Source organism: Ascaphus truei, chromosome 5 (assembly GCF_040206685.1).
Source record: "Ascaphus truei isolate aAscTru1 chromosome 5, aAscTru1.hap1, whole genome shotgun sequence".
NCBI lineage: Eukaryota > Metazoa > Chordata > Amphibia > Anura > Ascaphidae > Ascaphus > Ascaphus truei.
This window is the reverse complement of record NC_134487.1, coordinates 127,037,621-127,109,709: the sequence shown is the minus strand read 5'-3', so window position 1 is coordinate 127,109,709 and position 72,089 is coordinate 127,037,621. Positions and strand designations below refer to the sequence as shown.

Sequence of the window (72,089 nt, the reverse complement as noted above, 5' to 3'; positions counted from 1 at the left end):
ACACAGTGTCACACACACACACACACACACACACAGTGTCACACACGGTGTCACACACACACACACACACACACACACACACACACACACACACACACACACACACACACACACACACACACACACACACACACACACACACACACACACACACACACACACTGTCACACACACACACACACTGTCACACACACACACACACACACACACTGTCACACACACACTGTCACACACACACACACACACACACACACACACACACACACACACACACACACACACACACACACACACACACACACACACACACACACACACACACACACACACACACAGTGTCACACACACACACACACACACCTCCCTGAACATCGTGACCCGCGCGCACCTCCTCCTCTCCCCGTGTCTCCCGCGCTTTCACCCCGCTCCCCCCCCCGGCGCCACTACAGTCAGCGGGACACACACTATTATTACCCCTTCAGCGCCCCCCCACCCAGTGTCAGCGGCCGTGCGAGACCCCCCCTCTATATCTCCCACCTCTCCCCCCCCCACACATATACATGCCCCCCTCTTCCCGGCGCTCACAACTCACCCCCCTCCCCGGCGGGGGAACAGCCAGTGGCCAGGCAGCCTGCCTCGCGGCACCGAGTGCCCAAGATGGCGGCGGCCTCACTCGCGGCGGCGGCCGGAAGCCTCCCTGTTTCCCGCGCTTTCAGTCCCCCCCCCCCGGCGCCGCTACAGTCAGCGGGGGAGCGAGCGCCCGGGACACAGCGGGGGAGCGGCCACAACACGCTGCCTCCCGCCTCAGATCCACGTGGGACCTTCCGGACGGGTGAGTCAGCGGCCTTCACCTCCCCTCACCCCCCTTCACTCCACTTCCCCTCACTTCCACCCCCCTTCACCTCCCCTCCACCCCCCCCCTTCACCTCCCCTCCAGTGTCAGTGTCTCCCCGATACCCCCCCCCCCCCGGAACCGCTACAGTCAGCGGGGAAGCGGAACGAGCGAGCGCCCGGGACACAGCGGGGGAGCGGCCACAACACGCTGCCTCCCGCCTCAGATCCACGTGGGACCTGCCGGACGGGTGAGTGAGCGGCCTTCACCTCCCCTCACCTCCCTTCACCTCCCCTCACCCCCTTCACCTCCCCTCACCCCCCTTCACCTCCCCTCACCCCCCTTCACCTCCCCTCACCCACCCTTCACCTCCCCTCCCTTCCACATCCCCTTCACCTCCCCTCCACCCCCCCTCACCTCCCCTCCACCCTCCTTCACCTCCCCTCCACCCCCCCCCTTCACCTCCCCTCCACCCCCCCCCTTCACCTCCCCTCCAGTGTCAGTGTCTCCCCGATACCCCCCCCCTCCCCCCGGCACCGCTACAGTCAGCGGGGAAGCGGAACGAGCGAGCGCCCGGGACACAGCGGGGGAGCGGCCACAACACGCTGCCTCCCGCCTCAGATCCACGTGGGACCTGCCGGACGGGTGAGTGAGCGGCCTTCACCTCCCCTCACCCCCCTTCACCTCCCCTCACCCACCCCTCACCTCCCCTCACCGACCCCTCACCTCCCCTCACCCCCTTCACCTCCCCTCACCCACCCCTCACTCCACTTCCCCTCCCTTCCACATCCCCTCCACCTCCCCTCCACCCTCCTTCACCTCCCCTCCACCCCGCTTCACCTCCCCTCCACCCCGCTTCACCTCCCCTCCACCCCCCTTCACCTACCCTTCACCCCCCTTCACCTGCCCTCCACCCGCCTTCACCTCCCCTCCACCCGCCTTCACCTCCCCTCCACCCCCCCTTCACCTCCCCTCCACCCCTTCACCTCCCCTCCACCCCCCTTCACCTCCCCTCCACCCCCCTTCACCTCCCCTCCACCCCCCTTCACCTCCCCGCCACCCCCCCTTCACCTCCCTGCCACCCCCCCTTCACCTCCCCGCCCCCCCCTTCACCTCCCCGCCACCCCCCCTTCACCTCCACTCCACACCCCCCTTCACCTCCACTCCACACCCCCTTCACCTCCCCGCCACCCCCCCCCCTTCACCTCCCCGCCCCCCCCCCCTTCACCTCCCCGCCACCCCCCCCCTTCACCTCCCCGCCACCCCCCCCCCCCCTTCACCTCCCCGCCCCCCCCCCCCTTCACCTCCCCGCCACCAACCCCCCCCCTTCACCTCCCCGCCACCCCCCCCCCCTTCACCTCCCCGCCACCCCCCCCCCTTCACCTCCCCGCCACCACCCCCCCTTCACCTCCCCGCCACCCCCCCTTCACCTCCTCTACACCCCCCCCCTTCACCTCCCCTCCACACCACCTTCACCTCCCCTCCACACCCCCTTCAGCTCCCCTCCACACCCCCTTCACCTCCCCTTCACCTCCCCTCCACCCCCCTTCACCTCCCCTCCACCCCCCTTCACCTCCCCTCCACCCCCCTCCACCCCCCTTCACCTCCCCTTCCCACCCCCTTCCCACCGCCTCCCCCCCTTCCCACCGCCTCCCCCCCCTCCCACCGCCTCCCCCCCCCTTCCCACCACCTCCCCCCCTTCCCACCGCCTCCCCCCCTTCCCACCGCCTCCCCCACTTCCCACCGCCTCCCCCCCCCTTCCCACCGCCTCCCCCCCCCCTTCCCACCGCCTCCCCCCCCTTCCCACCGCCCCCCCCCCTTCCCACCGCCCCCCCCCCCTTCCCACCGCCTCCCCCCCCTTCCCACCGCCTCCCCCCCCCTTCCCACCGCCTCAGCCCCCCCTTCCCACCGCCTCCCCCCCTTCCCACCACCTCCCCCCCCTTCCCACCGCCTCCCCCCCCTTCCCACCGCCTCCCCCCCCCCCTTCCCACCGCCTCCCCCCCCCTTCCCACCGCCTTCCCACCGCCTCCACCCCCCCTTCCCCTTCCCACCTCCTCCCCCTTCACGCCACCTCCCCCCTCCTCCCCCTTCACACCACCTCCCCCCTCCTCCCCCTTCACACCACCTCCCCCCTCCTCCCCCTTCACACCACCTCCCACCTCCCTCCACCCGCCGCACGCATTCAACAGACAACCCACACACTCGACACACACCTGCCGCATCCTGCCCCTACGCAACAATATCACTGACCAGCTGTCACCCGCACTCGCCACACACCCGCCGCCTCACACCCTAGCAGGACCCCAACCCACAGCTAGCACTCACTACCCACGCGCCACCCGTACTGAACACCCATCCGCCGCCTCACACCCTAGGAAGACACACGCCTCACATTTTCACATCACTTATGTCACCAAAATATACATTGTACTATGGTGTGTTTACAATAAACCATTTTTTTACAACATCGTATTACATTTTCTTCCATCTTTCTTTTCAACATTATTATGAAACCTTTACAACAAATAGTCATCTATTGTTCCACGATTTATAAATAATACTACCTATTACGCATTTACATCCCGGGCAACGCCGGGTCTCTCAGCTAGTAACATATATTATCTTTAACTGTTCATGAAATGTCTTTCACTATAATGTATAACCCTGTTCATTTAATGTAATCATGTATCTTTATCATAACTCTGTGACTAGGACATACTTGAAAATGAGAGGTAGCTCTCAATGTTATTACTTCCTGGTAAAACATTTTTATAAATACATTTGTTTATTGCACCACAATCTCTGTGTGTGCGGTTTCTATTCTTGAGTACATTCGAAGCAACAGATGGAAACACCTTCTTAAAGCAGCAATCTGTGCTTCTTCTTTTTTTATTGGTGCTGGGATGCTCCTCAGTGCGACCTACACTGGGGACCCAGAATTTATGAAGGTATTGTCCCTTAAAGCTTGCCCATCCGAAAGGGTAAACCTGGCTGTTGAGGTTGCTCATGCCAGCAACCAATCATTAACAAGAATCGACAGGCCAATTATTGATTGGCTTTTTCAGCAGGCCGTTTTCTTGCGACCTTTTTAGTTAAGGGCACAACCCTCAAATCAATTCAGCTACCAAAAAACAAATCTCTGGATCTCGGTCCACCGTGGTCAAACAATGGTAGTCCCTCTTGAGCACAGTACATGTTAAAGAGGGGTATGTTCTTGGGTGCAATTTCTAATTTAAGTATCTTGACAGAGACTAAGATGTTATCAGTTTAGTTGTACTGAGACTGTGTCATACATATCATACATACAGTACCTCTTTTTCTGATTAGTGAACAATACCGGACACCTCACAGCCCTGACTGAATCAATGAGACAGAAAGATACAAGTCAAAAACTATTACCAAAACACCCACATCTGCACTTAAAGCCCCACGAGAACACCTGCTCTAATACAAAAAGAATGAAACAACCAAATACAACCCTATCCTACAGGGAATGCAAAAAATAATCTGCAACCCATGCTGACAGAGGATGACACATTAAAATAAATCAACCCAAACCTCCCATCTTTCCATTCTGGCAACCGTCAAATCTCAGACAGCAGTTAGTCAACAGAAAAATTCCTAGTGAATTGAAGGACGCTGAGAATGGCATGACCATGCAACATCACACGCTGCAAACATATATGCCAATATTCCATAGCCCATCATAAAAATAGAACATTCAATGTTCTGTCTAGGACATTTGGCCGTGAGTGTTTTGCCACGATCAAATGACCACCGGTGCTTAGCCGCAACTCACCTCACTGTCGGGACACTCAGCAGCCGGCTGCTTTGCCGCTAGGGTAAATCCCAAACCTTAACCCTCAAAACCCCTAATCGACCCCTAATATGATCTCAACCTTCTACCCTAATAACCTTAACCCTTTAGCCTAAAACCCCTTACCCTATATCACTAAAACACCTAAAGATAATCCCCCTACTCTAACCGCTAAAACCCTTATAGCGTACCCCCAAGCCTCAGTACTAAAAACTCACCGTCTTGTAAAAGCGGCCGGTGGCAGAGTTTCCATCGGCGGAGTGGCTGAGGGTCCGTATGCGGCCAAACGCCGATGGGGACTCAGTCGTAGTAGCACGGCCATGATCAAATGTCCCATTCTGTGAACGTTGCCAGATTTTACACAAATAACTGGTGTCAATGTGTTTTCAAAAAGCAATTGTATTTTAAGCTGCCCTGTGGAACGCTGAACAGATTGCTTTGCTGCCAAATTCTTGAACATATATAAATATATCGCGGTTTTCTGGTTGACAATGCCCAACACTTTGGCCAAAATGTTAAACTAAAAGACCATTGTATTCAAAATATATCTATACATATATATTTAGGCACTGTACCGTGTATAAGTTTCACTGGATGTGCACTGAGCTCTGTCTGTGTTTCATGTTCTGTCTCTGGTTTTAAATATATATTGCCATGCTCAGTAGCACTCCTCTGTGACACTTATATGCTTATATATATGTTGTGGTTATTTTGGGGGTTCAATATGAGCTTGTACGTGTCCTGTATGTTTTACAAATCTTGTTCAGCTGGTCTTAGCTGATTGGAGGGTGGCTCCTCCTACCTAGTTTGAAGCTCACCCCGCCCACTTTTAAATGGTTAAAAGCTCACTCCATTGCATCTCCCACTCTCAGGGGATCTTGCTTGCTTAGTTTGATTGTGACAAATCTAATACAGAGTGCTTTTCCTGGTAATGTACAGGTTAATAAGAGCTTCAATCAGACTTCGAACTTTGCAACTAATTTTGACAGATGTATTATAAATCATTCTTCCTGGTAATGCACAGGTTATTAAGAATTTATATTAGTATTAGGTACCCTTGAGATGTGGTCTGTCGTGTAGTGGCTCAAGGGCTTACAACACTTTGGCCAAAATGTTAAACTAAAAGACCATTGTATTCAAAAGATATCTATACATATATATTTAGGCACTGTACCGTGTATAAGTTTCACTGGATGTGCACTGAGCTCTGTCTGTGTTTCATGTTCTGTCTCTGGTTTTAAATGGTCATGAAGGGGTTAAGTGCACTCGCAACCCCCCCCGCAAGCCCTAAAAAAACACCAAGGGCCATATACCCCCTTCACCAACCCCCGCTTCCCACAATAAACCTGGCACGGCTGGTTAACCCCTTCATTGCCTTAGCGGTTAGGTAATGAAGTGGCCTTTAAATGCATTTTTCCTGCCTCGGATGCATGCCGTGGGGCTCCGGTGCTGTTATTAATGGGTATCAGCTCCGGAGACACCGGCATCAATCCCAGGCAGATTTTTTCGACCTTGCCGAAGCTTCTCCTCCACCAACTTGCCAACTTTAGCTGGCGGGACGAATTGGCGTTAAATTCTCAATTCTAGAGTGCCGATCAGCAGCGAAAAGCTGATCGGGGCTACTTGAATTCAGCCGATTTCAAAAAGTGCCGAAAAGTGGCTTATCGGCACCTGGCTGCCGATAAGTTTTTATCGGGAACCAAAATTGCCGATTTTTGCCACTTTTCGGAGCTTACTGAATCGGAAAGGCATTTTTTTTGCGGAAAAATGGCGAAAAAAGCCTTATCGGTGCTTACTGCATTAGGCCTTTAATCACTTGTGTGTGTAGGCAGAATATAGATGTGGTGCATCATTTCATTTTTTTATCATACAAAACATAAAAAGAATATGCTTAGCATGTCGATGAGTTTGATAAATTGTCCAATTTACTTTAGCTGAACAGTGAAACAATAAGCAGCACAACTTAAATACTTTTGCCAAGAGGAAGTATGCGTATAATATTGTCTGTTGGTGGTTTCCATAAAGTATCATGCAAATTACAAAATCAAGAACATTTAGTATTGTTAACTACTGGGAAAAAATCCAGGAAAACGGTCATCCATAGGTTGTTTATTTTTTTTCATTTGCAAAAAAAATGGTAAAAACTCAGAGGATAGAGAAAAATGCATTGATCATATCTCGAGTAACCACCCTATTCCACGGATACGGAAATATAGGAAATATATGAATAACATGTTTTACGCATTGTTTATGCTTCATAAGAAAATAGCCACCAAGTACTATTGAGTAATTAACATGCCAGATAGGTAGTTTCTATTGTTAATATTTTCTGGAAGCGGGATGAAAAACACAAGACTATTTATGGGGGAGAACTCCCCCTAACTATTTTTTTTTTTAAGGGATGAACAAGAACATCCAACTAATCATTATGAAAGTATTAGGAAGGGTGCTGCCTGAGTGACACCAAGCATCCTCTGCTGCACTTCCATAATTTGGGGACTATTTACTGCAGTTTAGTCATGTAATCAATTACCTGAATTTAGATTTACACCACTTTTTTTTTTTTTTTACTGTACAAAACCAGCACTGATTAAATATCAGGAGAACCGGAGACCTCCACAGAGTTTTGACCAGTAGCAGAGCTGGTTCATGGCTACAAGTATTGAAACAAAAATGTTTTCAGGTGGGAACATGATTGTAACAGAAACATTTTTGCTTTCACAAAATTATTTAGCCTTTCAATCTGGAGATAACGTCCTGTAAATGTATTATTTAACGGGGTTTTATACTGTGATTTTTTTTATTTTAGATGGCTATGTAACATATGCATTTTATCATGTGTAACAGTGTCTTCCCCACCCTTTGGGAGATCTCCCTACTACATGGTGTGGTGTGGTGCATACCTGCTCACTTACAGTAGATCTGAGTCTCCTGCAGTATTGTGGAGGAAAACAGGACTGGCTTCTGGGGTAAGATCTGATTCTCTCTGTGTCAGCGTCTCCATCTCTTGCAGGCTCCAGGGATGTGGAGACAATCCCTGCAGGAGAACTTACTTCCCCTCCCCCTGATAGATTGTAGTCTTAGGCAGGAAGATATCTTTGAACAGGATCACTTAATTCAGTACACTGGAAGATGGAACAGCATACACAGCATACTTCACTTCGTGGGGCTTCACCCTCAGGATGTACCCTGGACCTCCACTCCTGGCCAAGGGCACCTGAAGCAGTCCATGCTCTACTCCACCAGGGAGTAAGGGGAAAGGGTATAGTCTCCCTCTCCACTCCCCTAGGGGAGGGAGTACAAACTTGGCAGAGCCCTGCACACTTGTAAGGGAAGACTAGCATCTCTCAAGGAGGTAGAGGCACTGACTACATTTAGCAGTGCAGCTCCTTAAGTACAAGAGAAGTAGGTACCAGTTCTGAAAGCAGTGATTGGACACACACAGGCCTAGTCCCACCACCTCCCCTGTCAATCAAGAAGCTACTGTGAGTGGGGAAAACTCATTATAACTCCTGGCAGACCTGCTCTTACCAGGACTTACTGCCAGGGAGGGCAGACACAAGTTCAGGCGTACCCCGCTTTAAGGACACTCACTTTAAGTACACTCGCGAGTAAGGACATATTGCCCAATAGGCTAACGGCAGCTCACGCATGCACCTGTCAGCATGTCCTGAACAGCAATACCGGCTCCCTACCTGTACCGAAGCTGTGCACAAGCGGGGAGACTATAGAGCCTGTTACACATGCTATTTACATCAGTTACGCACGTAGTATATGATGATTGCAGTACAGTACATGTATCAATAAGTGGAAAAAAGGGAGTGCTTCACTTTAAGTACTTTTTCACTTTACATACATGCTCCGGTCCCATTGTGTACGTTAATGCGGGGTATGCCTGTACTGAAAAAAAATGAAGAGGAAGCTATTCAAAAGCAGGAGCAAGAGGATGAAAAGTTACAAGAGCCACAGAGACTACGTAAAATAACTACATTAAATGTGAAATGTACTAGACATGGTAACATTGGAAAATTAATTCTAATAAATATATCGCGTGAACAGTTTCTGTGATGGATAAACCATACAATGCTTAATCTAAACCCATATACACATGCACCTGAATGTTTAGTTGGGGTGTGTGATATTTTTTTCTATTCTGGTTTGTTATTTATTTCTTTTCACTTCCTGCCACTAATACTTTTAGATTGTCATTGCCTACTTCAGGGAGAGGAAGTGATGAACATATATTCATATAGTTTTTTTTTTTTTGCAACACCCTTTACAGTTTTCAAAAGAGGTGCACCAGAAAAGGATGCAAACAAATAATTGATTTACAAAAATAAACACAATTCTAGGAATATGCAGCTACGTAATGAACTCATTCGTTTTTCCTATACCAGTACAAAGAGATGTAGAACAGAGACAAACTGTACAAACCATAACTAACTTCACCCAATCTTTGAAACAACATATCTGATAATGTTCCAATTTAACAACTAGAAATAAATGAAAAATAAGATGTCAAGCAATTAAAGAAGAAATGTGCAGTTGCTTCTTGAAATTGTATCTTGGCTGCATCCAAAGGTTTTGTCAAATGTGAGTGTAAGTAACAGCATTAGCTTCTACTTTAAGAGGGACATCTCTACATCTCCCTGTATCATAAGCTAAGATTTGTACATCTTAATTTCAGCAGTCTCACCCACCTCCTGGTAGGACACCTACTATGAGTAGTACACTAATATATGAGAGCACAATAAGAGCTGGCCATGGATTGCTTATGTTTTTACTGTCACTAATGAAATCCTGCGCTCTGATTGGTTCAAAGTAAAGGTAATCCTGAGTTATTAATGTGGTAGTAATACTCAGAATTGTAACCCGTCACAGATGTGGCCCATTGAGTGTGGGGTGGTGGGGGAGGAGGGGAGTGGAGGAAGAGAGAGGCATCCCAGGTGGAGGTGGTTCAGCAGGGGGACTGATTGGTTGAACTGTGGTGGGAGGTTAGTCTGGGACAGGCTAGTGATTGAGCTCTGGGAGGGAAGGTGTTGGGTTAGGATGGGTTGGTTACAGTAAGTGGGGGAGGGGACCCAGGAATGGTGAGTGGGGGAGGAGAATGTCCAGGTCGATGGTTAAGATAGGTACTTGGGCAAAACACAAAATATAATAATAATAATATTTTATGACCATAACAAAAGCATAATCCCCTCAGGACACTGCATTAACTGACCGTTAGTGCCATCAACTCTTCCACCGTGGGGATTATTACTTAAGTAAATGTATTGCAGAAAAACAAAGATAGGTTTTAGTAATTTGATATACAATTTTTTTTCCTTCTTTGGTGAAAGCCAGAAGGTGATAACTGTGATGGTGATGGTAGGGACAGCCTGGCAGGCATATTAAAGGTTAAGCCCACTGGAAGTCCCTACCCGTCAAGATGGCAGCTTATGTTGTAAGCTAATATGGCAATCTTAAGTAGCCAAAATGGATGCCAGTGTATAGTATACTGTGATTCCCTCATGAATGACAGTTTATTCTCTGTGTTGATTCTGCTGTTGAGTATTTTGTAAGGCTCCATTGTGTGGGGGCCAGGTAATTCACTGAGCACGGCCAGTACACAATAAAGTCTTGTTTTGGTGAGTTAAGCTTGTATTTGTCCATTGTGTTGCTTGTATTTGTGCATTGTGTTGCTTTTATTTGTGCATTGTGTTGCTTGTATTTGTGCGTTGTGTTGCTTGTATTTGTGCGTTGTGTTGCTTGTATTTGTGCGTTGTGTTGCTTGTATTTGTGCGTTGTGTTGCTTGTATTTGTGCATTGTGTTGCTTTTATTTGTGCATTGTGTTGATTGTATTTGTGCATTGTGTTGCTTTTATTTGTGCATTGTGTTGCTTGTATTTGTGCGTTGTGTTGCTTGTATTTGTGCGTTGTGTTGCTTGTATTTGTGCTTTGTGTTGCTTGTATTTGTGCGTTGTGTTGCTTGTATTTGTGCGTTGTGTTGCTTGTATTTGTGCATTGTGTTGCTTGTATTTGTGCGTTGTGTTGCTTGTATTTGTGCGTTGTGTTGCTTGTATTTCTGCATTGTGTTGCTTTTATTTGTGCATTGTGTTGCTTGTATTTGTGCATTGTGTTGCTTGTATTTGTGCGTTGTGTTGCTTGTATTTGTGCGTTGTGTTGCTTGTATTTGTGCGTTGTGTTGCTTGTATTTGTGCATTGTGTTGCTTGTATTTGTGTGTTGTGTTGCTTGTATTTGTGCATTGTGTTGCTCTTATTGGCTCCGACTGAAATACACTCGATTTATAGTATTTAACCCTGTCGTTCTGTGGGGTGCTTGCGATCCCGGTGTAATCGTCTGGTCTTCTGTGACAATGACAACTAAGTTAAATAGGCACTTTATGCTAGCAATATTAATCTCCTTTAATTGTGCAATGCATAGAGGAGACACTGACAGCAAAAGGATTAAATATCCTGCTTTATTTGGTTAGAATATCACCATACAAAAAAAATAATTCAATTGTGTTATTAAAAATATATTAACTACTCAAAACAACAATTATATGTTATAATGGGCGGAATACCTCAATTTAGAAATAGAGACGACTGGGAGGATATCTGGGAATCAGCAGCCAAAACTTCAATTTGTACGACAACCAAGGAAAACATATACAACATTTTATTTCAATGGTACTTAACCCTGAGTAGGCTGAGCCAGATCTTCCCAGGAACACCGGATCTATGCTGGAGAGTGTGTGGCCTGAGAGGAGATATGAATGAGCAACAAAGGATGGAGTGGACAGCAAAAACTCAGATAAGAGCACTCAACAAACTCATCCGTAAAAACCGGATGGCGTAAAAACCAAAAAGTTTATTTAGACTACATAGTTAAAATAAAGGACATACTGGAACAAAAGAAGGGGGGGTGGAGCACTCCCACGCATTTCACGCTTCAACAGCGCTTTCTCAAGGAGTATGCTAAAACACTGTATACAGATTACTGTATATAGCCCCTCCTATTGCAATTGAGACAGCTGATGTTAATAACACAATCAATAATCAGTACACATGAGGAAGGACAGACAGACCAATAAGAAGTGTAGATTAAATTATGTCAGTTTTGCAAAGATATTGAACATGATTAGGGCTCTATGTTGAGATATATAGGTAACAAAGTTACCATGTCACATGATGTGATAGGAGTGTAAACATACGTTTCACTAAAATTAGGCTGAGTCCAGGGTGCGCGCTGACGCTTGTCAGTGAGCCCCTGCAGCCGCAATGAGAGCGGCTTTTGCAGGGGCTCGCGCACGCTTCCGCAGGCGTGCGGAGGCGTAGGTCTTAACAAATTTCTAGTTTGAGCGCTCACGGGAGCGCAGGGCCGGTCACGGGAGCGGTTCGCCCAATGAGGGTGAACCAGCTCCGTGACGTCACTGGCCCGCCCCCCGACACGCCCCCGGACGGCGTGCGAAATAAGGCCAGGGAAAGCACCCACTTTCCCTCAGCCTCAGCGCGCCTCCGCACGGCTGGAGTCACCATGGACTCAGCCTTATATTCCACCACGAACTGTATAGTCTCTTCTTGTAAATAGCAACAATAAAACATCTAACAAAGACAGCATTATTACATTTATATGCCTATGGGCAGATCTGTGTCGTTATACATGTGATGCTGATTCCACAAAAAAAAAAACAAAGTTAGAAACAAACAAAAAAAATAATGATAATAACGAATAGATGGCAAGATTATTAAACTCAATCAAAACAAGACAGATTCACATAACAATAATCCTGGTGAGAGCTGTATGTAATTAGTATTGAGCAGTACCTAGTTAAAATAGAGCAACCAGAAAGCTCACAGAAAGGTAGAAATAAACATCAACTCTCATTTCATCAGTATTATTCCTGAGGGATGGTAGAGACAACGTGAATCTCGACGTGACTCGAGTTATTCAACATCATAAATGGTCAGATATTGGATGAAGTAATAATTTATATATAGAGGATAATATATATTGGATGACAGAAAGTGAATTGTATTGTTTCTAAGAGTATCTAGTTGCCCTATATAGCTTGTCTACAATACTTGAATTTTAAACCATACAGTACATTTAAATACAAATGTTAGAAATTGAATGTTAGTTAGTATACATTCATTGGAATGGAAATATACAGAATAGCAGGAGCACTTAGAGAGCTCAAATCTATTTGTCATTCAATGGTTTCCAAAGAGCTCAGAAAGCAGAATCCATATAGTCCACAATTAGGGAAATAAATAAGTGAAATACCTCTTAAGATACACATCTGAGGAGTGAGACAGAGCAGGAACCCTGAATGTTGTAAAGACAATTAGTCAAGAAAATATTTCAGTTCCCATTCCGTATTTAGTCCTTTGGGAATTAGAGTGTCCAGGACAAAAATCCAATGAGCTTCTCTCTTACAGAGAGTATTTACTCTGTCACCTCCTCTGGTGTGGATCTTGACATGATCAATAGCAATGCATCTAAAATTGTGTACTGACCCAGACTGACATTCTGTAAAGTGTTTTGAAACTGGGTGAGTTTCGTCTTTTCTGAGGATCAGTCTTAAGGGTTCCATCATACGTAGTTTAAACTTTCTGGTTGTTAAACCGACATATCTTGTTTTACATCCACATATTAGCACATAGACAACAAATTCAGTGTTGCAATTTGTAAAGGACACAATATAATAGGATCGATTACCCTCCATATTTGTGAGTGTCTTAGATTTTAATACATGTTTGAAAATTTTGCAACGACCACACGGAAAGCATCCAGTAAGTTTTGGACAAAAATCTTTTTTGACAACGTTCTTATCATTGTTTATCATACTGGGGGAAATTATATTACCCAAAGTTTGTGCTTTTTTTTTAAACAAACTTTGGATTCACAGATGTAATGCCCCGTAAAAGAGGATCTATTGAGAGAATGTTCCAGTTGTTTTTATTATTTGTTTGATCGCATATGATTGGTTGCGGAATGTGTACAGTATAAATAGTCAGATTCCTTAGAAGAGAGAACCTGAAGAACCCACCCCTCTTCAAGCAGATCATCCAGCTCTTGCAGAAAAATATTGGTAGGATCTACATGAAAGAGGATCTATTGAGAGAATGTTCCAGTGTTTTTTTATTATTTGTTTGATCGCATATGATTGGTTGCTGAATTGTGTAATAAAATATGGTGGTTCTAGGTCAGATGAATATTGTGTCTGTCCAGTTCTCCCATGTTTTCCATGTAGTCTTTCATTGACTTTTGAATGACTGAAATCAATTAGTTCACCTCTATTCTGTATCAAAGCTTTCTGATATGCCTCACCTAGTGCTTTTCTATCATGTCCCCTTGATATGAATCGATCAGTCAGCTCTTGTGCTCTTCTGTTGAAATCCTCCAAATTGGAGCAATTGCGGCGAAGTCTAATATATTGCCCATACGGTATGCCTATGAAGAGGCTATAGTTATGGCAACTCGTGGCATGCAAAAGTGTGTTTCTTGAATGTTGTTTGCGAAAAATATCAGTATGCACCCTAAAATCAAGGCCGACAAAAAGATTCAAATTAAGGAAGTTAATAAACTTTTTTGTTTTTACACCATCCCGGTGAGTTGTTGATTGCTCTTATCAGAGTTTTTGTAGTCCAGCCCATCCTTTGTTGCTCTTTTGTATCTGGTTCGTGGATTGGTGTGACACACAGAAGCCTTGCAGGTCTTCAACGTATGGGATTCGTGTATATTCAACTCGGGGGAGACGGTGCTACATACAGTGCCGCTATACTCTGCACCGCAAGAACGGAGGAGATGGAAGAAAAACACTAAACTCGGATTGGGGCTTTCAAGGTCATTAATTTCTGTCCTTTGTTGTGCATACCCCCTACCAAGTGTTTCAAGTAAGAAGATCATTACGTTTTTTCTGAATACATCTTCGTTTATTCTTATCTCCTACCCTGCATACAACAGATGTTACCAATTCCTATCAACTACACTACATGCATACCTGCATACCACAGCTGCTGTTTAAACTCCAAAACAAATGACTATGAGATTTGTTTAAACATTATAAGAACAATTCTAGTTCCTTCGTGGCTATTCTTTGAGCTATTTATGTCTAATTTGTTTCATATGAGAGGAGATATGGCACATATTTGGTGGACTTGTCCACAGATACAGAACTTTTGGATTATGGTCCAAAATATGATTCAGGAGATTTCAGATCTGAGAGTTCAATTAGATCTGCTGATCTTCTTGCTGTTTAAACCCATAGTAGAACTACAGACCCCCACGAGAAAACTGGTCTCCTTTATCCTAACAGCAGCTCGCTGCTCTAAAGCCGCGGCCTGGAAGAAAATAAATGCCCCATCCAAGCGCACGGTAATCAAAAGATTGAACGAGTTCGGGCTCATGGAGTAACTCTCAGCCCAGTTAAATCAAAATTTGGAACAATTCTATTAGATCTGCGAACCGTGGCCCCAAGAATAAAAAAGCCTCAAAGTAAATAAGACAAAAGGAAGTAATTTAAGATACTAAAATAAGAAAAAAGGTATCTAAGAATTTGGCAGCTTTGGGGGTCTAGGGGGGGGGGCGACGGAGTGGGGAGGGAGACGCGGTGTCCTGACTCTTCCCCCTTCTTTTTCCCCTCGCACCACTCTTTATCTATCAATACCCACGACTTCCCTCCCCCCTCTCCTTCTACTATCTCCTCTCTTATTCTATCCTTTTTAACCTCTAGAAGGGTTTAAAAGCATGTTCGTCCCTAATAAATACGTAGGAAGTTCTCTACACCCATTGGAAGCAGAAACGGAACAAGTAATATGCGATCTGCTTAGCATAGATCTTTCTGTTGAAATGTACAAAAATCCCTGAAAATAATTGTTGTTTAAACCAATGTTAAAATGCAAAACCCTGCAAAAAACAATAAAAAAGATTGAAACAAAAAAAATATATTAACTAAATTGTCAAACACATAGGGCCTACAGTATGTGCTAAGATTATATATATATATTTTAATTGTATGGCAAAAATTAACTTGTGAAAAGTAATACAAACCTTCATAATATGTGTGTCGTATGTATAAAGACTTCAAATTAAAACAGAATTATCTCTATTTTTTATTAAAACAGTTGTAAATAGCAATTATTAGTGTAATATCATTTATAAAAGTCATACTGTGAAAATAATATATTTTGCTAACCTTTTTAATTAAACATCCCTGCTGCCTACAGCTTAATTCTGATCTAACATTCTTAATAGACTTTTTAGGGTACACAACTTGAAATATTATTTTTTAGCACATACCATTAACAAACTTTTTTGAAGCTGATTGACAAATTTCAAGTAATATGTGCACACATGCGCAATTTAAAATGAGATTTCCGTGACCCAATTTTGCACCAAAAAAGCTGTTTGCGATGCTTGGTACAAAGGCCTCGTTCTTATTATGTCATGTATATGTTATGTCATGTCTTATTATGTCATGTATTCTGTGTGGGTGAGCCTAACTTTGGGGCTGAACCAGGTTGCCACACAGCTGGAGCTCCCAGTAATTACATAAATGATCTCCTTAAATGTACATGCGAACCTCCCTTCTTTTCAGCACTTCTCCATATACAATGAAGTGACAGGTTATCACTTTTTAATTACTGTTGTGGTAATCAACCTATGAGTGTGATAGTAAAAGAATGAATGAGAAGGTTACACGGTTGTTGGCAATCACCTCTATTTCAACCATGGATACTGCCTCATTTTATTGCAAGAGGTGTTTTATAACTTATATACAGGCATACCCCGCATTAGCATACGCAATGGGACCGAAGCATGTATGTAAAGTGAAAATGTACTTAAAGTGAAGCAATACCCTTTTCCCACTTATCAATGCATGTACTGTACTGCAATCGTCATATACGTGCATAACTGATGTAAATAACACATGTGTAACAGGCTCTATAGTCTCCCTGCTTGCGCACAGCTTCGGTACAGGTAGGGAGCCGGTATTGCTGTTCAGGACGTGATGACAGGCGCATGCGTGAGATGCAGTTTGCCTATTGGGTGATATGTACTTACTCGCGAGTGTACTTAAAGTGAGTGTCCTTAAAGCGGGGTATGCCTGTATTTTGGAGGTATCTATATTTTTCAAAATATTATATTACTTATTTTAATATGACTGTCTTCTTTTTACTTTATGTAAATCAATTATCTACAGTTTGAGGCACTTAAAAATATGCAAATTAGTACTGTAGTATGTTGATACTGTACTTGCATGCACGTTTTAATTGCCTAATAAGGTGCTGGATAACAATATATTATAATCGGAAAATCCCCCAGTGCAAACGGTTGTTACCAGTCTTCTCATCCCAATCTTTTCTGAGGTCACATGTCATGCTGTATGGACTTTGCACATTGGTCAGTGTACTCAATAGTGTGCAGGGGCAATTGTTTCTCACTATGAGACAGACATGCTGAGCAACTCCTAATTTAAAGGAGTGAGTTAAGTTAAGGCAATGACTCAGTGACTTTGATGCTGGGAAAGTTGGTTCAAGTCCTGGTGTCAGCTTGTGACCATGGGCAGTTCACACTATCTTCTTGTGCCTCATGCAACAAAAATAGATTATGAGCTAGGCAGGGTCTCATGTGACATAAATAGATGCAATTATTACTTTTTATCATCAGTCATTTCTCACGTCCCAGCATGTTCTGCAGCAGAGTACAATGGGGGGGGTGGAAATAATGTTAGTAGTCAAATGTTTGAGAAACTTGGTATGACCTCTTGGGAATGTGTTGCAGGCCACTCTCGCAGCCATTAATCATGGTACAAAACCTTCTGATAGAGTACAGGAATTGGCAAAAACAATTAGCTCCTGGACACTGTAATTTTCGATAACTTTCATTTTGAGTTTCATTTTAGATTTAATATCTACAGAGGTTAACACACATCTGACCTCGTGGATTTAATTGATTCAAACAAACAGAACTGAAGCAAACACTGATAAATCCCATTATTATAATTCGGCCGGTTCCTTTGGTCTGCGGATTTCAGTGAATCAATCGGAAAAAGGGCAATTCGCGTATTGCAGGATTTAAAATTATTATTACCTATACTCTCCGCAGATTCCGCCACCCGTGTATGGATTTGTAGAATTCTTAAGAATCTGCCAACGGATTGCTGACTCCGCAGATTGGATTCAAGAAATCCATCCACGGTTGTATTCAATGGCGTTTTTTTATAAATCCGTGCGGATTAAAACCGACCAAATCCATATGCGGACTTTACGCCGCGAAACTGATTTTTTTCATCTCTAATTAAAATATTATGCTATAGATCCTGCTATAACCACTTCCTGATTCACCACTTATATGAGCAATGCTTACATAAGGGCCCATGTTTACTAAGCGGAACTACTGCATAAGATATTGTACTGAGACTTCTGGGGCTGGACAGTGTTTCATGCAAGAAGACTGCTTCGGAAATATGGGCCCAAAAGCCTTCATGCACTGATAGTAAGAGATGCAACATGAAGTTGACTGTCTTAACGCCGACAAAGTATATCGGCCTTTTTGCAATCCTTGATACAGACCGCCAATGAATATATTTTAATCACAAAGAGTAGAATAGAAAATACTGCAACATAAACCTGTATAACACACGATGCTTATTATTACCTGTCCAAACTGCAAAAAGAGCTATACTTAGTCATGCTTTTTTATTCAATGAAACTATAAAGGAAGTAGCGACGTACAATAAACACCTTTTCAGTCTGCCATCAACGGTTTCATGGCTGCTTTCTTCTTTAAGAAAGCGCTGTCGTAAAAGAGGAAGGTCATAATGCTGCTACTCAATCAGTTACTTCCCCAAGTACACAAAAATACTATTGGAAGTATATAGTCAATATGGCAAGGCTGTTACTGTAGGACAGAGCAAAGGATCTCACAAAAATGGCCCTGACACACAGATTTTTCCAAGGTGGCCAAAAGAATTTGACGTTTTTATATGCATGGGTCTGATGTTGCAAGGAAGCGAATTCCACTGGTGTGGTCTGGCCAAGGTATAATCTTGGAGATTAGAGTGAGAGAGGAATAGATTAATATCATGGCCAGAATAGTGAGGACACGTGGTGGTATTTGGAGACGAGTTGTAAGATGTAGACAGTATAACGATGCTCGTCTCCGATAGGAAGCGGACCCGCAGTGCTAAGGTAGGGGTATATGATTACCGACCAGAATCAGGGGACAGAGTCCAGTTAGAGTAAATTGTAGTCGGGATGCAGGCAGAGGTCGAGGCAAGCACCAGGCAAGAATGGTCATGTCCGGTTCTGGGGTTGGCAACGGGGAATCCAAAGCAACAGGACGGTAACACAGCTGGAATGCAGACTAACAGGAACCTGGAACAAGACTCAGGACAAAGGAAACAGGAACAGGATTAGTACACAGGAGCCAGGAACAGGACTAGTATGCAGGGACAGGGCACAGGGACAAACGCCGTCCGGGAACACATAGAATAGAATATCATGCTCAGGCAGGGGCTGGGAGTAACTGACTGCTATTTAAAGCCCAAGAACAGGTGCAGTCAATTACCAACACCTAAAAAGAGGTTTGGCAGGAACCAAAATAGCCACAACGGCAAGTTCCATCAAAACCCTGGACTGGAACCCTTACACAAAAGCTGAAATATATTATGATATATTATGATATTGGTTACCAGCTTAGGGACTTGCACAGAGGAGAGGTAGAGAGTGGTGTGCCAGCTAAAGAGTCTGGCAACCACATTTTGAACAGATAGAAGAAAGTAAGAATTGCTAGGAAGTCCTGGGAGGTGACTGCCGGCTGTATACAAAGATTATATTGCAATGCAGGAATGTGAGTCAGGTATGTCATACAGTATGTACTCAAATGCATGGGGTAACCTAATTACTGGGAACTGATTGTATAGGGGTCCAATAAAGAATTAAGATTCAGGACTAAAAGCGTATATAATAGGATGTCCATATACAACTGTTTTTATTTACCAAGGGTGCTGACACTTACTCTGGTCATACTGGCCAACACTCCACATTTACGTGGGAGAGTTCTCCTGTAATTTGCTGAGAGATGTAGACATTTTTAACTGATTACCTGAAAAAAAATCCTCTCATTCTAATCCAAGTCAATGGAAGAAGCAGAAATCTCCCATATTTATCTACCTAAATCCCCTGGAATTAATTTGCAGAAGTTGGTGAGAATAGCACTTGTTCAGAAATTACATCAGTGTGAAATAAATGGAGTCCAGTCCAGTATTTGTGATAAAACCCTAAGTCAGGCCTTGTTTGTAACAGAATAGACATAATGACATACTATCACCAGGCAAGTCACATACTGTATGCTGCTACTAAATGTCATTAGATCCTAGAAGACTAGGATGGAGTGAGAAGAAATGAATAGTAATGATATATTAGGGTAACATACCTGCCAACTGACTCCAAGGCCCATATCCATAGAGCTCCGTTATTGACTTAATCAGACGATAACTTAAGTTAATGCCTCGTTAAGCGTTAATGGCTATCTTCGAAGTTCAACAACACAGTGTTAAGTGCTGTTTCTGATAAGGGCATTGCGTGAACTATAACGAATATTAGGGTTAATGATAAGCAAAAGAGGTGTTCCCCTAACAACGCATACACACAGAAGTCAGTTAAAGTTAACGCAGGAATTGAATGTGACGTAAATTGCCATAGCTAAGCTTAGCATTACACCCATTTGGATCCTTAAACAGGTCTTTTACATGGTCTGGATGGGTGTAAAACCACAGTTGGGTATGATTTAACAAACATAGCATTACTTACAGAGTGATATCCCTCTCCTTTCCTCTCTTTTTTAATTGTAGTTAAACACCTATTCAGGGTCTGGATGAGAGCAACGGCACTTTTAGGTACGACAGGCCTAGCACCATGTTATTGGAAGTTAAGGCAAGGTAGTATACTAAGTTAACATGTACTTAAGCCAATGCTGAGTTAAACAACGGCCATTGCTTTTGTATATAATTAGCTTTGTGTATATACAGTGCGTTAACCTCAGTGAAAACAACTTACGTTATTGGTCTTGATAACAGTACGTTACCAGCATGTGAGTTAACAGAACTCCGTGGATCAAAGCCCAAGTCGGTAACGTGATAACGATCCAGGCTTGTCTGTCTTTAGGAGTGGATCACATGCTCACTGTTGACCCAGAGCTAGTTGTTATGTGTATGAGAATATCAGTGAGCAGACTTTCAGTATCCACATGTACCGCCTGATTTTAGTGGGGGTCAAAACAAAAGCCATCATCTATACAACAGAAATATTACTCATTACTCATTACTTTTAAAAGGCACATTACAGAAATAAACAAACAATACTATATACAGTATATACATATACAAATATATATATTTGCCCTAGCCAACCTAAGCCTCTGCTTTCTTTCACCTTTCAACTTTTTGAAGTTTTTTCCTTAGTCATTTTCAGTGAAACTTAAAGGCATTGATTTCTTTTACAAATATATTATTTAGGTTTTTTTTTTTTTGTTTTTTTTTTTTAAATCCCCAAAATGGATTTATGATATTAATGGGTAAAGATTAGCGCAACTTGAACCCAAAGAGAAAGATCAAACAGATATGTCAACAATTCAATAGGGATGTTATTGGATGCTAATTAGATGATTTGAGGAAGAAAACAGAAGTATGAGGAGCATCCAAAATAATAATAATATTTTTTTTATTATAATCCATATACATTTTCTTCTTTATTGGAATTGTTTACTGTATATATTTATATATGTGTGTGTATATATATATATATATATCTCAAAAAGAACGAAATATTCAGTGCTAAAAGGTATATATTAAATAATAATTCTAAACCAATAGGAGATATTGATCAACACAACAAAGTCCAGGTATATAAAAAAGGATATAGGGTAGATTGCCCAAATGATTCCTGGGATCTGAGCAGCTTCCAGTGGCTAAATCGCTAGGTTTAATATGCCGTGTTAACTTTGGCAAATAAGAATATAGCCCCCAGCACCTGGAAATCCTACCTTTGCGTGTGGCACTCATGGCTTGCATTAAAAAAGGGTCCAGAACTGAGGGTAAGGCAACAAAAGACTTCATAGTGAGGAAAATCCTCATAGGCTGGGATTTGGGTGAAATCAGAAAGGTGGACAAGAAGGAACCAATAACATTAGACAGACGGGAGGCGATTATCGCGGATACCAAGCAGGTATGCGCAGACGCGGCAAAGAGGGAACTTTTTAGAGTAGCATTCACAATGGCATTCTTTGATACTTTCAGAGCCTGCGGGCTGGGGATGGCATCAAAAACAAGCAGTAACTCAGGTCTACTAGGATTCTAGTCCCCATTACGTTAACCGGTGACACCTTCCACGTCACCGCACGGACCTGTCTGGACTCCGGGTCAGGGGGTAATTTCATTGACCAGGGATTAACGGAGAGAAACAAGATTCCCCTGGTACACAAGAAACACCCAGTGGGGCTGGAGGCCATCGACGGCCATCCCTTACAACCTGCTTTTATTTTTCTGCAAACCATTTTCTTTCAGTTGCGGACAGGAGAGGTTCACACTGAGAAGATCCAATTGGACATCATCCATACCCCTACGGTCGACGTCATCCTGGGACTCCCATGGCTCCAAGTACACAATCCTCAGAGAGACTGTACCGAATCGGAGCCCTTCAAATGGAGTCCACATTATTTGAAGAACTGCTCCGTCTCCTCCCAAAAATGATGCGGGGCTTCAGTACCGGAACAGGTAAACAGGTAGATGCCCTCTCCCGTCAATTCCTGGTGGAAGACAAAGCTGAAGACCGAGAGGAGACTATACTCCCTCCAGCATGCATAGTATCTGCAAACACCTTTGATTCCTTGGAGAATATCGTTCAAGGTCAGTCCAATATTCCTGAGAGTCTCGTAGTCCCAAATGGCCACCTTTTCACTGCACCTGCATATCATAGAAAAGTGCTGGACTGGGGCCACTCCTCCAGGAGCTCTGGAAACCCAGGTACCAGGAGAACCATCGACCTGTTGTAACGGACCTTTTGGTGGCTGGGAATGCAGAGGGAGATCAAGGAGTTTGTCACTGCATGCACTACATGTGCTCAAATTAAGACTCCCCGCAACAGACCCATTGGATTACTCCAACCCTTTCCGATTCCAGATCGTCCATGGACCCACCTATCCATGGATTTTATTGTGGAACTTCCTACGTCCAAAGGTATGAATACCATCCTGGTGGTAGTTGTGACAGTGAGGGGGTACCCAGGCCAATAAATAAAGGTATTATGCCCGGCTGGGTGCCCCGGGGCCATATTGGGGAATTATAGAGTGCCAGCTCTGCAACCCAGTAATGGCAGTAACACTGCAAATGTATTAAAAATGTCTTTGTCCCACCTGGTATGAGGTGGTGATAATAATATCCTGGTTTAAATGTATGTGTTATTGTGCCCATGTTTCCCTGTAAACCGCACAAAGGAAAAATGGTTTTAAAAAGCAGCAGCTTACAACACAGCGCATAGTGTTTAGCTAACTTCAGCTAGGAAGGTCCTAGAGCGCTGAGTTTTGCTGTGAGTGCTGCTGGAGTAAAATCATTAAAAAGTTTATGCCGCAATTTTTATAGAGTTATATGAAAATTGGTGAATGAAAGTCCCCCTCTTTTAATTCTGCCAACATTATAGGCATGAGGGGTTTTTCATTAAGGCAGCCGGGACAGGGGAAACACCTAATTATAAGTACCATACTTTAAGGATGCACAGCAGGGAATTCTTGTGAGTGGGCCATGCATAATTTAGCCCGGGACTTGTAAGACATCCCGCTGACATGGTCCCAGGATGTCTGGAAAAGTCCGGAGTTAAAAAGGTTCTGATATCGTATGGTGTTAAGCGGGGAGGGGTAAATTCAAGTACCCTCATCCTAACAGATGTCCAGATGTCCGTGCGAAGTAGACAAGGAAAGGGGGCATGGTGTAAGGAATCGGGGAACTCGCCCCCTGCGGCGTGTTCCCTCCTTACCTGCCGCATCTCAGTTCCCGCTCTCCTTATAGAGCATTCACGCACCCGCGGTTCCTCAAATCGTACCACGGAGCCTGGCCTGCCCCCGGTCGCGTTGCGCATTCACGCATGGCGCGTACACGTGACGGCGGGTGCCGCCCGCTAGCTGCAAGTCAAGATTCTCTGATGTCTCTCTGTATGGTGTGCGCCACCCTCTAGCTGCGAGTATGTCTCTCTGTGTGGCGTGCGCCGCCCTCTAGCTGCGAGTCAAGATCCTCTGTGTCTTCTAGTGTTCTGAAGCAACCGACGCCATCTTGCTTCCTGGCAAATCCGGCCCTCTTCCTCCTGACAGGAAGTAAGCCTCTCTCTGACTTTCTCATTGCTAACAGCTGCCGCTGCCTTTTAAATACAGTCAGTTGCTACCTGCCCTGGGTCCTGCAAAGTACTACCCCAGTACTCTATGCTTCGTATGTCTGCCATCACATGCTGTTCCTGTCTGGACTTCCTCTGGGACACTTACACATCTCCTTCGGATTCCGGAAAACTGGGGCAGTCACTCATTCTACTAATGAGGTTAGTTTACCATGCGGGTAGTGTAGGAACTTCTGATTAGGGTTCACCTTGACTTGGTAGCAGGCTTAGAATTCTTTGGCCAAAGGATTAAACTAAGAACCCTTACTTTGTATATAGTGGCAAACACAACCCCCCGCATTGGTACCTGAGAGCGCGCGCATCCCCGCTCTGCTGCCAGAGCATGGGCACACATGCAGCTGGGCTAGTCGTGCCACGGAGCTTAGTTCTGCTCCTCCGGACGCGTCGCGTATTCTCTCGTGACTACGTGCACCACCCCCCAGCTGCGCGGCAACTATCCTTTATCTCGAGTCTCCTGCGGCTTCCCCACCTTGCTATGGGGTCCTTTCCCTTCTCTCGGCTAGTGCGTGGGAGCACCACCGTAACACTTGGTTTGGTACACTAAGCGGCGACGGTGCGAGGTTCGCGCAAGCCCTTAGCATACTAAGAAGCCCTCTGCCCAGTGCTGTAAGGTACTGGCAACCTGAGGATAGGTGGGATATTTAGTTCCCACGCAGCGAGTGGCTGCAGAGCTTAATTTAGGGATTCTGACTGTTTAAAAATCCCTGCAGCCGATCGGGAGTTAGTTCCATCTAAGTTCCATCATGTAACAAGATTCGTCATGCAGTGAAAGATCCATCCTGTAACCAGACTTAGCATAACTAGTAAGTGTATTTTTTTGTTGTAATTGTAAATCAAGCTGTGTATGTTCATTCTGTAAATCAATTACAATTTATTTTATCTCTTGCTTTGCTCAAAGGATCCGGGTATTAAGGTGTTAAAAGTGCTGGTCTCCCGTGACAGTAGTGGTCCGTTTCTCAAAGCAAGCTCACTTTATTCCCCTCAAGGGCCTACCTAACGCTCCCAAACTTTCAGAAGTTTTCATCAAGGAAATTTTTAGTCTCCATGGGGTTATCGTGTCTTATCGGGGGTCCCAATTTATTTCTAAATTCTGGCTGGCCTTTTGCAAGCAATTGGAGATCTCTCTCCATTTTTCGTCAGGCTATCATCCCCAGACTAACGGTCAAACCTAACGCACTAACCGTATAGCACAATGTCTAACATCTTTTATGTCTTCCACCAGGTACAAGCATTAAAACCCGTGAAGTGAGGATAGTGGACCACTCATTCATTTAATGGGCGCATGAGAGGGCAAGGAAACAGGGCCTCGGACCACAGCTGGGCCTAGGAAAAGAACGGATGAATCTGCAATGGCTAGCGAACAGAGGTATGCGCTGTGACGATCTACTTACAAGCACAGGCGAAAGCCCAAGTCAAATTTAAAGCACAGTAAAACTGGATGTCATCCCGTTGCACCTAGGCGGGAACGACTTGGCACACAGCAAATCATTAGAGCTAATCTACCAGTAGCAATCACTGAACTGTCCCTGTTTAAAGGCACTATGGAATGAGGTATTAATCACCTGGTCAGAAACCATTCCAAGGATGGCATGGAGGGCAGGTAGACACTGTGTGGGCATGGATAAAGTCAGAAAAAATATTAACATGGCCATGGGCAGATTCATCTTCGCAAGCGGGGGGAAGATACTCAAACATGGTGAGATTTATGCAAAAGACAGCAGTTGACACATACAGAACAGGGTGTATTTGTCTGAAAAGGTGCTAGACATATTCCTATAGAATATTAAAGGGATCTTACAGGAATAGGCAAGGGTTGCAGATAAGCAAGGTCACAATTTAGGGTGGGCGTGTCGGCCCCAAGTTAACCAGTCACCGGTAGCGGGTGTTCCGGGTGGCAGAACTGCCGCACCAGCCATGCTCAGTGGGTAGGCCTACTGTACAAGAGGGCCTGCGTGGAGTCCCAAGAACTGATTGGCAGTCTGGAGGCACTGGCGGTCCTATCGGGCCTGCTATGCCCATTCAATATGTGGGAAGGCAGGACGCCAGCTGTATGGTTGGCTCTAAACTGCCACTAGGGGGGCGTAGAGCCAAATAATCCTGGGTAGCGGGCGGGGTTTGAATGCAGCCTATTCAGGCTTGCAAGAATCTCCTCCCTTACTATAAGGGGTGGTGGAAGGACTACGGCCAATTGCTGACCAGTGAGGAGGTTCCCCCTTTTACTCTGTTGAGGCAACAGGCCTAACACATTTCAGCCGGCAGGCAATTTAGTTTGTTTTTAATAGATGTTGTTAAAAATAAAGCTGTGACTTTTTCTTCCAATTTAACAATGTTTTGCCTCAGTTATTTCTTTGGTTGGTATTTTGCAAAGGAAGATCAGAGCTCTAAGCCTTCAAGCGGTTTATGGGTTTCTACAAATTGGCAGATGATGTTAATTATGGTAAGACATCTGTGTCACGATTTATAGCTCATATATGCGGCTCTGCTGTTACTTACTTTAGTCTAACTTTAAAGCAATTATAGCTTCCGTCTCCTATACAGAATCGATGTCCCCTCTCTGAGCCTTCGTTGATATTATTCTCCACAATGAAGACGATTGTAGTCCCAATGATTTGAATGGACCTGAAAGTTTCACCGGTAAGCGGCTTCACATTCTCTTGTGTGCAGCTGAGCAATCTGACCAAATAGGATTTCTGCACTCAGGGACGGGGGAATCCTGAACTACCTCACGGAATTTCCTATTCAAGTCAATGGGAAGTGCAGTGCCAAATCCCCTCTATCGCAACAGTATGAATTACCCCTGAGTTTGGGAGCATCTCTCTTTTCTTTCTTTCAAGTCTCAAAACTACAAGCAGCAAGAAGTCTGTAATCAAAATGATGGTGGCAAAATGTTTTGCGTTGAGGAATCCACATGTCAGGGTCTCCTAGACCTCCTGCCTAGCCATAGTTCTTCTTTGTCCACCGGGTGTGCTGCTGCCTTCTGTTTCCTCTGGGTTCCTCTCTGTCTGTCTGTCTTTCTTCTTGTTGCTCCTCTCTCTGTCTTATAGCTCTGCTTCCTGTCTGTTTCCTTTGCCTTTGCTTCAAGTCAGACTCCTATGCACATGCCTCTGTCTTTGATTCCTGATCTGTTCCTGTACCTGTACCTGTATTTGAGTCAGTTCACAGTAAAGGCCCTTGCTAGTAATCTGGCTTGTCCCTGTTTGTTCCTTGCTCCCCGGTCTCAGTCCCTGCTCCCCGGTCTCAGTCCCTGCTCTCCGTTCTCAGTCCCTGCTCCCAGACCTGTCCTGCCCCGCCTGTCCTGTTCCAGTCTCCTCGTTGCCGACCTCTGCTTGTTACCTGACTTCACTACCTGCCGCATTCCTCGGACCCCTGCTTGTGACCCCTACTTCGCTTCCTGCTGTTCCGGCCATCGAGATCCTACCTGCCACAGGAGTCTCCCGTGACACCACAATATAATATAGGAATCCAGCAATGCATTGTAATCCACATGGCAGCCAAACGATTAATGGTCGTTATATAGAGCAAAAAATAAAAAATGTGAGGGCTAGATTGCATGTAAAGAGATTATTTATTTATACAAAAGCCATGCAGTAAAAAAGGGAACAAGGAGTCCACTAGAGCCAATACATGCCAACGAGTGTTGACCTCACGGGTTGCGTGCATTTATCAGCCCAAAACAAATTTGGGCTCGCACGGCAGCGTTGGAGACTCTAGATCAGCGTTTCCCAAATGGTGGGTCGCGACCCGGCACCGGGCCACGGCACCAAAATTGCCGGGTCGCAGCGAGGCTGGCCGCCCGGTGTCTCCCGCCCCCCGCCCTCCCCCCCCAAGTTAAAAAAAATGGCGGCGATTCCCCCCGCGGTCCCGCGCTTGAGCAGGGCAAGCAGGGCCCGCTCCCTTCCTCCCCCCCACTCCCAACGTGGGACGGAGGAGGAAGTACCAGCTCCTCTGCGGCCCGCACGTTATGTGGGACGGAGGGGGAAGTACAAGCTCCTACTGCGGCCCGCTTGCCCCCGCGGCCCGCTTACCCCCGCGGCCAGCTTCCCGAGCTCAACAACCGTGGCACCCCCTCCCGAGCCCACCTCCCGTCCCGGGCAGCAGGGGATATCGGGGGCAGCAGGGGAAAGCGTCCGGCGTCAAGGTAAGTCACCCCACCCAGTCACTGTCACCCACTCAGTCACTGTCACCCACCCACCCAGTCACTGTCACCCAGTGACTCTCTCCCACCCAGTCACTGTCACCCAGTCACTGTCTCCCACCCACCCAGTCACTGTCACCCAGTCACTATCTCCCACCCACCGTCTCCCACACACCCACCCAGTCACTGCCACCCACCCAAGTTTCCCAGTCCCCCCCTCCCACCCACCCAGTCCCCCCCTCCCCCTCCCACCCACCCAGTCCCAGTTCCCCCCTCCCACCCACCCAGTCCCAGTTCCCCCCTCCCACCCACCCAGTCCCAGTTACCCAGTCCCAGTTCCCCCCTAAGTCCCAGTTCGCCCCTCCCACCCACCCAGTTCAACCCACCCAGTCCCAGTTCCCCCCCTCCCACCCACCCAGTCCCAGTTCCCCCCCTCCCACCCATCCAGTCCCAGTTCCCCCCCTTCCACCCGCCCAGTCCCAGTTCCCCCCCTTCCACCCACCCAGTCCCAGTTCCCCCCCTTCCACCCACCCAGTCCCCGGCCCCCCCTCCAGTCACTCACATCCGTCATTGCCTGTAATTCACTGTTTGTGTCTGTGTGCGTATAGGGGAGAGCGAGTGTGTGTGTGTATCAGTGGCTGTGTGTGTGTGTATCTGTATCAGTGTCTGTGTGTATCAGTGGCTGTGTGTTTGTGTGTATCTGTATCAGTGTGTGTATGTGTGTGTGTGTATCAGTGTGTGTTGTGTGTATCAGTATCAGTGTGTGTGTATCAGTGTCTGTGCGTGTATCAGTGTCTGTGTGTATCAGTGTGTGTGTGTGTATCAGTGGCTGTGTGTGTGTATCAGTGGCTGTGTGTTTGTGTATATCTGTATCAGTGTGTGTGTGTGTGTGTGTATCAGTATCAGTGTGTGTGTATCAGTGTCTGTGTGTATCAGTGTGCGTGTGTGTGTGTGTATCAGTGGCTGTGTGTGTGTGTGTATCTGTATCTGTGTGTGTGTGTGTGTGTATCAGAGTATGTGTGTATCAGTGGCTGTGTGTTTGTGTGTATCTGTATCAGTGTGTGTGTGTGTGTGTGTGTATATCAGTGTGTGTGTGTGTGTGTGTGTGTGTGTGTGTGTGTGTGTGTGTGTGTGTGTGTGTGTGTGTGTGTGTGTGTGTGTGTGTGTGTGTGTGTGTGTGGCGTATCAGTGTGTGTGTGTATCAGTATCAGTGTGTGTGTATCAGTGTCTGTGTGTGTATCAGTGTTTGTGTGTATCAGTGTGTGTGTGTGTATCAGTGTCTGTGTGTGTGTGTGTGTGTGTGTGTGTGTATCAGTGTCTGTGTGTGTGTATCAGTGTGTGTGTATCAGTGTATGTGTGTGTGTAGCAGTGTCTCTGTGTGTGTGTGTAGCAGTGTCTCTGTGTGGCTGCGTGTGTGTCAGTGGCTGTGTGTGTGTGTGTCAGTGGCTGCGTGTGTGTGTATCAGTGGCTGTGTGTGTGTATCAGTGTGTGTGTCAGTGGCTGCGTGTCTGTCAGTGGATGTGTGTGTGTGTGTGTGTGTGTGTGTGTGTGTGTGTATCAGTGGCTGTGTGTGTGTCTGTGTGTGTATCAGTGGCTATGTGTGTGTGTATCAGTGGCTGTGTGTGTGTCTGTGCAGGCCCTATAGGCCAGTATAGGTGATAAAAATTTTAGTGGGTCACGAAGGAGAAGTTCAAAAATAACCGGGTCACGGAAAAAAAAGTTTGGGAAACCCTGCTCTAGATAACCTTGGGCTGATCGCAAATCCTCCAGAGGACTCTGTGTTCCCTTTTTTTAAATCATGGCTTTTATATAAATACATAATCTTTACGCTACATGCAATCTAGCACTGGCATTCACTTTATTGCGGTGCATCGCATTTTTTCTTTTTGAAGTGAAACTTCTTTGGTGGCACATAGTGAATTTTGATGGGACAAATCTCGTTGATGGTAACGAAAATGCGTAACATAATAGGCTGGTGATGGGCGCGCATGCACAGCAGCAGCTGTTGCCGAGTGGAGATGCGCAGAAGCGGTAGTCGGCGTATCCGCATGCGCAGACGCGATCGTCATTGGGTGTGCATGCGCAGAGGCGACCGTCATTGTGTGCGCATGCGCAGAGCCAGACATCTCCATATGCACATGCCCAGAGGCGGACACACCCACAATCACACACCACCGCCCCATCCTGGTCTGTGTACAGTACACAAAAAGGAACACTGTTATTAGAGGAATTCCCAGTGAGTATAAATATAGAAGTGCAAATAGCAAAAATCTAAAAACCCAGAACTGGAAAGGTGTTTAAACATACTGTATGATACATGAATTGTATATACATTATTAGAATATAGTAACTGTAATGATTATTATAAAAAAAAGGGGGTGTGCCGAGCACGCGTGTTCTAAGTCAAACTTCTTTGCGTTTTGTCACTTTTTCAAGTTTTTCATTTTTATGATTTACATTGAATTAAAGACTTGGGAGTGACGGAATTTAGATACTTTACAATCCAAAATATATGTATCTTACTTTAGTTATCATAAGTCAATTATATCATGTATTCCACGTGATAGTATGGAAAATTCGACACAAAAATAAATAAAATAAATTATACTCACAAATCTCTTTCAATGAATTAAAAATATCACCATCACAAATAGAATTTCTGAAACAAAAAAGTGACAAAACACAAAGGGGCCGATTCACTAAGCTACGTTAAGTAGCGCTGAAATGGGTTACATCGCTCGGGCGAAAAATGTCGAAGCCATAAGCGCTATTCACTAAGGCTGTTTGGCGCGTTTACGGCCTGCCTTGCCCAAAAGGGCCATAGCACGCGATCACCTTTTTCCCCCCATATATTGTGCTTAAAGTTATTTAGCACGATAACTATTATAAACAAAGCAGCCTGTAAGAACTGCATGGAGACGCTGCGTCTCAATGCACGGCTCTTACAGGCGATCGTGCTGTACAAATATGATTTTTAATAATAGTGTAGATGAGCAGGGGGTCTCCTGAGCTGAACCGCATTGGTTTCAGGTCCGGGGACCCCCTACTTCAGGAGATATAGGCCCCGTTATGGATAGCCGCTATGGTAATGAAGCTGCATTAAAGTACATTTTAATAATATTGTGCGGGAGCAGGGGGTCCCCTGAGCTGAACCGCATTGATTAATGGCTCAGAGACCCCCTGCTTCCTGAGTTACAGGCCCCGGTATGGGGCATCAGTGCCAGTGTCGGCGCCATCTTTATAGCGTCCAAGACGTGACGTGGGCTCTATAAAGATGGTGGCGTCACTGGCATCCGATGCCCCTTACCGGGGCCTGTAACTCGGGAAGCAGGGGTCCCTGAGCCACAATTCAGTGCGGTTCAGCTCAGGGGAACCCCTGCTCCCGCACACTATTATTAAAAATACATTAAAGCAGCTTCATTACCTTAGCGGCTACCTGCTAAGGCAATGAAGGAGTTAAGGCATAATAGCATGTTTATTGGGGACAATTGCCCCCAATAAACATTGCTATATACAACACACATCCCCCCCGCCCCCTAACACATACACACTACAGTAATGGGCAAAATTACTATTATCCACATATGGATAATAATGCATTTGCCCATTAAATATACATTAATCACAATAAATACAATAAAAACATTTTGTACTCACCCTTGTCCGGCACCCACGATGAAGGCCATCCTCATCTTCCTCACCGTCCATACACTGGGGTGCTGAAAAATATACACAAGAAGAAAAAGAGCCAAACTAATGTCCCCTAACCCCTTAATGACATTAGCGGTTATTAACCGATTCACTTAGCGCTGCTTAGTGAATCTCCTGTACTGGCAATAAGCAGCGCAATAGCCTGATCGTGCGTATTTTGCGCCGAGGGCTGAAAAAAACCCCTTTAATAATAAAGCGCAGTTATCACTGCTTAGTGAATCTCACTGCAGCCTTATCGGTCTTAAAGGGTACTTTGCGCTCTTAAAGCCACTTAACGGAGCTTAGTGAATCGGCCCCAAAGACTTAGAATGCACGTGCTCAGCACACACAACTTTTTTTTTGCTCTATATACACACTGCGCGATTTGCATGCTCAAGCTGAGTTCCAAATGACCAAGACAAAGATGGACACAGGAAACATGTGAGTACAACATTGATGTCAACCTTGTGTTCTGGAGGGACTAATTGCATTGGGGATTTGTTATCACTTGTATGGCAGTTTTAGGATGCCCATAGTTTGGTGGTCAATAGGTCTCACAACACTGGGTGGCGCTGAGTGATCGGTTACAGCCGGTGTGCTGTTTCCTGGTTACCCTGGTAGGTGTCTGACACTGAACCCATACATTAGCATTAAGAACATTTACACTTCACTGCCTTAGGATCTTATTTACAGTATCTATACTGACTGTTTCCAGATAGAGATCATCCCTCCACTTATACAGATATGTATTTGTTTCCATTTTTATATGTTTCCCATACTGTACTCTGCTTAGACCATGCATTTTCTCTGAAGCATCAAGACAAGCTATCCTTCTGCAACGGTTAATGTCCGTTAACTAACAGCAATAGTAATCATGTCCTGAATGAGAAGTACCACATCAATAATATCGCTATTTAAATGTAGTGAAACAATAGTAACAGATTACAATATGCACCAAAACTTACCTATATGTACTGTCCTGTTTAATGATAGAGGGCTTGAAAAACATTTTTGTGGTCCTGTTTTTTTTATAACTGTGGATAAGGTTTAATTTACATTTACAAACTTATGGACTATATTCTATCCACATACAGTACATTCATAGGGTGACCATTCGTACCGGTTTTACCGGTACAGTCCCGTTTTTTTGAGGCCTGTACCGGTTTAAGTCTGTCCCGGTTTTTGTCCCGGTTTTTGTCCCTGGTCCCGGTATTGCGGTGCAGCGGCGGTGAGGAGAATGCGGCGGCCGGTAAGTATTTTGTATGTGTGTGTGAATGCTGCCGGGGGGACTGAATGATGGAGAATGCCGGGGGCGGGACTTAGAATGCCGGCCGGCCCGCATGGGATTGGATGAATGATGATGCCGGGGGCGGGACTTAGAATGCCGGCCGGCCCGCAGGGGATTGGTTGCAGGCAGGTCAGAGGAAGCCGGGGGCGGGACTTCCGCTTTGTGCAGAGCACACGTGTCTTCCCGGCTTCCTCTGTGCGCGTGAGTGTCCCCCTTCTGTCCAGGGTCCCAGCCAGGGGGGGGTAATAGGAGGTGGTAGCGGGGGTGCGCCTGCCTTTGTACCACCTTGTACCTTTGCCCCCCCCGGCGCTCCCAGCATTGCCCCTCCTGGCGCTCCCAGCATTGCCCCCCCCCCGGCGCTCCCAGCATTGCCCCCCCGGCGCTCCCAGAATTGCCCCCCCTGGCGCTCCCACCATTGCCCCCCCCGGCGCTCCCACTATTGCCCCCCCGGCGCTCCCACCATTGCCCCCCCGGCGCTCCCACCATTGCCCCCCCGGCGCTCCCACCATTGCCCCCCCGGCGCTCCCACCATTGCCCATCGGCGCTCCCAGCTTTGCCCACCCGGCGCTCACAGCTTTGCCCACCCGGCGCTCACAGCTTTGCCCCCCCGGCGCTCACAGCTTTGCCCCCCGGCGCTCACAGCTTTGCCCCCCGGCGCTCACTTCCCCCCGTCCCCTTGGTGTGGGAGATGGGCTCGGGGGCGGGCAGTGGTTGCTGCGCGGTCGCGGGCGGTGCAGGGGCTGGCGGGCAGTGCAGGGGGAGGCGGGGTGTATCTGTGTGTGTGTATGTGTATCAATGTGTGTGTGTATGTGTATCAGTGTGTGTGTGTGTGTGTGTGTGTGTGTATGTGTGTGTGTATCTGTGTGTGTGTATCAGTGTGTGTATCAGTGGGTGTGTGTGTATCAGTGGGTGTGTGTATGTGTATCAGTGTATGTATCAGTGTGTGTGTGTATCAGTGGGTGTGTGTGTATCAGTGTGTGTGCGTGTGTGTGTGTATCAGTGTGTGTGTGTGTGTGTGTGTGTGTGTGTGTGTGTGTGTATCAGTGGGTGTGTGTGTGTGTGTGTTTGTGTGTGTATCAGTGGGGGTGTGGGTGTGTATCAGTGGGGGTGTGTGTGTATCAGTGGGGGTGTGTGTGTATCAGTGGGGGGGGTGTGTATCAGTGGGGGTGTGGGGGTGTATCAGTGGGGGTGTGTGTGTGTATCAGTGTGTGTGTGTGTATCAGTGTGTGTGTGTATCAGTGGGTGTGTGTGTGTATCAGTGTGTGTGTGTATCAGTGTGTGTGTGTGTGTGTGTGTGTGTGTGTGTGTGTATCAGTGTGTGTGTGTGTGTGTGTGTGTGTGTGTGTGTGTGTGTGTGTGTATCAGTGTGTGTGTGTGTGTGTGTGTGTGTGTATCAGTGTGTGTGTGTGTGTGTGTGTATCAGTGTGTGTGTGTGTGTGTGTGTGTGTGTATCAGTGGGTGTGTGTGTGTGTGTATCAGTGGGTGTGTGTGTGTGTGTGTGTGTGTTTGTATCAGTGGGTGTGTGTGTATCAGTGGGGGTTGTGTGTGTATCAGTGGGGGTGTGTGTGTGTATCAGTGGGGGTGTGTGTGTGTGTATCAGTGTGGGGGTGTGTGTATCAGTGGGGGGGGGGTGTATCAGTGGGTGTGTGTGTGTGTATCAGTGGGGGTGTGTGTATCAGTGGGGGGGGGTGTGTGTATCAGTGGGGGGGGGGGTGTATCAGTATCAGTGTGTGTATCAGTATCAGTGTGTGTGTGTATCAGTAGGGGTGTGTGTGCATCAGTGTGTGTGTGTGTATCAGTGTGTGTGTCAGTGGGTGGGTGTCTCCCTCCCTCCCTGTCTCCCTCCCTCGCCCTCCCTGTCTCCCTCCCTCGCCCTCCCTCCCTGTCTGTCTCACTCCCTCGCCCTCCCTTCCTGTCTCCCTCCCTCACCCTCCCTCCCTCGCCCTCCCTCCCTCGCCCTCCCTGTCTCCCTCCCTCGCCCTCCCTCCATCCCTGTCTCCCTCCCTCGCCCTCCCTCCCTCCCTGTCTCCCTCCCTCGCCCTCCCTCCCTGTCTCCCTCCATCCCTGTCTCCCTCCCTCGCCCTCCCTCCCTGTCTCCCTCACTCTCTATCTTATCTTAACTGCCGTATACCTACACCGAAGTAACCTACTCTGCTTTCTTCCAGATCTGACTCAAATTTCACGAGGGAGACATCGGAAGACAGGTAGGGAACACCTCCCCTCCAGTATAGTACCTTGAGAGACTGCGGATCAGGTAAGATCCCAGGCGGGATTGCTGCTTTTAGAAATTGTGAAGAGGGGGCATCCTGACACTGGTTAATGGGTTCAGAATCATTCACATCTGGGTTTTTTTTTTTGTTCGATTATTGAGGTATACACACACACACACACACACACACACACACACACACACACACACACACACACACACACACACACACACACACACACACACACACTCTCTCTCTCTCTCTCTCTCTCTCTCTCTCTCTCTCTCTCTCTCTCTCTAATGGTAGTAAAGTATAAGTGTACTACAATAAATAAACTGTTATATATATATATATATTTAAAAAAAAATGTGTCCCGGTTTTTCATTTTCAAAATCTGGTCACCCTTTACATTCACCAAGTGATTGTATGTCCCTTTTTCTTCCTTACATTATAAGTTTACTAGGAATTCCTTGTACAGCTCAATCCCGTTATAACGCGATCCGTTACAACGCAATTCCGCTTATAACACGATGCAAGCGTGGCTCCCAATTTTCGTATTTATGAATACTTTGCAACACGATTATTGGGATCTTAAATACTTTATTGTACAATGCATACATTTGTACATTATTTCTAATGCGATCCGCTTATATCGCGATGTGATTCTTTGGACCCCAAGCACAGCGTTATAACGGGGTTGAGCTGTATCTGTTTTTCGACACTATGGTGAGCACTACACCCAAAATTATTATTAGTGTTATTATAAAGAAAAAAGTTACTCTTTGTTGTGAAGGAAGTAAGCAAGGCTAAATTAATCTTGCAAAAGTCCAACATTATTGTTTAGTTTGTTTTTCTTGGATCTTTAGACGTTCATTATTTTGTCTTTGCATATATATTTACATCTGGGTTGTGCCTAATGGCATTTGGCATAAAAAAAATAGAGGCACAACTTTTCTGAAAAATCCCCAGTTGATCCACTTCCCCAAAACAGCTACATATTGAAGCTCCCTTTTAAGTTAGCAAAGTTACATTTCATTCATTTACATTTATAGGTAAAAAAAAAAACCCATCTTGTGTTGAATGGATGCTCCTTTTCAAGGTAAGTACAGATAAAAGGGTATTTCCAAACAAACAGGCTTTTTTCCCCCCAGTGGCTAGATGAAGTCATGAAGTGCAATGTATTTTATTTCCTAGATTTTTAGAATAATCATAAATATAAATGTGAAAATGACACTTGCCAGCTGCAGCAACAGATGCATTTGGTATTGCTCCAGTTTGTGAAGTTAAGCAAATGAGAACGGTTGTTGAATGGTGTTACTTTCATCATAAAGGTGGCGAGGCAAAACAAAAAGCCATAATTCTTTATGGTCTGATTGTCATTCTGTTGTTTCTCACCAATACAACCGATTGTGATTGAATGCGAGCAAACAATTGTAGCTGATAAGACATGTGTGCACTGCTTCATAATGAATAATGTTGGGTGTTTGTTTAGCTACTTATGGCATGTCTATCACAAAGTGATACCTCTTGCAAACGTTCACGTTTCTCTTTGTGTACTACCACCCTTTGCATCTTTTTTTGAACAGTGTGGACACATAATAAACACAATCAAACTAAATAGCTTTTTTCCCCCTCTGTGACATGTGACATTTTTTTAAAAAATTTGATTTAAAATATTGTGTGCTTTCTTCAGCAAGAACAGAACAGTTGAATAGAGATTCACAAAATACTCTAGGTAACGCGGTGAAGTGTTCCCACGGGCTGCTGCAAAATAACTTTTATTTAGCCTCTTAGGCACAACTTTTATTGTGCTGTATTGAAGAAAGGGTAAATAGAGAGAGTGTTGCAGTTGCTCTGCCTAGGTAAGCTTGCTCATTAGAAATGGCAAGTATTAATCTATATCAAATTAGCTTGTCATTTGCTATTTGAATGTAGCACTGTGTAGATTACATAGAAAAAGCAAGTCTATTTTTAGTGCATTAACTCACGATTACTATGTAACCTGTATACATGGTACATACTAAGTATGTGCAAGCATTGCTTAATATAGTCCCTCTATTTGTTCTACACAGAGGTTAAATAGAGATAAGGACTCCTAGTTCTATCTTTTCTAGTCAGGTACAGTTCTATACAGTAGAATACAAAGTTGTGTGTCTTCAAACTAAACAATACATACTTTTAACTTTGTTAATATTTCAGAAAATCCAATAGAAGATAATTGTATCAAAAGTGATATATTTAGTATGATCAAAATTCCTTTAGTGAGCACAATTTTACACTAGTGAATATTGTGCAAACATTAATGCATACAAAAAAATATTACAGGATTGAAATTAGCTTACAGCATATTAAGAATCCATCTTATTCTGTAGGATACTATGGCTGCCATTCCATCAGACACCATCTAGTTCTGGACGTCACCTTACTGCCTATTCAAGTGATGGGCCCACTCTCAATGGGGAGATGCAGGGTCAGTGAAGCAAATGCGAACTACAATGTACACATAAATAATCCTGGCACTCTGGGTTTAGCGTATAGAAATGTAGTGATACTCCCTACTCCTACAGTCACACTTCAATCACTGTTGGATTCCTTTATCATGACGAGAAAAAGTTTGTGAACCATTTAGCATTTTCCCATATTTCCCATATTTCAAACCTAAAATGTTATTAGATCTTAATCTAAGTCCTTATAATAGATAAAGATAACTTGATAAAATGAATGAGACAAAATTATGATACTTTTGCAAAATTTATTTATTCACAAATGATTAAACATTCAATATCTGTGTGTGAAAAAGTATGTGAACCTTTAGATTCAGTACCTTGTGGCGCCCCCTTGAGCAGCAATAACTGCAACTAAGTGTTTCCTGTAACTGCTGGTCAGTCTCTCCCAGCGTTTTTGAGGAATTTGGGGCCCATTCTTCCTTACAGAAATGCTTCAACTCCGACATTTGAGGGCTTCCTTGCATGGACAGCTGACTTCAGGTCTTGCCACAACATTTTGATGGGGTTTTAGGTCCTGACTTATACTAGGCCATTTTAAAATGTGTAATTTCTTCTTCTGCAGCCAATCTTTTGTAGATCTGCTTGTATGTTTAGGATCATTGTCTTGCTGCATAACCCACTTTCCCTTCAGATTCACCTCACAAACGGATGGCCTGACATTCTCATCTTGAATCTTCTTATACAATGCAGAATTCATGGTTGTGTCAATTATGGCAAGCCATCCAGGTCCTGAGGCAGCAAAGCAGCCCCAAACCATCACACTCGCACTCCCATGCTTAACGGTTGGGATGAGGTTCTTCTGTTTGAACGCAGTTTTGGTTTTCACCAACCATAAGGTTTCTCATTGAGGCTAAAAAGTTCTACCATTGACTCAACTGTCCAGAGAACATTGTTCCAGAAGTCTTGTGGATCAACTATGTGCTCTTTGGCGAACTTCAGACGGCAGCAATGTTCTTTTTAGAGAGCAGTGGTTTCCTCCTGGCTATCCTTTCATGAACAAAATTCTTGTTCATTGTTTTTCTGATAGTTGAGTCATAATCACTCACATTAGTCAAGGCGAGAGTGGCTTGCAAATCGTTGGATGTTACTCTGGGATTCTTTGTGATTTTCTGGATGATTTACTGGCTTGTTATTGGAGGGATTTTGGTAGGGCAACTGCTCCTGGGTAGAGTGACTGTGTTAAACTTTCTCCATTTATCTGACAATGGTTTGGTGGAGCTCCAAATCCTTAGAAAGGATTTTGTAACCCATTCTAGACTGGTAAGCATCAATAACGGCTTTTCTGAAGTCCACAGAGATTTATTTTGATCGTGGAATGACGTGTTTCCACACACCTGTATGGTGAAGACCAAATTCACAAAGTTTCTGATCTTATATAGGGTGGGGCCTCCCAAACTCACACCTGAAGATCTACTTAATCATTTAAACACCTGATTCTAATTATCCCCTTTAATTTAGCTGATAAAACCAGGGTTTCACTTACTTTTGCGCATACCTTGACTCTTAATTACTCATTGCTTGTCTAATTCATACATCATTTTGTTTCAAAAGTCATGGAATTGGTTAATGTAAACCCTATTGGATATTTAAGAAAATACTGCTTTTGATTCAAGAAGGTGATCATGGAAAAACGATGGAATTTCCGTAATTATCATTGCGGTTCACAAACGTTTTCTCGCCACTGTACCTTGCTTAAGTCATTTGACTTGAGTGAAAAAAATTTTTTTAAGGGATGAAGACTATAGCAACCTATAGAATATTAAATCACGTAAGACCAACATAGGATCATACAGCAACTAAAATGTCACTGCAAACATTTAAAAACGCCCTTTGCCTCCCACTCTTTTGTGTTTTAACATTATATGTAAAATATCCCAAATATTTCACATAACCCAAAATGACAACTAATTTACAGGGTTGACACACTTTATATTAGGGTGCCATTTTCATCTCATGCATCTTAACATCAACGTATCAAGGTTTTGTTCCAATTGTGTACTGTGTCTATTTGTACAATGTAACATTCTTTGTCATTTGATTATACTAATAACTATAACCTGCAAATCCAAATTATGTTAATGATAGTAAAACCAGCGTATTTTATGGTGATAAAGTGCGGAATACATGTTAAACATATAACATTAGTAGCTCCTTGTAAATTCTTACTTTAAATTAAGGTTAAAAAATAAATAGACAAAATAAAAGGAAATGTTTGGCTATGATTGCTTGAATTGGGGCCTTCTGCGCACAGGGGTTAAAAAAAGCTACAACGTAGGGTACAACTGGAAAGCAGAATAGCTCTTATGATGCCACTACAGATGTGTGAATGTCTTCATAAATATTTGTGCCTGTTTTTTTTTGTCAATTCTGTAAAACATTTAGTAAAAATTCACATTACTCGACATTACCACGGAATTTTGTATCTTTTGCCAGGAATCCAGTTTTTGGTTTACGGTATATAAAGGGTCATGTGACTTACAGCCTTTAACTTCTGTCTATGGTCCAGACTCACTAAACACAGGTCAAATACCATGATAAACCTATACCTATGTCAGGAACATACGTTATATTCCCATGATACCTAATAAGCTAATGATCTACAACAACATACGATTGATGTTACCAGTTTCATTGTCACTAGGATAACAGTGTTATAATGAAATAAGATGAGGTTATCTTAAAATAACATGACATTACTCCAACCTTACATTACATGATAAATCTTCATGCGATTAACTTTTTTCTATTTTGTAATATATTAACCCCTTAGTGTTCCAAGTGCTCAGCAACCCATGAGCAACCCATGACTAACTGACCACAATGGGCTACAAATGTGTTCATTCCGTATATACCTGACACTAGCCTAACTGACACGTTTAGATAGGACTTTATTTATCGAGCCGCATTAATATTAGTGGGTAGGGCAGGCCTGCACAACATGCGGCCCGCCTGGCATCTCTGTGCGGCCCACGATGACTCCGGCCGGGCACCAGTTAATTAAATAAATTTTAAAAAAAGTTTAAAAAAATGGCGGCGAATCCCTGCGGCCCCAGCGCGCATGCGTAGGGCCCACTCCCCCCCCCTGCTCTCTCCCCCCCTGCAACCACGTGGGACGGAGAGGGAATCCTCTGCGGCCGCTTCCCCCCCCCCTGCTCCCTACGTGGGACGGAGGGGGAAGTACCAGCCAGCCTCCTCCTGTGGGCTCGCTCTCCCCCCCCTGCTCCCAACGTGGGACGGAGGGGGAAGTACCAGCCAGCCTCCTCCTGTGGGCCCGCTCCCCCCCCCCTGCTCCCAACGTGGGACGGAGGGGGAAGTAACAGCCAGCTCCTCCTGCGTGCCCGCTCCCCCCTCCCTGCTCCCAACATGGGACAGAGGGGGAAGTAACAGCCAGCTCCACCTGCGGTCTGCTTCCCACCGCTTCCCTCCGCGGCCAGCTTCCCGCGTCCCCCCGACCTCACATCCCATGCCCCCCCCCCCCACGAGCTCACCTCCTGTGCCCCCCCCCCCCCGAGCGCGCCCCCAAGCCCACCTCCCGTCCCGAGCAGCTGCCGCAGGGATATCGGGGGCAGGAGGGGAAAGCATCCGGCGGCAAGCTGCTTGACCGTACCTGTCTCTCCAGCCTTTTGCCTCTAAAGTCATTGAACACCTTGTATTCTCTCGCTTGCTTAATTTTCTCACCTCCTATTCTCTCCTTGATCCTCTACAATCTGGCTTCTGCACTGCTCACTTCACTGAATCAGCCCTCACTAAAATAACTAATGAGCACCCACCCGGTCAAGGTAAGTCACTGTCACCCACCCAGTCACTGTCACCCACTCACTGTCAAGCACCCAGTCACTGTCACCCACCCACCCAGTCACTTTCACCCAGTCACTCTCCACCCACCACCCAGTCACTGTCTCCCACCCACCCAGTCACTGTCTCCCACCCACCCAGTCACTGTCTCCCACCCACCCAGTCACCGTCTCCCACCAACCCACCGCCATTCACCCACCCACTGCCATTCACCCACCCACCGCCATTCACCCACCCACCGTCATTCACCCACCCACCATCATTCACCCACCCACCATCATTCACACAACTGTCATTCACCCACCCAGTCACTGTCATTCACCCACCCATCCACTCACCCACTCACCCACCCAGACAGGCAGTCACATGTCTTTTGTTGAAAATATAAAAAATAAACAGGTTGCATTGTAATGTTTTTTTCTGTATCACAATAAGAAAACAGTTAAGTAAAAGTTGCGCGCTAAAAGATATTTTTTCGTGGTAGGTGCGCTATGGGTTCGGGGAGGGGTGCGCTATGGGTTCGGGGAGGGGTGCACTATGGGTTCGGGGGGGGTGCGCTATGGGTTCGGGGGTGGCTGCTCCTTTCATTTGTCCCGGGCCCCATGATTTCTGTTGGCGGCCCTGTGGGTGATGTGAGGTGCAGGAGGGGAGAGGGTAATGGGGGATGTGAGGTGCAGGGGGGAGAGGGTGATGGGTGATATGAGGTGCAGTAGGGGAGAGGTTGATGGGTGATGTGAGGTGCAGGGGTGGAGGGTGATGGGTGATGGGAGGTGCTAGGGTGTGATTGGAGGTGCAGGGGGGGTCATTGGAGGTGCAAGGGGGGTAATTGGAGGTGCATGGGGGGTGATTTGAGGTGCAAGGGGGTGATTTGAGGTGCATGGGGGGTGATTTGAGGTACAAGGGGGGGTGATTTGATGTGCAAGGGGGGGGATTTGAGGTGCAAGGGGGGGTCATTGGAGGTGCAAGGGGGGTGATTTGAGGTGCTTGGGGGTGATTTGAGGTGCATGGGGGTGATTTGAGGTGCATGGGGTGATTTGAGGTACAAGGGGGGGTGATTTGAGGTACAAGGGGGGGTGATTTGAGGTGCATGGGGGGTGATTTGAGGTACAAGGGGGGGTGATTTCAAGGGCACGGGGGGTGATTGGAGGTGCAAGGGGGGAGAGTGATGTGAGGTGCAAGGGGGGAGAGTGATGTGAGGTGCAAGGGGGGAGAGTGATGTGAGGTGCAAGGGGGTAGAGTGATCTGAGGTGCAAGGGGGGAGAATGATGTGAGGTGCAGGGGGAGAGGGATGTGAGGTGCAGGGGGGAGAGTGATGTGAGGTGCAAGGGGGAGAGTGATGTGAGGTGCAAGGGGGGAGAGCGATGTGAGGTGCAAGGGGGTGGGATGTGTGTGTTGTGCAGGGGGGTATTGTGTGTTTGATGTGGAGGGGGAGTATTATGTGTGTGGGTGAGGGGGAGAGATGGGGGTATGAGAGATAGATGGGGAGTATCGCAAAGGTTGATGATGAGGGGTTCTGGGGGAGATATGAGGATGATGATGAAGGGTGCTGGGGGAGATATGAGGATGATGATGAGGGGTGCTGGGGGAAATATGAGGAGGATGATGATGATGATGTGCTGGAGGAGAGATGATGATGGGATGATGATGATTTTACCCTTGCGGCCCAATTTTTTTCCCCTTGGAGCAGTTCGGCCCATCTCACTTTACAAGTTGTGCAGGCCTGGGGTAGAGGATGCTCATGACAATGGCTAATTAGCATATAATTTGCATTTAATTTGCACTAACGTCTGTTACTATTAACGCTGTGCTCATAATGTTAAGCTAACTTAGCATGACAGTACTTTCTTTCGTGAGTACACCATTAACCTTAACTTTGCTTTAATTGAGGTTAACATAATGTTAAATGGCCTAACAGTGTTTAAATGAATCTGAGCCTATGTTGGCGTTAGGTGGGGTTGGAAGCAGGAGAGTGAAGAAGAGAAAGAAAGTTAGTGAGATGGCAAAAAAATCATAGGGGCTTATTCTAGTAGCTAGGAAATTGGAATTGCCAAACCACACAGTTTGGTATGTTCACAAGAAGCGAAATGAAGTGTGAGAAAAAACTGTATTCTCTGTTGCAAATCACTTCTAATAAACCGCTTCTATTAAAGTGACAAACCGCCTGGATTGTACTTGCTTTAGCAGCGGAATGACCTGAAGGGGTGCTAACTCCATCCCCAGTCTGACTTATAGGTTTTGCTCTCTGAGCCAAACCCATATTTCAGTCTCTGGATATAACTATATATGCAATACCAATCTCGCCAGCCTTTAGGTGGTGTTAAAAAAAGTGAGTTTTTAATAGCGGTTTGCATAACGGAGCTACTAGAATAGCAGTTGTGAACAAAAAATGCACACACAGTCCCAGACGTTACGTGTAGTAGTATAAATAGGTAATATTGGTATACGTTTGCATGCAAGTGTCAGGTGATACCACTTGTGTTGGTGGTGTCTACTAGTACAGGTGGTATGATGGCACTGGTCATCTGGTTCTAACTGTTAGTCGAAGACTGCGTAGTTATCATAGGTTATGTTGATATACATTTGCTTACTGGTTACTACTGTTAGGATTTATTCTCAGAACACTGTTAATTACATTATCATCACAATACTTCTTCCCAGTTTTACATTGTGTAATACTGTACTATTGCTACTACAGAGGCGGATCGGATGTTCTAACCTCTTCCCACAGTGCCACTAAGAGGGCCATGTGCTCCTGATGATGAGGATGAAGATAACTTACGTGGCATTGACTACTGTTTCCTAACAGCCAAGCTTGCAAAAGTCTCAGGTTCTCACTTCTCATTACATTTTTCTCTATAAACCCAGTTACAAAACACTATTCTGTACTGGTGTTTTTCACACAAGAAAAAGGAAAAATAAAGGAGTCCTTGGTCCATTCACCACCCTCCCCCCCCCCCTTGCTTTGGAGATTAAACAGTTGGATCATACATAGAACAAGCCAAACACTGTGCCAGCATGCATGTTACGTCTGCGTCTGGCAATGTCTGAGTGCCGGATTGTTTGAGCCCCCATAAAATGGTTAAAAAGTTACTAAAATATGAAAGTATGCTACTAGCAAATTGGCAACTAGCACGGATTATGCGCGACGGCATTTCTGGCAGCTCAGTCATTTAGATCAGTACGTTGAATTGTAATTCAACTTTGTTCAAAATGAACAATTCTACATAACTATCTGGTATTTAACCTAATTCCTCTTCAGAAGATGGTGACATGGGCATATCATTATTTTTGGAAATAAGCTGTTCGTTCATTTTAATGAGCCTTCTCAGAGTCTGGCAATATAAGAGCTAGATAGACAGAGGATGAGACACGCACTCAATATCAAGGGTAATAGAGGTGGGGTACTTAGCTGCCGGTGCGCTGGTCCTGGGGAGCTCCTGTAGTCCCAAATGTTCCAGTACAAAGAAGAAGAAGCAGGCACACGGTCTTACTCAAAAGGAGGTTTAATATGCCAAAAAGTCCAACGTTTCGGCAGTCTAATACTGCCTTTGAGAAAGGCAGTATTAGACTGCCGAAACGTTGGACTTTATGGCATAATATAAGAGCTAGAGCCAGCTCAGCATCCACTGCCTCGTGTTTTCTTGAGGAATATGTCTCTACCCTGTCCTTCCCCTTGAGGAATTTGTCTCTGACCCTGTCCTTCCCCTTGAGGAATATGTCTCTGACCCTGTCCTTCCCCTTGAGGAATATGTCTCTGACCCTGTCCCTTCCCTTGAGGAATATGTCTCTGACCCTGTGCCTCTCCTCACCAGTCGTTCTACTGCTGCCCTTGCACACCGAGAGGTTGAGGCCTTGCCAGAATTAGAAAAATACTCCTTCTCTGAATACTCCCCAGTCACTCCGTCTCTGTGGTCAGAAGGCACTGTATCAGCCTGACTCTGATTAACTGTTGTTTCTACTGTGGGAGTACATCCAGGGACAGGTTCTTCCCTCTCATTCACTCTAACATGTCTGCTTACCATGGTATGGATGACTAATCTATCCAAGCCACGTAGAGGGGTACTAGCAAGATGCAGATCTTTCTGGACAACCCATTCTAACATGGTGCCCTGTTTGTCCCCCATAACAATACCACTACTTTCCGGAAGGGATGCTAGTAATGTTGAATGAGCTGCTGAGACTGTCATGGAGGAGGAGGATGATGATAAAACCTCCCTTACGGTTTTATTTGTCTTAGTACATGAAGGCTCCCGAGGCTCAAGTACAACTGCTAATTTGTTCAAATTAACCACCATGTTACCTTCCCAACCCTCCTCTTTTGCCAATACAACCAGATAGGTTTATTCTGACTGCCTGTTGTGTGTGTGTCTGTCGCACTCCTATCCCAACTACACACGCCAAAGGATGTGCGCCCTATTTAATAGTCTCAGCAGTAAGACAAATTAGTGTGAAATGTAAGAGAAATTCTGACAAATTTGTGATACTGATTTAATTTTAAGGCAGGATTCATTTTTCATATTTCACCTGGTTCGCAAACTTTAGAGACACTTTCACACATCTCTATACAGGCATACCCCGCACTGACGTACGCAATGGTACCGGAGCATGTATGTAAAGCGAAAATGTACTTAAAGTGAAGCACTACCTTTTCCCCACTTATCAATGCATGTACTGTACTGCAATCATCCTATACGTGCATAACTGATGTAAATAACACATGTTTAACAGGCTCTATAGTCTCCCCACTTGTGCACAGCTTCAGTACAGGTACGGAGCCGGTATTGCTGTTCAGGACGTGCTGACAGGCGCATGCGTGAGCTGCTGTTTGCCTATTGGGCGATATGTCCTTACTCGCGAGTGTACTTAAAGTGAGTGTCCTTAATCCGGGGTATGCCTGTATGCCACCTTTTATAACTCTCTTACTCGTATGGATGGAGCTGTGCTGCAGCCTTGACACACCCTTATAAACCTGCGTTTTTCCCTGAGTCCTTGTGCTTAAGGCTTTAAAAAAACTGCCATCCTCTCCTCCTTCTCTAGCACTCTTAACCTGCACTAGGATGTTCCTTCCTATAGTAACTAGTCAAGTTTGCATATCCAAGCTGATCAAAAAAGCCAAAGCAGTGATTACTTATCAGTTACTCTGACTCCCATTATTCTCTGGTGGTGAAAGCATGCAATAATGGGAAATTAATTTGATATACAATATAAAACCCTTGAAGGATCGAGAAGTCAGAAATGTGTTAAATGGGTTAGTATATTAAGAAAAGAAAACCCAGTAGGTAGTAGGAAGAATGGTTATAAACCATACAGAATTCAATAAGCTTTATGGCAAACAAAGATCCCAGGTGACACACTGGAGCTTTATTGAAGGTGCTAGTCTTAAACAATATGTGCATGTGTGCGCGTGTGCACATGTGCACACATTATAGTGCTGCCATAGCTTTGTTGCAAACCATTGTTTACCAAACATACACATTTGCTTATAGGGTATGAGTTACTTCAAGGGTTAAATGCCCTGTTGTGCTGCAATTTAAATATTGTTTTACGTTTCTGTGACGTGTAAAATGAGAAGGACTTAAATATCTGCTACCTCATTTTATTCATTTATGAAGCCCTGCAACAAAGGTGAAACGGTTTCACGGGACAAGTGACTAGTTTCTGTGTCTCTCTACTATTCTCTGAAATACAGTGTTTCAGGATTGAACAGTTTCAAATGGGTAATGTAGCGTAAGGGCAGAACTAACAAAGAATGACAATTGTTGTTTTGAATGTGAACAAATGTGGACGTTTTTCAGGTGCCTCTAATCTTGATTAATTGTATTAATACAGTCATTGTAAACTTTGCACTGATATTTTCTTACAGGAGCCTTGTGGAAATATAAATGATGGTAAGTTAACAATACTTTTTACAATTTGTGCTGTTATCATGCTGTGCGTTTAAGAACTCTTAAATGTGTAATGCAACATTTAATATCTTTCTTGACTGCCCCTTAGTAGAGAATGCAGAATTATATTGTGTAACGGGAAAATCTAGGTTGTTTAAAAAATAAAATTAAACAAAAATAAAATAAAACAATATTTAACAGTTTGTGTAGAAACACAAAACTGCTGACAATCTTGGCAATGTATTTTTTTAACTCTATAGTTTTAAATGGCATTTTTTTACGCTCTGTTATGCCGGGTGCAGTTTTCTTGCGCAGAATTACACAAAAATTAGGTTGATGCCTAACTCTCCTCAAATTGTGAAATTAGGTTTGTCAAATGATGTCTTATAGTGTAATTAACAAAAATCCTCTCAGCTGATAAAAGTCCAGCTAAAGACAGCACGTCTGATAATACAAGTATAGCAACTTCTGAAGAACTGTCGTACTGGCTTTATAACAAATGCCACAATTTGCAAATACCCTAGATTTCTCTGAGACTAATAAAACTAAATACTACTACAGGTAATACAATATATACTTTTAATTTTACTTCCTTCAATCGTGTTTTCATGACAATGTATAGGCATGTACTCCGAGTGCCTAGTGCGGGCTGAGGCTACAGGTTAACGTGACTCTTGTCATAGTACTTTTATTATAGCTCAGTGATTTTTGCCCCTTTTAAGAACTAGGAAACCCTTTAAAAAGGTATTGTGACTCCGCAGAATATAAACTATGAGGTTTATTCTATTTTAGACCAAGATTACCTATTGACTTAAATGAATAGAATGGAATAAGCCCCTTTGTTATCCCCTGCACCGAAAATATTATTGCTGCTGCATTTGTATATTTTTATATATATATATATATATATATATATATATATATATATATAAAACAAATTTTATATATATATATATATATATATATATATATATATATATACATTTTTTAGAGAAACCCTCTTCTTGATGTGTGTATATGTATACACCATAACATTATATGTAAGATATTGTAGTAACTCTCTTAGATGCTTGCAAAGTCTTGGGAAAATTGTAAATGTCCTTCATTGGCAATATTTGGGGAATGTCAGATTCCCAGCGGATCAAACAACCCAATATGTGGCAATTTAGTAATCTATACATTTATGTCTATATTTGCATCAAATGTAAGGAATTTGTTATTAGAATCTGATAGATATAGCGTATAAATAAGCACAAAGTAAGATCTTTGCAACTTGTAGCACTATAAGCAGTATCTGCAGCACTTTTGAGCAATAACAAATAATATTAATAATAGGTTTTGAAATGTAAACAACTTTTGCAATATTTTTTCCACATGATCTCCTAACATTGTGATTTTTTAAAAATGTAAAATATAAAAATTAATAAAATTAGAAATATAAATTACAATAAATTGGAAGTTTTGTTTATATTAACTTATAAATAGAATAAAGTGTCTTCATTGCATTTAAAAAAAAGTTGTGTGTGCTGAGCACGCGCATTGTACAGTAAGTGCAACTTCTTTGTGTTTTGTCACAGAAATTGTATTTGTGGTGGTGATGTTTTTAATTCAATGAAAGATTTGAGAGTATTATTAATTTTATTTTTGTGTCGAAATTTGCATACTATCACGTGGAATACATGATATAATTGACGTATGATAACTAAAGTAAGATTCATATATTTTGGATTGTAAAGTATCTAAATGCCGTTACTCTTAAACGTCTTTAATTCAATGTAAATCTTAAAAATCAGAACACAATTTCAGTTACAAAATGCAAAGAAGTTTGACTTAGAACACGTGTTCTCAGCACCACCACCCCCCCCCCCACCATTTGTCATTAGAATAATTACAGTTACTATGTACAATACATATGTTATATGTTTAAACACCTTGCATCTTTTCCACTTCTGGGTTTTTTATGATAAATGATATATTTGATAGATTTTTGCTATTTGCACTTCTACATTTATACGCACTGGGAATTCCTCTAATAACAGTGTTTCTTTTGTTTGTTTATGTGTACACAGACCAGGGGGGCAGGGGGGGGGGGTGTATGTCTGTGTGTGTGTGTCCGCCTCTGTGCATGCGCCGGCGGCGTTGTCTGCCTCTGCGCACGCGGAGATGTCTGCCTTTGTGTATGTGCACACAATGATGTTGCCTCTGCGGATGCGGGGATGGTGGCCCTGCGCAGGCGCAATCGGTGACTACTGCTTCTGCGCAGGTCCACTCAGCAACGGCTGCTCCTGTGCATGCGCGCCCATCCCAGTCCATCCCGTCCCTTCCGTTACACATTTTCATTAGCATCAACGAGATTTGTCCCATCAAAATTCACTAGGTTCCACCAAAGAAGTTTCATAGGGTTAGCATTTTAAAGTTGAAAAAAAAAATATTATACTGCAAACATACTGTAGTTATTGACACTACTCCCTTGGTCTGCCATTCAATGAACCAAAGCTATTATTTATAAACTTACAATAATATTCATATTCTGTCTCTACTTTTATTTGGTTTATTTTGACTTGAGGTCACTGACCATATGCTGGGTTCATATGTCAATACAGCGTATCACATGGTAAACGTGTTGTGAGTCACTTGCCAAAAATCCTCCCTACAGTTACCTCCTACAGTATGAGAAAATCATATCGTTTTTGAAAGGATTTGTTTTAGTTGGTATATCTCGTGCTGCTTTCTGCTGCAGGGAACATGTGGGGGAAATCCCACTATGGGGGAGATGTATCAATGTAAAGAAAGTGCACAGAAAAGTTGCTTGGACGCATTGCACCATTTTTCTGTTTGCGTTTGTGTGAGTTTTGCTCCAGATTTGCCATGATACTGTACATCATCTCCATTGTTTAGTCATTTTCACTACAAAATGTGTATGCGCTGTGCAGAACAACGGGTACAAGAGCTTGTAGCAGCAGCGAGGTTAACCTTGGTGCGCTACATTGCTTTGCAGGCAGGAACACATGATAAATGTTATGCGTAGCATTGATAACGGATATGAACATGTTTTTAGAATTGTCTAGAACAAGACATATTGGGACAGGCTTTTGAAGATGCATTTCAGGTGCTACAGGATCATTCAGCCCTTGGACATCAGTATCCAACAGGTAAGAAACACATGTTTTCAACATGTATGTAGCACACATAAAGTGTGATTACTTTCATGTATTTCTATTAGCCTATTGCAGGGCTGCTCAACTCCAGTCCTCGTGATCTCCCAATCGACAAATTGCACCACCTGTGCTGAAGCAGGGATATCCTTAACACCTGACCTGTTGGGGGGTCTTGAGGACTGGAGTTGAGCACCCCTGGCCTACTGCACAAAGTGAAACTTTATCTTTCAGTAGAAATGAACGTGTCCTTACGTTTAATGGCAGTAACAAAGAAATGAAAAGAAATGTCATTTGATTCTTAACATTTGCAGACCTGTTAAGTGTCTCACTTATTAGAAGGGCATCTCAATCACTTTTAAGGTTGCCAGGTGGCTTCTCCAAAAATACTGGACACAATGGTGAAATGTGTGATGCGCTCAAGATACACACGCACACACACCTATCACTGCTCCGTGCTGTTTCCTCCTCTCCTTGCCCTCACTACCAGGCTCCCAACACCTCCTCCTGATTGATTGCATTACCCAGCAGCAGCTAATCAGGATGGAATAAGCTGCCCAGCCCCCTAGCAACAGCCCTACTCTCTCCCTGCTCAGGGATATCCCGCGACCCCCCAAGCCGGTCAGGTCACTATGTTCAGAGAGGTAATACCGGTATTCACATACAGTACATGTCCAGTATTACCTCTAATTTTTTACTGGACAGAGTGTCCAAATACAGGACAGTCCGGTTCAATACTGGACATCTGGCAACCCTACTGTATGTCACTGTTAGAGTTAAACAATGATAGATAGATATTTAACAGATTTGAACATTTACTCACAAAATCTCCAAAAGGCATAATAATATATTCTATGAAATATACAATACATACTTATTTCATTGGGGATACCTAAATGAAGTCTGAATACTGCAATAATTCCAGAGCAGCTGAGTAAAGTATGTGTTATAAAATTCACAGTAATAGCCATCGTTGGGAGGCCATGCTAGAAGGTCAATATTTATCTGGAATCTGAAAAAAGTAGACAGGGATTTCACAGTCAAACATGTATTTATAATGTAAAAGAAAAGTTTGTAGCAACAAAATTATACTTTGGCTTTGTTCGTGTGGGTCTGGAGCTTTCTGGATTATGATGGGCAGTTTATTCTGGTGGAGGGAGTTTTCTATTTTGTATGTAATGCCAATTTTTGATCTGGTCCAAAATTAGAAACCCATGTAACTAAACCCATTCGATGAACTTGTGAGATACGATTTATTAGCCTTGAGTTAGTAATGATGACATATTGAATTGTAAATATGACTGTGTTGCTGACACGTTCAATGGGTGTAAAAACTTAAAAAACCCAAGTAAATCCAAAGTCATGTTCCATGCATTTAATTCCAATTCATATTCTGTATATTTTTAACAGAGTGTAAAAGTTACATAACCTTCCTCAATAACCATCCACCAATGAGAGCAAATGACAACTACTTTGCAGCCCCGCCTGAAGACAATCCAGCATACAACTGGAGGGATTTACCAGTAAGTAAACATTTTAGCCTCTTGAGTGTGAGACGGCCCTGCAGAGCAGATTGCACCCTCTCCTTCTAGAACTGGAGGCATTTAATAGTTCCACTTCACAGGATTCTAAGACCAGGATACAGATCTGATGCAGTCAATTAGAATATGAATCCGTGGTAGTCAGTCTAGTCCAGTAGTACATGGGAAACACCCTAACAGCAAATAAGTATCATGAGTATCTCTGTCAGGTACAGGCAAGCTTTGATCACAACAGATGATATACAGGTAGGTAACTTATTCTATGTGTGTTTTATCCATATTTATTTTAATAATGCCCATATTATTTCACAGACATAGTTGGAATTATGTATCGTGCAGCCCTGTAAAATCCCAATTAGACACCTAGAACGGTCTAATATAATCTCAGACTGGTGCGTTGCAGTATTGGCGAGTTCTTCTTCATGAGACTAATGGTTGTGAAAAAAAAATGTTTCAGAAGAAAAATGGTAAAAAAAATGTCAAAACAATGTCAGTGTTATTGGGGGCTACTGTATCAGACACCCAGGATTTGGGACTTGACACATTGCAAAGAATTTCCTGCAACATGCACTAGTGTCAAATGTAAGGGAACTGCTAATCATGTCATAGGAGTCTGACCTGTAAGGCATAGAAATTAATGCCACCTAAGACCTGGCTGATTGAATTGAACTACAGAAAGAGAAAACTCATTACAGACCCAAAGTTTTATACATCTCATTATAATATTGAGCCAAGAGCGTCTCAGTTACTCCTAGAACTTCCTTTCAAATCGCTGAATGACGTTATGGTTTTTAAGTCAATGCAAAGCACATTATATATCAATACTAAGAGATGATGCATGAGATGGACACTTTTATTCAACAACAGAGCAGTAATTTGTGATGCTTGATACATAGCACCATGGTGATTCAACTGAATGCCATTTACAAACTGTATCTTTATTTTAATTTTTTTCTTCAGTTTGAGATTTTTTACTTGAAAAGTCATATGGGCGGTAGAATTATTGTCTTGTTTATGGAGTAATATTTTTTTGTTTCTATCTTCTGTTTTATTTAAATGAGTAGCTTTCCTTAAAAGAGCAATTCATGCGCTTTTATCATTTATTATTTTTTGAACATAGGATTCAAACAGGGGTCACCAGAGCTGAACCCCATTAACTTTAGTCTTGGGGACCCCCTGCTTCCGGTGATACTTACCTCCATAGGGGCTGCCGGTGGCCACTCAGGCTCGTCTATGTAATTCATCTAATAGCCGCTTTTCAAAGCTTCTGCTTCCGGCGGGCCGATAAGAATATATATATATATATATATATATATATATATATATATATATATATATATTCTTATCACACACACATAGTACCTGCGCTCCTCCCTTTACGAAGTATATAGTCTGTAAAAAGATTAGCCTTACAGTTACGGAAAACAAAAATACAATTCCAGCGCTCCTCCCAAATTGGCTTGCAATTTACTAGCGAAATTTCTACATTTAGACCCCAAGTCTAATAACAAAGGAGCCATTTAGTTGCATCTTTTCATCAAAACATGATTCAAGCCTGCTAACCCCACCAAGGTAAACTCCAAATATAGCAGGTAGCTAACTGAATGAATACAAGTTCTTACTGTCCTATGTACTAAGATAACTCCATAGGCTTACTAGGTCTCCGAGATAATTCACATTAAATCTCCTGGATAACAATATTTCTTTGGGAGAACGGTATGGCCACCGCAGTCAACTTCCATCCAGCAGTCAATAGAAAGCTGCAACATCATCTCCACAGTGGCTTCCTAACGGATGACTAACTAATGTAAATAGTTCAGAAACATATTTGAACGCAACATTAATCTTGGCTGTTTTTCAAGTAATCTACTTCACATTTTGGATAGCTTCATAATGAAATGCTGTATGTGTGAATACATTCCTACACCCTCATTAACAAAGACAAAGCTTGGATTCCGTATGGGTGCTAAGTTTCAAGCATCAGAAAAGTTGTGCCAAGTTGATGTTAAGTTAGGCAATTTCATATTTCATACGGCAGCTTCAGCATATACATTTACAAGGCACGGACGTAAGGCTCCATTCACTAAACTCCCATAACACTAGAATATAACTGGGGCGCTCCCTCTAAAACTTGTATACAGTAAATTCACAGATAGGACAAACCGAATGGTACAATACTGGCCCGAATCGAGGATGCTGCTCAACCAGAGAAGGATCCTCCCTTGATCCTCAGGTAGGGAATATAGTAGGTTTCAGTGAGCGCAAAAGAGAAAAATAAATAAATAAAGATAGTGTGTACAATACTTATTCATACACATGCGCTGTTCACAATGCTGTTAATAATAGATCAAAGTTCTAATGGATAACAATGCTTAACTCATACAGCCATGTGTGAGAATGTTGCACATCAATAGGGTCTTATAACACTTTCTATCAGCCTCTCGTTCTTTAAATCTTTATCTGTTGTGTGTGTAGATATCCAGCGTCCTCATGGTATGCCCGGATAGGATGACAAATAGCTGTAAATATAAAAGATGCAGTTTATTGTTAAAAATAGAGTATCAAATCACTCACATATGACATACTCGTCCCAGCTACACGCAGCTTCTCTTGGCGCCCTGGCGCAGTGTAGTCCCGCGTTCGGTTTGCAGGACTGTAGACAGAGTGCTCCAGAGAACTAAGTGGCCGTCGATGGACAAACTTACTCCACGTCCCAGTCGGAACAAAGCGTTTCGCATTAATCAATGCTTCATCAGGTTCCTTGACGAGCATTGATTAATGCGAAATGCGTTGTACATGTATACAGACATACCCCGCTTTAAGGACACTCACTTTAGGTACACTCGCGAGTAAGTACATGTCACCCAATAGGCAAATGGCAGTTCACGTATGCGCCTGTCAGCACGTCCTGAACAGCAATACCGGCTCCCTACCTGTACCGAAGCTATGCGCAAGTGGGGAGACTATAGAGCCTGTTACAAATGTGTTATTTACATCAGTTATGCACGTATATGACGATTGCAGTATAGTACATGTATCGATAAGTGGAAAAAAGGTAGTGCTTCACTTTAAGTACATTTTCGCTTTACATACATGCTCCGGTCCCATTGCGTATGTTAATGCAGGGTATGCCTGTATAATACATGTACAGTATATAATAATATATATAACAAATAATACAAATAACACATAATGGGAATAAACGCTTCAGACATAAAAGTAACATTAGGAAAAGGAGTCCCTGCACCAAAGAGCTTACAATCTAATTAATGTTGCATAAAACCAGTGGCCTTTTCCCTTTTTTGGAGGAAAGATCTCATCGGACATAAAATATTTCATGCACACATGTTCTCTCTCTTATACTGGCATGCATTTTTATATATAAAACTTAAATGGTTCAATTTTTGTGGAAAAGCATTGTGGGCTTTTCCAAACTTTTCCATAGACACTTACTAGGTGGCAAGTAGAAAGATCAATTACTTTACAGCCGAGCCACAATCATGAATCTGTATCCCAGCACTCTTGTAGCACTGTTGTTTTTTCGATTCCAAAAAAGACAATTTAACAATGCTTATATATATTATTTTTTTTAAACTTAAGGATACATTTGACATAAAATGAATTTCACTTATTTTTTTGTTGTTGTATCCCTTTTTGCACCATATATGAATCCATATACAAATACAGCAGGGATCCTAAGGGCCATATTACAGTCTGAAGCACAGCATTGAGGAAACATTTAGCTACTTTCCCCCTTAAAACTTAATAATATTTCGGGTAATTCTATGTAAAAATAATTTTTGTGGGAAAAAAATCGTCAAATCACAGAAATGGCGATTGAAAAATACAAAGAATTTTTTAGACCAGACCAGCACTCATAAAAATATAAATCAAAACTTGCTACCTCATTCGTTGAAAAAATGTATTAGTTACAAAAAAGTAAATTGGCAAAAATCAATATAATCAAGGCAAATAACTTCACAAAAAGTCTAATAGCAACGTCACCACACAGATCTCCAAAACAACCAGTCTTTCAAGGTTTCCTTGCCCTTTCTGCAGCCTGAGGACTTTTAGACTTTTTGTGAAGTTATTTGCCTTGATTATATTGACTTTTCGGAATTAACTTTTTTGTAATAAAGTAATTTTTTCAACTAATGAGGTAGCAAGTTTTGATTTATATTTTTATGGGTGCTGGTCTGATCTAAATTGTTCTATGTATTGTGTGCATATTGTACCTGATGGGGAAGATACTGGAACCTAGCACCAGTTATAATTAATAACACAGCGTCATTGCAAGTTATGTTTATTGCATTGAAAAATGCAAAACAAATTAACAAGTAAAAAAAATCTGATAGAAATCAGAATATAAGGCCAATTCAAGACATATAACTTTTGTATTTATTCTTTTATGCATTATGGTGGTGATGGAGGTGGGGTGGGGGTGGTGCAAAAATAAAAAAGGGAAGGGGTTCAGTGTGGGGAAAGATATATATATATATATACATTTATTTATACAAAGACTGACAATATTTTGTAAACATAAACATATCAATAATATTGGTTGGAGAAATCCAAGTGACACGGTGACATGGCTCTTAGTAATTGTATATCTGTATGTTTTAAAAAGTTTGAGAGTTGATGGTTTTTGGCAATACAGTGAATATATGCCTGAAAATAGGATGGAGATCATGAGCAGTGGTTTCTATACTCTGTGATCCTTACCTCCATTAGATTAGTATCATTGTGAATATTGTGACACAATGGGCCATATTTATTAAGCAGTCTATTGTCAGAAGACACCTTCCAGCGCAGGAGGACCCCCTCCAGACCATTGAAGTCAATGGGCTGTAAGATGTTTTCCATGCCGGAAGGTGTTTTATGGCAGAAGACTGTTTAGGAGATATGGAACAATATGCTCATTGCTTTGCTCAAATAATTAATTGAATCCACCAGGTTTCCGGAAAACAAGAGTGTGAGTGAATCAGAAGACCTGGGTTCAAGACCGTCTATGTTTAGATAATATTAGTGATATATTTTTATGTTGCCTTGGCAATGCTGTACTTTACAATGATATATAATGCTTTGTGTATCATTAACGCCATTGACAATATAACATTAACTGGTTCTAATTAGTATAGTAATATCACAGCCATTTACAAATTTATTTGCTTTTTATTTTGCCCAACCAATCATTTATTTTATTTCCTAAGGAGACACTGTATGCTCTTTTCTGTAATTTATTTGCCGTACTGTATTTATTTTCCCTTTGTAGACAAATACTCCAGACACATACTTTGAGGAATATGCATACCACAGCATGCAGAACATTCAAGAAGATCAAGTAATGTGTGCAGTACATACAACTACAGAGCAGCCAAAACATGGTAAATAAAAGTAAAACATTTGTTTAGGAAAATGTTATGACCGGTACTAATGCTGCCTTTTTCACACTACCCAATCAACTATCAGAAGTAATTTAGTTAATTTAAAGAGCCAAATCCACATAATAGTGCAAAGGTGGGGAGGTGTGATTTACATGAGCAGTGGTTTGCATTTCGCGCTTACTGTAGTTACAGAAAGCACTTAAAAGAGAACAAGGTAGGCTACCAAATTCAAAGATACTTGGCCCTGTTGGAACTGTACATGGTTCAGAACTCAGTCTAGAGAACAGCTCCCTAATCGTGAGCAAAGGTCTCTAGTCTAGTTTATAGTGTGAAAAATGAGCTTTGTAAGAAAAGCAAATGTAACCCCTTCAGTGCTCTCATAATGTACAGTGTATGTACGTCATGAAAAGTGCCGCCCCAAGGCCCGTTATGATGTACACTGTATGTTATTGGCTGTTGCTAGTTTATTAGAGGCTGTACACATTCTGCACTGAAGGGGGGCCGCTGGAACCTGGAAGGGATCACATCATTGTTCTGAAGGGGTCCCAGCAATCCCGCTTGGCCATATTTTTTTTTTTTTACAGCATTAGAGCTTAGGGGACCTTTGGAGATGAACCCCATTAGTTTTAGCTCCGGGTTCCCGAGATACTTACAATAATCAGGGCCGGCTTGATGACGGTGCCGTCAGTATCTATGCACGGAGCCCTGCGCTTACAGAGGTCCTTCTCTCTCCCTCATAACAATTAAACTGATTGGCGGGGGAGAGCGTGGGGCCTCTGTAACTCTTACCTTCTCCGGTGGCATCTCCTCATGCAAGGTTGCAGGTGTTGCCACGACAACATGATGCCGCATGGCGCCGCAACGTCATGTTGTCATAGTAGTGTGACACCATTTAACATCGCAGAGCCATAATGGTGGGACGCTGAGGAGATGCCGCAGGTAAGAGCCGAGACCCCGCACATGTGCCTGCACCGAGCCCTGCAAACATCCCAGCCAGGCCTGAGTGTAGTTACCGGTCTTAAATGTCCCTTCAGGGGAAACAAATGGCATCTCGTCCCACAGACCAGTAGATAGCTGCAACATCATTGGTTGTGACTTCCTATTGAGGAGACACTGGTAACTTCACTGGTACTGTATGTATCTCGGGAACTGGGGGTCCCCAATGCTGTAATTAATAAGTTTCCGCTCCGGAGGACCCCCTATATCACATACTGTAAAAAAGGGGATTTATTAGGCAGGATTGCAGCTTTACATTTCACTCTTATATCAAAAAGCCTTGTTTAGGAAATGCACAATTCACAGATGCTTTTCTGAGTACGTAAATAGCTGGGGGGGGGGGGAAGCTTCAGAAATGTTGTGGAAAATCACAATAAAATCAAATCTCTATCAAATCTCTATTAACCCTCTGAATACTTAAGGTGTTAACTTCTTCAGTGTGAGAGGCTTAGCCTTTAAGCAGGAGAATGTTTGCTTTACTTTATGGAACTTTAATCAAGAGGATTAACTCAATTGACATTAAAAAAAAGTACAGCTACTGTTGCACTAAAGCTCTGTGGAAGATAGGGCCAGATCCACAAGGCATTGTTAAATGAGGGCTCATAACGTAAAGTTATGTAAAACCATATCCTGAAAAAAAGCTACTCTAATTATATGCAAAATCTATGGCCATTATTTTTTTCATTAGCATAGGATTAATGTCACCTTCTTGTAGAGCAACGTTGTGTTGCCTTCTGTTAACGTGATGTTAAGCATGTCTTACTCACACCCAGACCCTGAAAATGGACAGTGGCCGTGGTGGTGGAGGAGGGTCTGGACGGGAGTAACACCAAGTTTAGATATCACTTAACATTGTGTTAGTAAAGTCCCTGCGTTAACCTTAACAGGCTTTTGTGGGTAAATTCTTCTACATTTCATTATCACTAACGGTTGTAGTTAACGCAATGCTCTTTACGGGAGAAAACATGACTTAGTGTTACATTATTGGCCTTTCAAGATATGTGCTAAAGATTAACATGTCATTAAGGGTCTTATTCTATTATCGCCGAAGCAGCCGATCGGTGCTGTATTTAGGCCGAAATTCCTTATTGAAGTCAATGGGGAATTTCAGCCGAGAATGGTCGAATCGGCTGCTTCGGTGATTATAGAACAAGCCCCTAAGGCATTTAACGATGCTTGGTGCTGTTATCTGGGCCTAAATAGTTTAAACCTTCTTGACTTGGACAAGTTAAAACATTTGGCACTGAAGTGGTATCTGCCTTAAGCTGTGCTATTCTGAACACACAAAGCAATGTGCTGCAAGTCCCTTTGGCTGCACATGGTTCAAAATACACATACTGTATGTCGAAACTAAAGGGGAGAAAAATATGACGTGTTCTTGCCAACTTGATATGAGTGTTAATGTGTTTTGTGTTTCACCATTAGGCAGGAGAAAACTTCGACTGTTTGAATATCTCTATGAGGCGCTGTGTAACCCAGACACGATGAGCTGTATTCAGTGGGTGGACAGACCTAACGGCATCTTCCAATTTGTTTCCAAAAACAAAGAGAAACTGGCAGAGCTCTGGGGCAAGAAAAAGGGCAACCGCAAAATCATGACTTATCAGAAAATGGCCAGAGCACTTAGGAACTATGCCAGGACAGGAGAAATTATGAAAATCAGAAGGAAGCTGACATACCAATTCAGCGCAGTAGTTTTGGAAAGATTATCACCAGCCTGCTTATCGGGAAAAGATACCGTATACTGCCAGTATCTTCAGCCAGGGGTAGAGTACTACAATCAGAACTGCTGGGAGGTTAACAAGTACACATACAACAATGGATGTCCGTTCAACCATCAGTTCATCTAAAGGAAGCGGTCCTATTACCACATGTGGAAAATATTTCAAATCGGCTGAAACAAGTGATCCTTAAGACAGAAATCTGTCTTTAATAAAAGTGCTTTATTACACATAGTAGGGATCCATATCCTAACACATATTATAATGTGGATAATTATTCCTATGTTTGTATATTTTTATACAATATTAAACACGTTTTGGAAATCCCTGTGGTGTTATTTTTTCTTTACATTATATGCTTGCAGTTTTATGGTTACACACATTAGGCAAAAAGTAAAAAATCTGAACGACAATTTACGTTTTCATACTCTTTTTTTATAAGATATCAAGGGTTCAAATTGGTAGTTTGCACAGAATTATTTGAGTGAACACTGGTCATGTTATTAATTATTGGCTAAAAAAACATCTGCTCTGATTGGTTAAAATTACGGGTATTATTAGCTTAGGGATGCCCAGAATCTTAACCAATCACCAAGTAAGATTGTAATACTCACTTTGTTTACTTTGTGCGTAGGCGTTGGTTTGCAATCGGCCACTAGTAAGCAGAGCGAGGGGGAGGACCATGTTGATGGAGGACGGGGGCATCTCAGGGCAGTGCGAAAAGGTGGGAGCAACTCAAGCCACAAGAAAAGGAGCCCACTCTTCCGTCACCGCCCTGTCAGTCCAAGTGTCTGGCACAGGGTGGGTACCGCATCTCTCTCTCTTTCCATCTCCCTCCCTCTGATCTCCTTCTGATCTCCCTTTGTCTTCCTCCACAACAGGGGCTCGAGCGCTACCACCAAATGCACCTCATCAGTTTCTTCTAGCTGTGGCTCCCCCCTCGTACTCACCATAAACGGGCATCTCATGCTGTACTCTGGGGTCACACTGACTTTCTGGGCCACCCTCATCTTCTGGGCCACACTCATCATCATTGGAAAGTGACAGGGAAGCAGGGCCAAGAGCAATGAAGACACTGGCTAAGGGCCTCGCTGCTGCTGGGGACATACACCACAGCACCGGTGCCAATCATCATCGTACTCCACCAAAAACTGCACTGGGGCTTCCCTCCTCCTCTCAGGGACATGAACCCAAGCACCTGCCTCATCCTCCTGCCGGTGACATGGCCCATGAGATGGGCCACTTTCATTTTCCTTGTCCTGAGGGGGAAGACTCCAGCACCAGGCTATTGGTAGACCACAGGGTCTGGAGCAGGCCATTACTGGTGTGTGTGTGTTAGGCGGGGTGGGGGGGGGAGTGGTAATCTAAGGCAGGCTGTTGGTGGAACAAAACACATGAAATATAATGTAAACCCTCTTTGGGATTACTAGGGCCTTAAGGGGTTCTGTGGGTTCTGTGTGGACCCACACAGAGTAACCCCCCATTCCCATCACATGGTGCTGGGGTGACTCAGCAGACAGTAAACCCTGCCCCATTCTGCCTGGAGACTGACATCAGGCTGGGATATAAATAGTAAGGGGGAAGCTACTGGAACTCAGATCCCAGGAGAAGTTGAAGAGGGATCTCACTGTGAATAGTGTATATAAGTTCCTATGTTTAGGATAGGGTAAGGTTCCCCTTTTATTGTTTTCTAGTTAAGGAGAGTACCCTGTTTATATTGTGTCCCACAGAGATGATTCCATACTACTCTAGAGGTTCACAGGGAGACAGCCCTTGCTCAAAGGGGGCTCCACAAGCCACTGCCCCATGGCATAGTTGGACCAGCCCCATTGGAGGGTTCATAGCTGGCTCTCATGTGGAAGTTCACATGGTGGCAGGCCACCCCAAGATAGGGAGACTGATCTCAGAGTGAATAGTACCAGGCCCACCAGGGGCCAAGTGGACATGGAGCACAGCCAGCGCTATAGAGCAGAGGGACTCTTTAGGTAACCTAAGTGTCGTAAAGCCTTAGTACCTTCTAAGCTGGCCAAGTTGGGGCAGGTAGGAAGCCACACAACCAGTATTAGTCAAAACGACACTCAATTGGATATAAAAGATACACTGTGTATAATAGATGTGAGACTGAGTCTAAAAGATAACAAAGCTGCTGTTTGAATGAATAAAGTTCCTGGCACCAATCATTGCTTACCAACGCCCAGCCTGCACGGATCCAGTACCCTGAATAAGGTAATGCATCCTGAGTAGCCAATAATACAGACACTGATGTAAACTCCCTAAGAGCCGAGTAGGGAGGGTTACTGTAAGGATTGCCCGTCGGCCCCGCCCCCATGACGAACCCTGTGATGGGATGAGTGACGCGCGCCATGCTACCAGGCTGGGGGACATAGCACAATCCGTGCTTAGGCCCCGCCCCCGTGAAGCATCCCGTGACGAAGCGGCTGACACGCAACGCTCTACCAGGCTGGGGGACACCGCACGGATCTCTCTCAGGCTCCGCCCCGTGATGTCCCAGGTGAGGCGCACCACATGCAATCTACGCGCAGGCGCAGCGCTTCCATGGGCATGAGGGGTTAACTCCACATCTGCTCTCCTCCCCGGCCCTGCCTACCAGTGGACTGAATATGTCTAGGGGCGCGGTTCTCGTTCATTACTCTACAGCTGTGTGCTCTCTTACCATAGGCTGCCTGTCCTTTAAATACTCAGCCAGCCCTGCTACAAACTGGCTGAGCATAAACTCTGTTTTTGTACTTGTGCTTGCCTCCAGTATCCTGCTGCCCTGCCTTTGCCTTGCCTTGCTTCTTGTATTTTTGAGCTCAGCTTGTACCCGGAACACCTGCCTTCCCTGACACCTTGACCACAGCTACGGATAATGACCATTCTATCTTCTATGCTCCTGGCCCCCTGCACTGTGCAATGACTATCCAATTTCTCCTATCCTAGACCACAATGAGTGTTATGACCAATCTGTCCTCTCCTACCCTGACCCAGCTACACGACTACCATTCTGCACTCCGGACGAGCTTGCGCGGTTGTAGGTCTGTGGCTATCAACATCCCCACCTCAGCCCTGTGGCCCTGTCAAGTTTGTGTTGAGCACTTGTTACAGTTACATACAGCAATAATAGAAAAATGTAACTCCTCAGTCATGGGCATTATTGCCCTGTCCTTCTGAGACTATTGTTTATTTTATTATATACAGATTTGAAATGAATATAGTACTGTAACAGGGGGTTTATTCAGGGCTGTGTTGTAGTTTGACACCTGGATGGAGGCTTAATGACAGCAGCTCTTCAGAGTAGCCTTTAATGTAGCACAAACATATTTACAGAACTCAAAAACTACAAACAAATGAATGCAGCTGCTGCTACCTTGCACGTTCCCACCTAAATGCTTTGTCTGAGCCTTGCTTACATTAGTGGCTATCAGCCCTCTCCAGATCTAGAATCGGTCCAGCAGAGTTCCCCCATCCATTCCCTCTCCAGACTTGAGCCCCAGTGTTGTTCTTGTCAACCTTTTATCAGGCAGAGAGGCTGCAGTGAACTTGCGTGGTATGCTAGCAGCCCAGCACCACACTCAATAACCCCCCACTGCCACAAGCACATACAGAACTGTACTATACTGTACTAACTTTGACTGGGTCCTGCATTGGCCAGTCATACATCCATTTTTGTAACATTGAGACAAAGTACAAAGTATGCTGCAAACAATTATTCTGCTGGTAGAGATACACGAGGGCTGTACTGGATGCAGTGGTGTCACGGAGCAGAGTAGCAGAGCAGCAGCGCTTACAGATCCTTTGGAGCATGAGTATTACTCATACAATGCTTTTTTATCTTTTATGTTTGTGAGTTCATTTTATGAGCCTTTTATTGGGAATTAAACCATTTTTTGCACAGTAATGCACTAGGATTGGGCGCTTTTTTCTTCTATTTACATATATATATATATATATATATATATCATATATATATATATAAATATATATATATATACACAAAATGGAACCACCTAAAACATAACGTGAGTTATGGTAAATGTAAGGATAATCTAACCTATTTGCTAATCCTCTATTATTCAGCGGTGTGGTTTATTCATGTGCTACCAAAAAAGACATACTAAGATATGTCGGACTTCCATAATTCCATTACCAATTTCACCCCTTCCATTGTTTTCTCTATCCCATCCCCTTTCGAGCATGATAGCCACACAGCAGAGACATAAAGATTATTTCTACAGTATGTGGTCTGACATCCTATGTGGAAACACACAGTAATATACAATCTACTCTTTTACCTAAACTGACTTTTGGTATTACTGAATGTACTTATGAACACACATATCAGTTATATATAGATACTAGCTTACACACACAATTTAAAAGCGGTAATCCAACCCGTTCTTTTCTTCATTTTTTTAAATACAAGATTGAGGCAGGGGGTTTCTGTGCTGAACCCCTGTAATTTAATCTGCGGCCACTCCAGGGTTCACTATTTGGCTGCTTTTCAAAGCTCCCGGGCCTGGCGGGTCAATACAAAGCTGTGAGGTCACCTTCCTATTGACCAATGTGAAAAGGAAGCTGAAAACTGCAGAGATTCCGGCACACCCTTCAGATGTAAGTATCTTCCCAATCAGGGGGTCCCTGAAGCTGAAATTAATATGGTTCAGCTCCGGAGACCCCCTGCTTCAAATCTGTATTCAAAATGGAGAAACAAAGGCATGGATTGCTCCTTATTAAAGACCGCAAACTGGCTAATATACATATGCTTAAAATATTTCAATAATATTGACTGAGTATGGCCACTTATTTTTTATTCATAACAGTAGTTTACATCATATAGTTTACAATAACAAACGTCAAACTTTATTTTTCCAACTCAATTTGCATAGTTATATTGTTACATAGTAGTTGAGGTTGAAAAAAGACATACGTCTATCAAGTTCAACCCATGCTAAATTTAGACAACTGATACTTGATCCTATATCCATACGTACAGTATATTGATCCAGAGGAAGGCAAACAAAAAACCCCAGTGAAATATCATCCAATGATATTTCATAAGGGTAAAATTTAATTCTTTCCTGACTCCAAGAATTGGCAATCAGATCACCCCCTGGATTAATATCCTTCCAATGTTTACTTATTTGGTATATCCCTGTATACCTTTCCTTTCTAAAAAGATGTCCACACTTTTTTTTAACAAATCTATTGTATCTGCATCACAGTCTCCATGGGTAATGACTTCCACATTTCAACTGCCCTTACTGTAAAGAACCCTTTCCTTTGTTGCTGTGAAATCTCCTTTCCTCCAACCATAAGGGATGACCCTGTGTCCTTTGTACTGTCAATGGGATGAATAGTATGTATGTCTTTATTTATATAGCACCATTAATGTACATAGCGCTTCACAGTAGTAATACACGTGGCAATCATATAAATAACAAATAATATAAATAACAGGTCATGGGAATAAGTGCTTCAGACATAAAAGTAACATTAAGGAAGAGGAGTCCCTGGTCCAAGGAGCTTACAATCCAATTGGTAGGTAGGGAGAACGTACAGAGACAGTAGGAGGGAATTCAGGTAAGTGCGTCTGCAGGGGGCCAAGCTTTATGTATCATGTGTCCAGTATTATCCACAGTGCTATTCATATGCTTGTTTAAGCAAGTGTGTCTTAAGGTGCATCTTAAAGGTGGATAGAGAGGGTGCTAATCGGGTATTAAGGGGAAGGGCATTCCAGAGGTGCGGGGCAGTCAGTGAGAAAGGTTTAAGGTGGTAGAGGGCTTTAGATACAAAGGGGGTAGAAAGAAGACATCTTTGAGAAGAACGCAAGAGTCGGGATGGTGCATAGTGAGAAATTAGGGCTGAGATGTAAGGAGGGGCAGAAGAGTGTAAAGCTTTAAAAGTGAGGAGGAGATTTGGTCGGAAGCCAATAAAGGGATTTCAGCAGGGTAGATGCGGAGAAAGATTTAAGAAAGATTAGAGCGATTCTGGCAGAAGCATTTAGGATAGATTGTAGGGGAGACAGGTGAGAGGCAGGTAGGCCGGACAGCAGGAGGTTACAAAATTAGTTATTTTGAAAGCTCCTTGTACTGTCCCCGAATATATTTGTATATAGTTATCATATCCCCTCTTAGACGACTCTTTTCTAATGTCAATAAATCTAATTTAGCTAGCCTCTTTTCTTAAATTAGATTTTCCATCTCCTTTATTAATTTGGTGGCCCTTCTCTGCACTCTCTCTAGTTCCAGAATGTTTTTTCTAAGGAGTGGTGCCCAAAATTGTACTCCATATTCATGGTGTGGTCTTACTAATGCTTTATAAAGGGGCATAATTATGTTTACTTCCCTTCCATCCATTGCCCGTTTAATGCAGTATAAGATCTTGTTTGCCTTTGCAGTTACTGCAAGATGAAAGTAACAAATCAAGTAGTTCATTTCAGTTTCACCATTAGATGTCACTGTTACATCACACAATTGCTTTAGGTCAGTGTTTCTCCAGCTTCTCTTCAGGGCACATTAGCCAGCCGAGATTTTAGGAATAGTCAATGAATTACTAAGCGTATGTTTTGCAGGGTACATGCAACCACACGTGGGTTTCTTGAAAAGGCTTATTTATTGAGCCTTAAAATATGGCACACAAAAATAAAACAGCTTCTTTTCAGCAAATAGAACAAACAGAAAATAAGTCCTGAGCGGGGCTGGCCCTTTTCCCAACAAGGACTGTTCAGATTCTAGCGTAACAGTACATCAAAATAGCTTAGTGAATACAGACCTTAGCAGTAGTTCTCCCTCAGCATCTCAGTATCTCACTGGTTCAGACATCCTACATGTGTGTGCAGCCTGGGGTTTTTAAAGCTCCTTCAAGAGGCAGCTGGGATCAGACTAATTACCAATCCTCCCAGCTGAATGTTAACCCCGTCACTGCTGCACTGCAGACCTAAACATAGGTCTGCCATGCATAAGGTGGCGACGTTTATTCACCCTGTTACAGTATGTTTGCACTTACCTTATTTGAAAAAATTTGATTAGCTGGTTATCCCTGAAAGATGGCCTGGCTGGGGTTTCCCAAGGAAACAATTGAGAAACACTGGTTTAGGTGCCCGGGTCCGGGTGACGGGACCGTCATTGTTTCCGGGATGCTTCTAATTCTTACATTATTCGTCCTTTCCTGGTTCTCAGTCCTCCTGTTTCTCCGATAGCTCCATGGCTCCATTTTCCATGGCTGTGGAATAGTTCCAGCTTATGCTCTGTTTTAGTCTGGGCCTTGTTGGATTCATCCAATTGTCTCTCTACTCTAACAGTCCTCTTACCAAGGGCTGCAATGTCCTGTGTAAATTCCCGGAGAGCGTTCTGTATTTCCGTCTGTAAGAGAATCTTTAGATCTCCATACAGATGTCATGTTTCATGGCCACCTAAACAACCGGGTCTTCTTCCGGGTCTGAAGCAGACTTTGCACGCGACACAGGCTCAGGCTGCGGTTCCAGTAACTGCCACAGCGCACGGCGCGGCGTGCGCTGTGCATTTAAGCATCACCCCTCAATGGGGAAGGGCCCAGTAGTCACCTTCCCGCTGAAGGTGCAGCCGCGCAGTACTGCAAGGTTTTTTACAACTCAATGAAATTGAGTTGAAACCTTGCGACGGAGGCGTGGCCACGCCCCCACCGGCGGTTCACCCAATGAGGGCGAACCAGCTGCGTGACGTGATGGCCATGCCCCCACAAATCCCCAACCACGCCCCCTCCCATCGCAAGCTCCCCCTCTCCCCTCAGACCACAGATCGCGGTTAGCGCTGTGCACGCGCCGCCCCCCCACCGCCGGGCACGAGTGTCACAGTCATGACTGGGACCGCAGCCTCAGAGGCCTGAGTGGCATGCAGGTCCTCTCTTCACAAAACAAAAGTCCCCCAGCTCAGGATTTTTCATTATAGAATCTTGGGAGCCATCACAACCCTTTTAGTAGCAGAGCCCACAGAGTTTAAACGTTCAGTTTTTGGTGTTGTGTGCTAACGATTGCTATTTGTCTGCGGGTGTCTTAGAGCTCTTAGGGCCAGATCCTAAGTCCCCATCTCCGGTAACTCCGAACATGCGCCATCGGGACTCTTACTTTTTCTGCCTTTATAAATGACCTGCAAACAATTTGTAAGACTTACATAGATTGTAAGCTCTTTGGTGCAGGGTCTCCTTTTGCCTTATGTTGTGATTTACCTGTTGCACTTAATTCCATTGTATATATTTACCTCCTATTGTAATGTTGTAAAGTGCTGCATACATTGTTGGCGCTATATAAATAAAATGATACATACTATCATGTTTGCACAGCCTCTCTGATCTTGAAAATGTACTGCAAGTGGATTTTTCAGTGGTCGAAAACTGGATCACTCAAAGCAAACTATTTTTAAACACTGATAAAAGAAGTAACTACATTACTTGGGACTAAGGCTACATTTCTAAAGCTTACGACAGAGCTACTGATCAAACTCTATCACTAATCTTGCCTCAGTTACTAGCTTTCAATATGTTGGTATCTGACCAGACTCCCATTTAGTTTGCATACAGACAAACTGGCATCCAAAATCTTTTCCAAACTGGGTGCTAATGACAATTATTGAATATGTGGACATATAGTAGTGTATGGTACAGTACCCCAAGTTCAAAGAATTTAACATTTGTTTCAACCTGTGACAGGGTGAAGTCAACCCCTATCAGTTATGCCTGGGAAACATATGTCTGAGTTCTTCATCCAGCACTCAGAAGGTTAACTCAGGAGGAAGCTAGGTAATCAGGAGGTAAGCTGACACCTGATAACCAGCAAGGTAGAAAAGGATCTTGTGACTGGCAATAGCTGGCTGCCTTAGACCAGAGCTTGCTGCTATGTGAGCTGCTAGCCAGACGGATTCACCGAACTAACTACTGCAACTAAAGTAAAAATTGTTCATTTGTTTTCCTGACTGCTTAATATACACTTACGGTTTGGTAAATGGTTTAGCCAGCCAGCCTGCTAGATAGGCCTGGAGTGTTAGTCAGTTCTCCCAATGTGGAGCAGGATTTGTTTTTGTTTAAAGGGACAGTGTACCCATATGTTATGTTATGCTGTGGAGAAATAAAGCCACTGAACGTTTTCATTTATCCTGAAACTACACGTGTGGACTGTTCCCTGACCTCGGCTACAGGCCGTCCTGCCACACAACCCCATGTTTTATCCGTTTTATCTTATTATTTAACTACCCACTATTGTGCTATATTAATTGGACTAGGTTGGTTATCCCTTAAGTCCAGACACAACATACGTTTTTTCCTGTCTTACCTTCAATGACTTTCTTGACAAAGTATCCAATTATCTCAGCAGGCTTCTCATCCCTACTGTACACTGCTCTTATCTCCTTAGATTCCCCCCCAGAAACCTTCCCTCTCTTACCAAAGATCCCACTTCTGGAAAAATGCACATGAGTCTCTCCAAACCCCTTCCTGTCTATGGTCTTTAAAAACTTCTGCTATTTTATAATTTAAACATTTCCGTAACTATAATGCATATAATATTCTTAACTTATTATTTTGTACCCAGGACATACTTGAAAATGAAAGGTAACTCTAAATATATATTTTCCTGGTAAAATATTTGATAAATAAATAAAATAAATATTGTATAGCAAACTTTGTTGTTAAATTATATGTAGCCATGTGTAAAATTTGTGTCAGCACCGGTCTGTCCAAAGAAGAGGTGGGCAGGTACCGGCAGGCCATGCGGAGCCTGGGAAAACAGAAGATGGGTGAGCCTTATCTGCCCAGCGTTGGCACCGGACGCGGTATTGCTAAATTGCGGATCATCATTCCGCAGCGTAAGGACACTTCCCCCTTTGCTCTGCCCAAGGCCACTGCCCAAACCCCTGCCCCTGTCACATCGTCATCTGGGTCCCTATCTAGCCAAGGGTGTTCTGGGGAGTCCCGGGACACGTCTGAGGACAGGACTGGGTCAGCTATGGACTGGGGGAATGCTTTACTTCCGATGAGGGGTCGGGGAGGGAAGTGATTCCTGCTAGGACATCTCAGAGAATGAGTCCCCATGATACTACTGTGAGGGGTAGGCCTAAACGTTATGGGTCAGCCTCTAGATCTACTGGCACAACGGGTGTTTCTTCCGGGGGAGATACTGAAGAGGGTGAGACAGCAGTATCAGTGAGTGAACAGGCGGTAGAACAGAATACCAAGTGGTGGGCTCCCATGTTTGAGGGGTATGAAGTCTGGCTGGATCGCACTCGATTCATATTAATAAGAGGAGAGGTAGTTGACTACTGGTGGGATGTGGGCGAATACTCTGAGAAGGAACGCCAGGAAGAGTTAGTCAGAAGGTGGTGCGAAATTCAGAGGGGCCTAGTCATTCCAAGGGGGTCCTCTATTTTATACGATGTTATTGCCCCTGAAGAGCCCCTGTCTTGGGTACTGCCAGGCAGGGCAGGAAATAAAAAACTGATCAGAATCAGCAGGGCTGAGAGGGCCATAGTTGCACGCTACAAACGGCCCCATGGTTTAGAATACCCCTCTGTACCAGGACCTCTAATGCAGCAAATAGAGGACAATAGGGATGCTTGGTTGCGGGAGTCTATAGCGGACTACATCAAGTCTAAGTCGAGTCATGTGGAGCATAGGACAGAGGAAAGAATCTGCTACCTTATGAGGGTATGGATTGTTGGGCGCAACATATACATGCACAAGATGGAGTACCGGCCAGAGAATGGGCAGCCTAGATGTTACAGCATATCAGTGCAGGATGCTAATGGGAGGAAGGTAAGGAAACCTGATCCCAGGCATTACTATTAAGGCTTAGATTCTCCCAATGAGTAGTTCATTAGGTATGCTGGATGCCATATTGTCTCATATGATTATGTCAGTGTGGGAAGATGTATTCCTGTAATGATGTGTACCAATGTATATTGTTTATGTTTTGCAGTTGCCACCTGAAGGAAGGTTCTGCAAATTTAGGTCCCAAGCGGGGTCGTTGGATTCCACCAGGGGGAGATTGTAGCCTTGTGTAAAATTGGTGTTACATATCTGTCTCATTCTGTGCAGTAATCCCTGGTAAGAGGGCAGGGTTGCCAGAAGTCACCATGGAGGTTTGCCCTCAACCCCTGTGATGTGTAAGTGTAGCAAAGGAAGTGACAGCATGTTCTGTGTCCACTGTTAATGACAGAGGTGGGTCTTTCTGGAACCTATATATTACGCATCACTTCCTAAAGTTAGTCTGTCAAGTGTGAGTCAAGTGAGAGGTCTGCAGCAGTTCAAGTCTGTCTGTCAGAGAGTCAAGTGCAAGTGTCAGTTGCAGAGAGTGACAGGCAGACCCCACTGTGTCCAGGGCTCTGGCACAGCTGGTAGTCTCCCTTAGGGGAGAGGTAGCAGAAATATACCTGGCGGATTAAAGAGTCAGGAGGGACCTTCCTAATGAAGTGCAGCTACAAGATGTGCGGCTAAGTACCGGCCGCTATGATGGGCAGTCTGCCATGTACCATGCAAATAAAGATGCCCTTGTTCAAGAGACCCTTCTTGCCTGAGACAGGAGTTATTCAGCAAGAAGATGCACCCAGGAGTTCTCTTCCAGAAACTCCTCCCTGCTATCATGGGGATCTGGAAGGGATGGAGGCGCTGTACCAACTGTGAGTAGAACTCAGCACTACCTCATACGCCTGTCATGGTGAAATCCCCACTACCAACCA

General features: G+C 44.0%; 1 protein-coding gene across 1 annotated transcript; it reads left to right on the top strand.

The window, feature by feature from the left end:
• The first annotated feature begins 22,287 nt into the window (after nt 1-22,287).
• On the top strand, nt 22,288-60,607 carry SPIC (Spi-C transcription factor). Its single transcript, XM_075599099.1, has 6 exons — nt 22,288-22,663; nt 25,303-25,325; nt 50,649-50,742; nt 52,156-52,268; nt 57,559-57,670; nt 60,092-60,607. The coding sequence occupies exons 1-6, from the start codon at nt 22,288-22,290 to the stop codon at nt 60,514-60,516; spliced, it is 1,143 nt and encodes a 380-aa protein (XP_075455214.1). The 3' UTR covers nt 60,517-60,607.
• The last annotated feature ends 11,482 nt before the right edge of the window (nt 60,608-72,089 follow it).

What these genes read in the sequence shown, in the direction of transcription:
- SPIC (XM_075599099.1), top strand. Translation starts at nt 22,288, where the DNA reads ATGGCTCCAAGTACACAATCCTCAGAGAGACTGTACCGAATCGGAGCC. An exon ending in CAAGCATTAAAACCCGTGAA is followed by an intron (nt 25,326 to 50,648) that starts GTGAGGATAGTG and finishes ACATGTTTTTAG; the next exon opens with AATTGTCTAGAACAAGACAT. An exon ending in TGGACATCAGTATCCAACAG is followed by an intron (nt 50,743 to 52,155) that starts GTAAGAAACACA and finishes TATTTTTAACAG; the next exon opens with AGTGTAAAAGTTACATAACC.